At 58.6% G+C, this 66,918-nt stretch overlaps 5 protein-coding genes across 7 annotated transcripts; 2 read left to right on the plus strand and 3 right to left on the minus strand.

Annotated features, from left to right (window-relative positions):
- Nucleotides 1-11,761: 11,761 nt before the first annotated feature.
- Nucleotides 11,762-23,508, plus strand: NELFCD (negative elongation factor complex member C/D). 2 transcript variants are annotated; one of them, XM_037500943.2, is made up of 15 exons: nt 11,762-11,872; nt 15,348-15,463; nt 15,663-15,772; nt 16,425-16,534; nt 17,348-17,455; nt 17,869-18,021; nt 18,227-18,357; nt 18,979-19,144; nt 19,362-19,496; nt 19,870-20,009; nt 21,019-21,133; nt 22,213-22,308; nt 22,383-22,523; nt 22,846-22,975; nt 23,069-23,508. In XM_037500943.2, exons 1-15 carry the CDS (start codon nt 11,786-11,788, stop codon nt 23,101-23,103), a joined length of 1,773 nt encoding a protein of 590 aa, XP_037356840.1. In that variant the 5' UTR covers nt 11,762-11,785; the 3' UTR covers nt 23,104-23,508. The 2 variants fall into 2 exon arrangements, with proteins under 2 accessions (XP_037356840.1, XP_054554486.1); XM_054698511.1 differs by having other exon boundaries at nt 11,778-11,872; nt 15,351-15,463.
- Nucleotides 23,409-31,954, minus strand: CTSZ (cathepsin Z). Its single transcript, XM_037500956.2, has 6 exons — nt 31,812-31,954; nt 31,397-31,560; nt 27,206-27,385; nt 25,299-25,449; nt 24,885-25,047; nt 23,409-23,984 (listed from the first exon to the last, which is right to left on the minus strand). Exons 1-6 carry the CDS (start codon nt 31,952-31,954, stop codon nt 23,874-23,876), a joined length of 912 nt encoding a protein of 303 aa, XP_037356853.1. The 3' UTR covers nt 23,409-23,873.
- An 8,373-nt stretch (nt 31,955-40,327) lies between these two features.
- Nucleotides 40,328-44,542, plus strand: TUBB1 (tubulin beta 1 class VI). Its single transcript, XM_037500965.1, has 4 exons — nt 40,328-40,422; nt 42,450-42,558; nt 42,936-43,046; nt 43,173-44,542. The coding sequence occupies exons 1-4, from the start codon at nt 40,366-40,368 to the stop codon at nt 44,252-44,254; spliced, it is 1,359 nt and encodes a 452-aa protein (XP_037356862.1). The 5' UTR covers nt 40,328-40,365; the 3' UTR covers nt 44,255-44,542.
- Nucleotides 44,543-47,536: 2,994 nt separating this feature from the next.
- ATP5F1E (ATP synthase F1 subunit epsilon) lies at nt 47,537-50,152 on the minus strand. The gene is made up of 3 exons (XM_037521811.2): nt 50,043-50,152; nt 49,174-49,300; nt 47,537-47,712 (listed from the first exon to the last, which is right to left on the minus strand). Exons 1-2 carry the CDS (start codon nt 50,072-50,074, stop codon nt 49,177-49,179), a joined length of 156 nt encoding a protein of 51 aa, XP_037377708.1. The 5' UTR covers nt 50,075-50,152; the 3' UTR covers nt 47,537-47,712; nt 49,174-49,176.
- Nucleotides 50,153-50,889: 737 nt separating this feature from the next.
- Nucleotides 50,890-60,069, minus strand: PRELID3B (PRELI domain containing 3B). Of its 2 annotated transcripts, none has more exons than XM_037500977.2 (6): nt 59,317-59,419; nt 55,282-55,450; nt 54,221-54,310; nt 53,473-53,543; nt 53,254-53,356; nt 50,890-52,069 (listed from the first exon to the last, which is right to left on the minus strand). In XM_037500977.2, exons 1-6 carry the CDS (start codon nt 59,346-59,348, stop codon nt 51,950-51,952), a joined length of 585 nt encoding a protein of 194 aa, XP_037356874.1. In that variant the 5' UTR covers nt 59,349-59,419; the 3' UTR covers nt 50,890-51,949. The 2 variants fall into 2 exon arrangements, with proteins under 2 accessions (XP_037356874.1, XP_054554496.1); XM_054698521.1 differs by lacking the exon at nt 59,317-59,419 and adding an exon at nt 60,052-60,069 and having other exon boundaries at nt 50,891-52,069.
- Between the last annotated feature and the right edge of the window lie 6,849 nt (nt 60,070-66,918).

A 66,918-nucleotide genomic window follows, 5' to 3' on the forward strand; every position in this document is an offset into this window, starting at 1 on the left:
GATCCTCATGGAGCTCCATCTGCAAAGACCCTTTTCCAAACCAGTTGCCTTCACAGAGCCCCGGGGGGCGGGTATGAACTTGTCTTTGGGGGAACCAGCATTCAAGCTGCGGGGACAGGGAGCCACTTCACATGTATCTGCCAGGTCGCTGCCTCGGCTAAGGCGCTTTAGGCGACACTGCAATCAACTCTGGCTGAACTAAGCCCCAGGGTGGGGAAAGCGGCTGACTAGCAGGTTACTACAGGGAGGTGACAAGATGGAAGGAAAAGCCAACGAGCCTTAGAATGATCCAGGGCAGCTCCAAGGGTCCCAGAAGCTGTGAATTATTGCTTCAGCTCATGGGTTGGCAAATATTTTCTGTAAACGACCAGACTCAATATTTTCAGGCCTGCAGCCCATGCAGTCTCCTTCGCGCCGACTCAATCCTGCTGTTGTACGTGAGAGCAGCCATAGGCCAGATGTAAATGAAAGGCTGTGTTGTTTTCCAGGATATTCTGTGTTTATTTATGAAATTTTCCAACTTTATTTACAAAAGCAGGAGAGAGCCCGACTGGGCTGCTGTGGCTTGTGTGCCCACTTTGTGGCGAGGCTTGGTGGGGGCGGGCACAGTGGCAGCTGCCCCTGGGGGCCGAATGAAGTGCCGATGAGGCTGTTGTCCACTGGAAAATCAAGATGCTCTTCCAAAAAGAGGGTTTCTGGACCAGCGACTGGGTATCAGCGGCCCAGGCACAGAGGGGCCCGTATGAACGAGAACCACAATCGCAGCTCTTGAGCTCACAGTCAGACTGAGAAAGACACCCCAGGTCTCACCATCGGAGGCCTGAGCTCCAAAGGAAGGGGCAGGGCTGACTGGTGTCTCAACATGCTGACACTGGGGCTGGGTAATCTTTGTTGTGGGACCTGCCTGGTGCCTGGAAAGTGTCCAACATCACCCCCCACCTGACTCCTCCGTGGTGACAACTGGAAGTATCTCCAGACATGCCAAGTGTCCCCTGGGCAGCAAAATGGCCTGGTGGTTAATGACTGTCCTACAACAACACACAGTGGGGGGCGCCTGCCCTCTTTTGGGGGACCAGGAAGCCCCTGTAAGGGGCTGGTGTGTGAGCTGAGGTCTGAGGGATGAATACAAGTCACTTAAACCAAACCAAGGAGGGAATCCCAGCCGACATCGAGAGAACAGCAGGTGTGAGGTGGTAAGGTTCTGTGGTGGCTCTTATTTGCAGTCCCCTGATGATAAGTGATGGTGGGAACTTTTTCTATGCCCATTGGCATTGCTGTGTCTTCTTTCCAGAAAATTCTGCCCATTTTTTGATTGGGCTATTTGTTTTCTTTTTGTTGACTTGTATGAGTTCTTTATAGGTCTTGGGTATCAGCCCCTTGTCAGATGGACGACGCACAAGCCTCTTCTCCCGTCCAGGAGTGGGTCTTCCTGTCTTCCTGATAGTTTCCTTCACTGTGCAGAAGGTTTTTAGCTTGAGGCGTCCCATTTGTTTATATTTACTTTTGTTTCTCTTGCCTTTGGAGATGAGGCCACAAAATACCATGGAAGCCTATTCCATGGAATGTTTTCCTGAGTTTTCTTCAGTGAACGGTGTTGGGTCTGACATCCATGAATTTACTCCACGCTAATTTTCGTGTACAGGCGAGACAGTGGTCCAGTTCTAGCCTTTAGTATGTGGTTGTTCAGCTTCCCCAACCCATTTGTTGATGAGACTTTCCTTTCTCCAGTGTACGCTCTTGGCTCCTTTGTCACAGGTTAAATGTCTGTATACGTGTGGGTTTGTTTCTGGCCTCAGGCCATGTTCTCGTGACTGAGGGGTGGACACTTCACCCACGTTGTGATATCAGAGTCTCCAATGTATGTATTATAAATTGGACCTGAAACTAGGATATTGCTGTCTTAACATGGACAATTCCTTGACTGGTAGGGATATAAATTTAGGAGCTTCTGATGACCAGAAGCTGGAAATGGTATGTGGACTGGAAATGCATAGAATGTTAATCTCTTGAGAAAAGGAGATCACAGCAGCTTCCTGCTTCCCTGTCTTGCTTTCCTAGGCCTCCTCAGAGCCTTCTGACTTTTTTCTTATGCTACTTTCTAGTTCTGGTATCTAAGACTCCCTACCAGAGGAGAGACAAGCTGAAAATTTCATTTACTTCAGTCCTTAAGTCATCCAGTAGTGTTTACTAATAAGGTTAGGCAAATGTAAAACAGTATGGAATTGTCAACAGTAATTTCCAGACCAAATCCCACACCCTTCCTTTCTGATCAAGGCTTAGCAGAATAGCTCCCACAAAGAAACGTGGTAAAACAAGAAGGCCGGTCTGCCTTCTTGAGGCAGGCAAGAGGTGGCGACCGGAGACTACACCATCAATTCTAGCTAAAAGCCGTGTGGGATTGGCACAGGGACAGACACACGGATCAACAAAAGCACCTAATCTAAGCTAAAGCAGCCACAACCTTGAAATGGGGGGGGGGGGAGTCTCGTTAATAAAAGGCTCAGGGAAAACTGGAAGGCCACACAAAAGAGAATAAAGTTGGATCACTCTTGGACTCCATACACAAAAATAAATTCAAAATGGACTAAAGACTTAGACAGAAGGCCTGCAACAATAAAATACATAGAAGAAAATATTGGCTATACCTCAGGATGAAGATATTTTTGGAGATGTGGCTCCTGAAGCAAGGGAAATAAAAGCAGAAATAAACTCCTGGGATAACCTCAAGTTAAAAGGCTCTTACACAGTGATTTAAAAGACAAATTACTGAACAAAAGAAAACATTCACACCTCAAGGGGTTAATATTGAGGATGCATAAAAAACGGATACAATTCTGCAGTAGAAAAATTTATAACCCAGTTAATAAATTGGCGGTAGATCTGAACAGACAACTCACTAAACAGGGCATGGGGAAGGCCGATAGATATATGGAAAGATGTTGGCGCAGAACATCTTTCCCAATAAGAAGGTTGCAGGTTGAGCCACAATGAGATACCGTCTCACACCAGAGAGAACAGAACATATTAAAAAGGGCCTTAACAAGAGCTCGGGAGGGTACAGAAAAAGTGCAACCTGTTACACTTTGGCAACCATTATGGAAAGTGATCTGGATTTACCTTAAAAAGTGAAAAATGGGGCCTCCTTGGGGGTGCAGGGGTTTACGTCCCAGCGCAATCAAGCCACTGCGGCCTGAGTTCCATCCCCAGCCGGAGGCTGACCCACAGGGCGCAGCAGGCCTCTCCCGACTCCCCGCTGCTCCCCTCAGCAGTGGATTTCAGTGGATCCACCTGTTCTGCTCCCTGTTCTGTCTCTGGGGAATCCTCTCACCCCCCGTACCTCTGGCCTGTACCCCAGTTCTTGTATGCATAAATAAGTAACTCTTTTTAAAAAAGTGAAAAATGGAAAAGGGACCCTGCAATCCCACTCCGGGCAACTAGCTAAAGATAATTAAACCATTAATGGGGAAAACCCCCACACCTGCCTGTTCTCCGGTGTTTGCTGCAGCTCTGTCGACGACAGCTAGAACGTGGGAACAGCGAAATGCTGGCTCTGGAGGGCTGGATCAAGAAAAGGGGGTGTATCCACACTATGGAACACTATTCAGCCACCCGGGAAGATGAAATGCTCCCATTTAGAGCAAAAACGGAGGGAGTTCAGAGCAATGATGTGAAAGAAAGCAAGTCAGAATGTTAAGGACAAATACTACACATTTATATAGCGGAGGTTTGACAAAGAAAAATACCTACAAAAAGTGGGCTGGCCGTAATAAACGAAGTTTTCTGCAGCTAAGCGGGAGGGGGTGGGAAAAGGACAAGAGTGGAGGGGGTTGTGGTGGGGAGCAGGAGTGGAAAATGAAATTGTGAAGGATTCCGTTTAACATCTGGGTGGGATCCTTCTGGGCACACGCAGCCAGCGAGGGGGTCAGCTTCCAAGAATCAGGGAAGCGTAAGCAATACTACGTTCTGTCTGAATAGACCTCCAGGCGATTCTCGGAGGCATGCGTAGGCTCAGATTGTGCTCTTCACCCCAAAACGAGCCCGGCAGCAAAACCCAAAACCAAACCACCCGTGCGCACATCCCTCATTTTCTACAACTATCAACAGGTGGGTCATCTTGTTCCAACCGTGTTCCCACCTCCACTGCATTATTTTATCCTCTGGAAAATTCCCCCCAGATTCATTAAGGTACAATTGACATATAAAAATTGATATCCTTAAGGTACACAACTGCGCGCTGTAACATCTATAGAATTATACAGTGAAATAATCATCACATAGAGTGTGTTTGTGTATATACTCGTGTAGAGAAATAATCATCACAAATGAAATCTATCACCTCACTTTCCTTTCTTGTTCTTTTTTTTTTTTCTTTTTTTTGGTGATGCGAACCCTTAGGCTTTACCCTCAGCAAATACATTTTGCCAGGAACCGTCAAATCGCTGTGCATTCGCTCTCCAGACCTGATCTTGCATCGCTGAAACTCAGTAGCCCCTCACCAACCCCTCCCCACTTCCTCCTCCCTCCCCCCAGTCCCTGCAATCACCCATCCCCTCTGAACTTCTCAGAACGTCACTACTTTAGATGCCCCACGTAAGCGACATCACACAGCATTGGTCCTCTGTGTCTGGTTTACGTTACTCAGCATAATGTCCTCCAGGTCATCCCAGGTTGTTCATCCATATCCAGTCCTGAAAAAGAAGAAAATCCTGTCGTTTCCAGCATGACTGAACTGGAGACATGATGTGACGTGAATGAGCCAGACACAGCAAGAGAAATACTGTTCATGGTGGACACGAGGCGGCTCCCGTACCTTGACTACCATGACTCACGCCGCAATGGATGTGAGGATGCAGATTATGTCTTCTATGTCTTCTCTCAAGAACTTTCTGTTCAAAATCTTTCCCCATTTTTAAAATCAGGCTTTTCTTTCTTTCTTTTTTTTTTTTTTGGCTATTGAGTTATATGAGCTCCTTATAAATTTTGGAGTTTTAACACCAAACTTACCAGATATATGGTTGGCACGTACGGTCTCCTGTTCATAAGTTGTCTCCTCAGTCTGTATCTGTTGCTGTTCAGGAGCTTTTTAGTTAGAAGCAATCCCACTTTTCTGTTGCTACTCTTGCTGCCTGTATTTTGATGTCATATGAAAAAAAAAAAATCATTGCCAGAGCAATGTCAAAAACCTTTTTTCCCAAACTAGCAACAACAAATGTTGGCGAGGATGTGGAGAAAAAGGAACTCTCCTGCACTGTTGGTGGGAGTGCAAACTGGTCCAACCACTATGGAGAGCTGTGTGGAGATTTCTGGACCTACTAACTATAGAGCTTCCATATGATCCAGCAATTCCACTCCTAGGTATTCACCCAAAGGACACAGAAACATCAACTCCAAAGAGCACCTGCACCCCTATGTTTATAGCAGCACTATTTACAATAGCTAAGCTTTGGAAACAGCCCAAATGCCCAAAAATAGATGACTGGATCAAGAAGATGGGGTGCATATACACCATGGAATATTACTCAGCAGTCAAAAAAGATAAACACATGCCATTTGCAGCAACATGGATGAAGCCGGAAGGGATCATGCTCAGCAAAATAAGCCAGAAAGAAAAAGAAAAATACTGGATGGTCTCACTCATAGCAGGAATCTAGAAAACTTAAATAAGGGACCAGGAAAAAGAATAACTATAAGAAAGTAAAAATCAAAATCAACAAACAACTATCAAAATCAACAAACAACTATGGGGGGTGGGGTCGGGGAGGGGAGGGATTAGGGTCAAAATAAGGGGGTTGCAATTGTATGGGGAATATACAAATAAAATTTATTAAAAAAAAAAAAAGCTTTTTTCCCTATGTTTTCTTCTAGTAGTTTTATACTTTCAGAAATTATGTGTAAGTTTTTAATCTATTTTGATTTAATTTTTAACTATGATGTGAGATAGGGGTCTGGCTTCACCGTCTTATCTATGGATAGCCAGTTTTCTCAATATCATTTATTGAAGAGACTGTCTTTTTCCCATTGTGTGTTCTTGGCACTGTTGTGACTCAGTTAACCATAGATGTGTGGATTTATTTCTGGACTCTCTATTCTGTCCCATTGGTTTAAATGTGTGTATTCATCCTTGATCTTAGCCAAAAAGCTGAGAAGCAATAAAAAATGTCTCTTTTTACACTAACCCCACAGTTTTGATTATTGTAGCTTTGCAATGCATCTTGAAGTCAAGAAATGTGATGCCTCCAGCTGTGACTCTGGAGCTGCTTCTTGCGCACAAAAATCTCACACAATTCCCTATTCTAGCTCCCTCTTTACAGAAGTTTCCACTTTCTTCACTAATTGCCCCTTTTCAAAGCCTTCACATCACAGAAACCCAAGTAAGGAAAGTTTCATCATCGAAAGATGTGATGGGGCTGGAGGACCTGCCTCTGGGTGGTGCTGTGGGCAGGATCTGCCCTGAGGGCCTCTCCATGGGCTGCTTGAGAGTCCTCACAGCACGGCAGGGAGTGGCCCCACACAGCAGCGCTGAAGTCAATGTCTTTTGTCACCTGGTCTCCAGAGTCATACGTCACCCTCTGCTTTATACTATTTATTCAAATCAGCCACTAGGTTTAGCTCTCACTCAAAGGCTTTGATTTTCCCTCACTAATTTCACCTTTTCAAAGTCTTCACCTTGCACATAAAACATCTTTTGAAGGGGTTATGTAGGGAGCTGTGTCCTCGACTTCATTAGTGAATCATATTAATTGATGTTTTGGATGCTAAAGCCACCTTGCATTCGTGGAATAAATTCCTGCGGTAATTTTCATTAATAATGCTTCTCTGCTTGCTCTGTGTCTGCTCGATTTCCAGGGGGCCACAATGGCTATTTCCGACCATTCTGTCCAGCTTGGGGTGTGGGATGCGTCACCTGCCCTCTGTCTTCCATCATGTTTAGCCAGTGAAATGGGAAGTCACCGAGAGTTATCAAACCGTGTAATTTGATTTGTTTCTAGGTTTTTTTTTTCAAAGATTTATTTACTTATGCATACAAGAGCTGGGGTACAGGCCAGAGGTGCGGGGTGGAGGGTGAGAGGATTCACCAGAGACAGAGTGGGGAACAGAACAGGCAGACTGACCAAAGCACACTGCTGAGGGGAGCAGCGGGGAGACAGAAGAGGTCTGCTGCGCCATGTGGGTTGCTCCCTGGACGGCCTGGGGATCGGACTCGTGCTGCAGAGGCTGCGGACAGCTTCATAGGTTGCATCTCAATCCCTTGCGCCACCAGGGAGGCCCCTTGATTTGTTTTGAAAAAGCACTCTGGATACTTATGTTATCTAACTGTTGCTGCATAAGAAATTACCCCAAATGTATTGGCTTCCAGGAGCACCTCTTCATTCTCTCAGCGTTCCTAGGTCAGAAATGGGAAAGCGACTGCGCTGGGTGGTTCTAACTCAAGGTCTCTCACAAGCCTGCGGCCCATGTCGGACTTCGCTGAGAGTGGACACCGGCTGCCCAGTTCCCTCCCTGGCTGCTGCAGGAGGCCATAGTTCCCCACTGCACGCTTCTCTCCCTCGCACCACCCGTGACTTGTCCCCCACTAAGCGAGTGACCCAAGAGACAGCGTGGCCCGAGGGAAGTCAGTGTCTCCCCGGCCCTGGTCAGTCCACTCGTTAGAAGCGGCCAGCTGAGCTCAGGCCGCATGCCAGACGTGCGGACACCGGCCTCCTGCGATGGCCTGGTACTCGCTGGGTGATGGCAAGTGAGTCTCGCTGGGGGCGCAGAAAAGAAATGAAGGGACAGAAACTGCACACTGTCGGGGTCACCGCAACACAGCTGTGCCTGTGTGGTTTTCCTGATTCTCCCCCGTCCAGGCCTTCTAGGAAGAAGCTTAGCATCTCGAGTACATAAGTCAAGACATGCCGCTCTCCAGCTTAAGTCCCCACTGCCTGTTCTCCCCCTTGGGCCACCCCCGGCCATTCCTTACTCTCCTCCCTCCCTGCCCCCCGCAATGATCCCGCCGACCCTCTCAGCCGTGCTCAAAAGCCACTTCTTCCAAGAAATAGTCCCTAATCCTTTAAGCCAGAAATAAAATCTTCCCTTTTTGAATGTCAAGAGAACTTCATGAGCGCGCTGCTCGCAACAGGCGTCACTTCCCTGCCACATCATCCACACCTGGCAGGGCCTGCGGCCCGGGTCGCAGTCGCCTTGCTTCCTCCTTGGTGCCCAGGCTTCATCTGAAGTCCAGTAAGTGCTGGGTCATTTAACTTGCTGCATAAGGACACAAGGTACACCAAAAAAGAGAGGAGTTTTGCAAGCTTTGTGTTTTGCTTTGTGATAAAGTGACAAGAAAAAGCGCGGCTGTTTGGAGACGGAATGTGATGGGGCCAGGGTCAGTGTTGCAAGAGCAGAGTGAGGCAGCGCCGCGGTCCAGGTGGGAGCTGGGGGCACCTGGGCTGAGCTGGCAGCAGTGGAGATGGGGAGAAGGGGAGAGGGCAGAGGGACGCCTTTAAAGTGGGAACGACGTGGGCTTTGCCTTCAGATCAGATGGGGGTTACGCAGAAGTTAAGGATGACTTCTAGGTATTCGGTATTGGGAACCGTGGAGCTGGAGGGCACATTTCCTGAAAGGGGAGACCATGGAAGCATGTGTGGGGTGCTCATAAAGATGTTGAGATGCCCACGGGGGACCTAGTGGTGAGGTCACGGGGCTATGGGGTCAGATCCCCAAGTCTAGAGGTTAGAGAAGACATGAAGTCGGCAGATACAAGTTGGTGAGTGCCCAGCAGAGCCCGTTTTCAAGATGCAGGATGGGGAGATCCCCTGGGAGGGGCAGGCAAGGGAAGTCCCAGCCTGCAGGCCCAGTCTCGCCTCTGCAGGATCTGGACGATGAGCAGAGGGATTCTGGGCATAAACCCACACACGCGCAGCTGAGAGGCAGGAGGAGACCGGGCAAGTGGGGCCTGCGGATGCAGAGGGAGAACAGCATCGGCAAGTCTCAGCTGCCATGTCTGCTGCCATGGAAGCTCGGACAGAGATATCAGAGAAGTGACCCTGACTGCAGAGAAAAGGCTGCCACCGGCAGGTACGGCTGAGTGCCAGGAAGGAGCTTGTCGTGCAGACAGGAATTTAGGTACCTGGGGCACTCACCTGGCAGGCCCTTCAGCCCCATCTTTGTGGCCTCCTAAACTTCTCCCAAGAGCAAGCATTCACCCTCAGCTCTGCTTCCTCTCAGTTACTATCAAGTCGCCCAAACTCTGCTTTGCTCCCTCCAGATCCTTTCTCCCGCCAGCCAGCGGGAACTTCCAAGCCTGTCCCACTCCTGATGGAGCTTTCAGTGGCTGCTACCAGGGGATAAAGTCCAAATAGCACTTGCGAGTTTCTAGGTCATTTGGCTCCTGCTCACCTCTCTGCTGGCCTCCCTCTCCCCCTCCCCCCATATACCTTTTATGTCTACACGCCAGTCATTTTCTTTCATTGTCATCTCTTGTTTCGTCTACTGTGCCTATTATTTTTGCTCTCCAGGTTCGAGTCAGAAGTGTCGGTTTAAACATTATTCTCCCAGAAGAGGTTCCTTGGATCCCCCTTTGAGGTCAAGTTCCCTGGTCTGCATGCTCCCTGTCGAGGGAGATGGCCTTTCTTTTCTTTTTTTTTCTGCTATTAGCACCAGAGAGTCTGTGCCCATGGTTTACAACTATGTCTCAGCACATAACATGGGTAGACGATCAGTAAATATTTCCTGAATGGATTAAGTGAAATCAGCTTCTCACTTCCATGGAAATTCCCCACCAGAATTTTTCTTAAACAAGAAACTATCTTAAATGACTGGAGTATTTAAGTAATGCAGCTAATTTGGACATTTCAGATAAGGCTTTTCAAAATCAACAGGTCAATAATATCTCAGGAGGCAAAACCTATAGATCCAATTATTCTAAATCATTGCAACTTAGAGACTGAATAGAATGCTTCCATCCGGCGGTGCTTGTTAATCCAAGTTAATAATAAGTAACCTTTTGGTTGAGGGAGAGGCGAGTTAAATAATCCCTGATTCTGTAGGAGCAATTAGTTATACATCTATTAATTTGCCTGCTTTCATTCAGGCACTATTAAAAAAAAAATCCGAGAGGTAATAGGAGTTGAGCGGCCTTCCATTCTTTGCAACATTTTCAGAAAATGAGCCCTGAAACAAGCCAACAGCGGGGCCCTCATTAACTTAATACACTTTAATCTTGTGACTCGAAGCTGGGGCTGGATTCATTGAATCCGGAGCCACCGACTCCCACCTCCTGCCACCTGGAGACATCTGCGCGGCTGTTCTGACAGTGGGGCCCAGTCTGAGCTCATTATCCAACTCGCTCTTGTCTCCTGCAGAAACCCGCCCTCCTCCTGGGTCTCCTGTCTCCTCATGTCTCCGACACAGGCTGGCGGTCCCAGCAGCATCTCCCAGGCCTCTCCTTGCCTCTGCTCTTCCCTCCGCCTCCCGGCCCCCCATGACTCTCACTGAGGTGTCTTGCATTGGCCCCCTTCCCTCCTGGAAGGCCTCCCCACTGGGCTATTAGAAGCAACTTCCAAAACCCAAATAGGATCTTGTCATTCCTTCAAAGCAAATCAACCGTCTAAAACTCCAAGCCATTTCCTCCTTGTAACTAGTACTTGTGAGGACGTACTGTGTGCAAGCTCACACTCAGCACTCCGCACACGATCGCATTAAATCCTTCTAAAGAGCCGTGACTGCCCACCATGCCCTCCCCGCCCTGCGTTGTCCACTCCATCCAGGCCTCGCCCCGGCTTCCCAGGTGCCTGCCTCGGCTGCCTCCGGTTCCAAGGACAGCAGGCAACCCTTTGTCCTCTGCCCCCTGTCCTCAAGTGTTCTCCTCGGTCTTGGTAGGACTTCTGCCATTTGTCTCAGCTCCATATGAGAACGTTGGGTCCCTGACTGGCCCTCATGTGGGACAGAGGCCTCGGCCACCCCTCTAGCCTGGATGGGAAGGTTTGCAAGACCTGCCCCAGGAGGAAACCTAAGGACACGTGCTTCAGAAGGTGCCCCACCCGCGCAGCCCCCACCGTCTGTCATTGTTTTGTTCCCCGCTCCCTGCGGACCGTGGGGGCAGCCCCGCTTGTCTCGGCCGCTCTCCCTGCATCGCCGCCACCGACCAACCCTCCAGCCACCCCGTCGTATCATCCCGGCTCGAAGCCGACCACCGAGCTCTCCGCTCCGGCCTCCTGGGAGCGCGGGAGGCTGCGGGGCACGGCCGCAACGCCCAGGCAGGCCCTGGCCAGGCCCGCAGGAGCCCCGGCCGTCCTGCTGCCACCACGGCCACGCGCACGGGCTGCCCCGGGGACGCCGTCGTGACAAGGGCTGCTCTTCCGAGGCTCAGCGAAATGCAGACACTTTCGAGGGCCCGACCTGGCGCGGGCCAGCCCCGCTGCTCCTGCGCCCAGGTGTCAGGTGCGCCCAGGTGTCAGGTGCACCCAGGTGTCAGGTGCCGGAATGAGGCGCGAGGGCCCGAAGGAGTCCGCGAATCAGGGGCGGAGCCGGGACCCTGATGCCGGGACAGGTGCGTCTAGCTGGAAACTTCCGGCCCGGCCCGTAAACTCCCTGGGGCCCAGGCAGCCCTGGCCTGGATCGACGCGGCACTGGGCGCCGCCGGTGTGGGCCCGCCCCGCCCCGCCCCGCCCCCAGGGCCGGCCCCGCCCAGTGGGCCCCGCCCCCGCCAGGCCCCGCCCCCGCCAGGCCCCGCCCCCGCCCTGCTCCAGCGCGCGCGCCCCCGCCCGTCGTGCGCATGCGCCGTGCTCGCGCGCCGGCGGGGAGAATGGCGGGGGCCGCGCCGGGCGCCATCATGGACGAGGACTACTTCGGGAGCGCGGCCGAGTGGGGCGATGAGGCGGACGGCGGCCAGGTGAGGGGGGCTCCGGGCGCCCCCGACGAGGACCGCCGGTCTCGTCGCCGGCGGGCCCGCCCCGCCGCCGCGCCCGGCCCGCGGCCAGTTGGTTCAAGCACAGCCGCCCCGCCCCCTCCAGGCGCGCCCCCCGCCCGCCGCGGCCCGGCGCCCCCCCGAACCCCCCCCGGCGCCCCCCCCGGCATCCCCCCCGGGCCCTCCCCCGCGTCCTCCCCGGCTCGGCCGGGCGGCGAGGGGGCGGGCCCGGGCGGGGACCCCGCGCTGCGGCCGCCCCGGGCCTCAGGTGCCCCCCCGCCCCCCCCCCCGCCCTCGAGGCCGGCCCCGCGCTGGGCCCCGCTGACCGCTCGCCCCTTCTCCGGGCAGCCCCGGCGCGGGGCACGTGGCGCTACTTTGCCAGGGCGCCCCCGAGCCTCGAGGCCCTCCGACAGGCTGCCTCGTGGAAAGCGAACGGGGGTGTCGCGCCGAGTCCCCCCTCCTGGCACAGGGAGGCGCCCCCTCCTTGGGCTTCGGGCTTGGCGGGAGGGCCGCCCTCCCCCCCCCCCCCCCCGCGCCCACGCGCCTCCCGCCCCTGCCCGGCCTGCGTCCGCCCCACGCCGGGCCGACCCCTGCGCCCTCCCCAAAGGCGGGAAACCCCGCTCGCAGCCGGGCGGCGGGAGACTGTGAGCTCGTCCCCTGAGTAGAAATCACGTCACCGCTCAGGCCCGCCTGGGAGACGGGAGACGGCCCTGTGGTTCGCATGGAGGGGAACCTGGGGATTTGCCTCCTTTTAAAAAAACAAAAAAGATTTATTTTATTTATACAAGAGCTGGGGTACAGGCCAGAGGCGCGGGAGGGTGAGAGGATTCACCAGAGACAGAGCGGGGAGCAGAACAGGCGAACTGACGAAATCCACTGCTGAGGGGAGCAGCGGGCGGCAGGAGGGGTCTGCGCGCCATGTGGGTTGCTCCCTGGCCGGCTGGGGATCGACCCTGCGCTGCGGACAGCTTTACAGTACCGCGCTCAACCCGCTGGGCCTCTGGGGAGGCCCATATTTGCCTTCTAAGAGCCCAGATAGGGATGTTTGGGAAATAGGAACTATGCATGGCGGGAAGGTTGGAGTGGGGTGTCCTTCGTTGAAGGGGGGTGCAGCGAGGGCAGGAGAGGCAGGGTACAATGACCTAAACGTAGGTGCTGTGTTCCCGGAGCTGAAAGGCATCTTGTGTGGTGAGCTGCCTGCTGGAGGCGGCCATAGGCCCGCAAGGAGCAGGTTCTGAAGGGCCTTTGAGAACTGCTGAAAAGTAGGACTTCTTCAAGGGTTTGGAGCAGGGGAAGATGTTGGGTTAGTCGGCACTGCTGGAGGTTTCTAGCGGAGTGGAGAGGCAGGTTTCTCTCTTTGAGCGCCTGGTGCTTTCCTGCATCATCTCATTCTACGCGAGAGTGTGCTGGACGCCAGCTCTGCTCATGCTGTATGTGAAGAAAGGGAGGCCACGTGAAAGTGACGTGCCCACCATCAGGAAACCAGGAAACGATGTTCTTGGACTCCACTGGCCACCTAAGTGGTCCGGATGAGAAAAATTTAGGATTAGCTGATCTGTGGTGCGCTGGCGCTGGCGGCGCCCTGTTCAGTGTCCCAGCTCCTGTCACACAGCCTTCGAGTCATGGCCGCAGCTGGGGCATGTGAAGGACCGTTTAGTCCAGTGCCTCTGTTCTGTGGACGGAGCCATCCGGTTATTTGCGCTGGCTGGGCAGACAGGAATGGCAGAGCCAGGCCTAGACCCTACTGCCAGGAGGAGTGTCATGTCTGGAGAACTTGATTCATCGAAGTTCAGCCCGTTGATCCAAAGGCTCATGGATGAGAGGGGTGTGCTGATCCTCATGCTCCATCGGACTCTGCATGGAGGAAGGAGGGGAAACTGAGGAAGGCGACAGGGGTGTCAGGAGCTGGGTTAAAGATAACAATAGGTCGATGTGTAGAACCCAGAGTTGGCTCACTGACACCTTATTAGGTGGCTTGGGGGGGGGGCTGTCGAGCCCACAGGATGGATGCTGAGAGCTATGGAAGTGCCAGGGGTTTAGTCCCGCTGTGGGCTGCACTGGGGAGTGTCCGAGCTGAGACTGGCCAGGGGACAGGTGGAAAGTCAGAGTCATGCTAAAGCTCGGGTGACGTCTAAACGAGAGCATCAGATTGGCTGATGGCATTCACTGTGTCATCCCTGGGAGACAGGGCTGGCAGGAGGCCTTGGGGTGTCGCTGTCGCCAGCATGCGCAAGGTCAGCACTGGCAGGGGCAAGAAGAGCCAGCTTGGACTTACGGGAGATGTGGGGTGGGGTGAGCGGGCCGAGAAGCCGAGAACTTGGAGCTTGCAGGAATTCCTTCCTCACTGGGAGCTGTCGGGCCCTCTCGTCAGAGGGAAAGGAAGAGGCAGTCTCGGACGTCACGAGTTAGGAGGACTAAAGGGCCGTCCCCATGGCGGTGAGAACAGACTGGGTAGTTCCAGGCTGAATTCTAGGTGTGCAGGGAGTGGCGTGACCCAAGAGAAGACCCCAGAGGATGGCACCCTTCTGCCAAGGGCCAGGTCAGCGTGCTTAGCCCATTCACCCCTCAGTTACTCAGCTCTCCATTATGGGGGGAACGGAGCCATGGACAGTGTGTATTTTATAGTGGGTGTGGTTGTGATCCAAAAAAATTTGACTTAAAGAAAACCAGAGGAGGGCGTGTCCCGGCCAGGGATGTAGCTTGCCCAGCCCAGCCCTTAAAGCCTGACTGTGTCAGAGGCGCGTGTGTGGAGCCCCGGCTCCTCCTAGTCCGAGAACTTCTGCAGAAAAAGCCCTGGCTTGTCTTACATCTCTGTAGGTTTTCTGGTGACCTGAGGGTCGCCAGAATACTCACAGGGTGGATGACAGCAGTAAAGCCAGCCAGGCCTTGGGACCCCCGTCTGCACCGTCATCCTCTGTCCTTGGATTCGGTGACCTACCTGAGCTTCCACACAGAACGGGCCCTGGTGTCCAGCCAGGCCTGCCGGTGGGGGCGAGGCGGTCATCTGTACTTTCTAACAGCAGATGGAGGGCCGATGCCTTCAAGAATCACCTCATCACTCTGCTGGGAAGTGTGAAAGGGCACATGTGATGTCAAAGCGAGGATAGTGAATCGCCAACATCTGTCGAACGCTCACTCGACGTCAGGCCTGTGCTTGGCATTTCCAGAAATTAGCTCGTGGAGTCTTCGCAGTAGCTGGGGGGGTGGGGGCGGGGGGTAGGACTGCCACGACGCTCCTTGTTTCCTGGACGAGCTGGGCGCCCGGGAGGTGGGGACTGCTGCCGGGGGACCACTTGTGACTCCCGAGCCCTGTCTCTCGGCCTCTCGGTCCCCCCATCCCACGTCACGGGATTCACAGGAAACACTGTTCATGGCACCCTTGAGCAGCTGCGCTCCTGGCGGGGGCGAGACTCCAGGGCGCTTGCACTAATGCCGCGGCGGCGCGGCCGTCTCCCCGCAGCAGGAGGACGACTCCGGGGAGGGCGAGGACGACGCGGAGGTGCAGCAGGAGTGCCTGCACAAGTTCTCCACCCGGGACTACATCATGGAGCCGTCCATCTTCAACACCCTGAAGAGGTGCGGGGGGTGCCGCTCGTGCCGGGGGAGGGTGGGGACAGCGTCGAGAGAGTTTGTGGGAGACCGGAAAGTGGGGAGTGGAAGGAAGACGCATGCGAGGCACACTTCACAAATCCTGGAGCTGCCTGTCTCCTCGCGTCCCCCGCCGGGCGTTCGCGCACGTTCCGGGGGTGCCCACCCGGCTTGCGCCTTTTTCTAGGTATTTTCAGGCAGGAGGGTCTCCGGAGAACGTGATCCAGCTCTTGTCGGAGAACTACACAGCGGTGGCCCAGACCGTGAACCTGCTGGCCGAGTGGCTCATCCAGACAGGTGCGGTGTGGGTGCCCCCGCCCCCCCCTCACGAGACCTTCGGGGCACTGTGACGCTGCTAAGTGGACGGCCCTTCTTCAGCCCTGGCCTGTGAGACTTCTGTAGGCGCGGGACTTCTTACCCGTCCCCACCTGCCCGATTCCTGCCTCTCACTCGGTAATTGAGGTGTGCGGGGCCTGCAAACGCCACTCCCCGAGCTGTTTCCCGGCCCCTTGCCGCGGGAGAGGGCGATGCGGCGCGTGGTCAGCGTGTCGCTCTGGGACGCCTTCCTGTCAGCCCACCGAACTGGGCGCCGTGATGTCACACCCAGTACTGGCCGGACACTCGTCGGGCCGTCGCCGTCACGGTCATAGGGCAAGTGGGCGCTCTCGGCCTCCCTGCCCTCTGCCGTGAGAGGCCTGTGTTCCATCCACCTGCCCGGCTATTTTGGCGGTTTTCCACGTCAGCCGGGTGTCAGAGGTTACTGTCCTTTCCTGTGCGCCTTTGCGGGCCTTGCCACTGAACACAAGGCGTGGATGCTGGTTTTTATGCGCAGCGCAAGGCCCTGAGTGGTCGGAGCAGCGCTGTGGACGCCATTCCGTCCACTTCTGCTGAAGCAGCACAGCCTGTCGCGTGACGGCCGCTCTCTGCCTCGCGGCTTTTGTGTTCTCAGGTGTCGAGCCGGTGCAGGTCCAGGAAACTGTGGAGAATCACTTGAAGAGTTTGTTGATCAAACACTTTGACCCCCGCAAAGCAGATTCTATTTTCACTGAGGAAGGAGAGGTGAGGAGTCGTTTCTTTTTCTTACACCGGGGCCTGCGCTCTCCGGCCTGTGGTGTGTGTGCCAGGGCCGTGGCCTGTCTTGCGGTGGGGTAAGAGCTGGGGGTGAGATCAGGGCGTGAGACAGGATGCACCTGTTGTCAGAACCGCCCTTTCGAGGTGCTGAGCATGAGACAGGGATTTGACGCCTCTTGCTCCACAGAAACTAGAGTGCAGGCTGTGGGGGACGGGAGCACCCCCCTACAGGAGGGAAGGGAGGAAGGTTGGGGCTCCTTAGACAACAGAGCAGCCTCCAGAACGGTTCAGCATTGTCAGCGGCGTCTTTAAGCCACAGCTGCCCATCACTGGGGCCGCCTGCCGGCCGTGGAGCCTGCCTCACGCGTCCGGTAGCTGGGGGGAGCCCCCCACAGAGGGGAGGTGGATTCGGAGGGCAGCCCCTGGCTTGTTAGTCTCACAGCTGACCATTTGATGGTCAGCCCCCATTTAGATGGCCCCTCCCCTTTTGCTGTGGGCGTGCAGCCGACTTGTGAGTCCCTGGTGCGTGTGACGCAGCGCCCGCGCACGGGCGTCCTCCAGGCTCCAGTGTTTCTCAGGAGGTGCCTCTTGGCAGGCTCTTTGGCCACGTCAGGTCTGCCCAAGTCTGTGAGTGGCACTTGGGCTCCAGCTCTGCCACTCAGCTGCCCACGTGGTCTCACCCGCTCCCTCGCCTGAGGACCGCGAGGCAGAGCCAGGCGCGACGGGGCCCTTCCCTGCCGCAGGCCCTGCGCCTCCGCCGACGCTCAGGTGAGGCCGCCGGGCTCCCGTTTGTGTCGGCAGACCCCCGCATGGCTGGAGCAGATGATCGCGCACACCACCTGGAGAGATCTCTTCTACAAACTGGCCGAAGCGCATCCAGACTGCTTGATGCTTAACTTCACCGTCAAGGTGGGACGCGTGCGGGGTCGGCGGGGAGGGCCGAGGCTTACTTGGGTTATGGAGTTGGCGTTTCCTTTGAAAAATTACATTTACGTTTTGGGTAAAGGTCTTCATCCTTTCACTTAGTAAGTGTCCCATCGAGAGAGAAGCACAGAGCAGGCGTCCATGTCCGAGGGCCAGCAGGACTGTGCTTTGGGGCTGGGCTGGGACGTGCAGTTTAGAGTCTGCTGTGCTGAGAGGAGCTCTTGAAGAGCGCCGGGTCTGCCCCCGCGCCAGACACACAAGGGTGGGGTGGGCGCTCGTCTGGCCACAGGCCTCACTGTCGGGAGCAGGGCTCGCTCGCCCCACTCCCCACATGCTGCCCATGGCCACTTGCTGTGAACCACGTGGTCCCTGCTGTTGACCTGCTCTGTCTGTGGCAGCTCATTTCTGACGCGGGGTACCAGGGGGAGATCACCAGCGTGTCCACAGCCTGCCAGCAGCTGGAGGTGTTCTCTAGGGTGCTTCGCACCTCTCTGGCCACCATCTTAGATGGAGGAGAAGAAAACCTTGAAAAAAACCTCCCCGAGTTTGCGGTAAGTGCTTCCCTCTGTGGCGTGCAACTTGGGAGGCTATTCCGGGTCCCATGTGTTCAAGCACAAGCTGCCCCTTCTGCGTTGGGGCAGAGGGTTCCACCCAGGACCCTGACTTCCCTGCAGACCGCTCACTTCCCTGCGACCTGTAGGAATCTGATGGTTGTCTGCAGTTGGGGAACCCCCCCCTCTCCCTGCCACTTTGCAGAAAATGGTGTGCCACGGGGAACACACGTACCTGTTTGCCCAGGCCATGATGTCGGTGCTGGCTCAGGAGGAGCAGGGGGGCTCCGCTGTGCGCCGGATTGCTCAGGAGGTCCAGCGCTTCGCCCAGGAGAAGTGAGAGGCGGGGTTCTGCTCTCCTAGCCCCTACTAGGTGCTCCCCACAAAGCCACCCGTTGCCCTCTTCCCACACCCGAAGACTGTAGGTGCCCTGTTTGGCTGAAGAGTAGGTAAATTTCCTTTCATCCTGTAAAGGGTAATTTTATATATACAGAAATTCTTTTTAAGCTTTTGATTAATTTTTAAAGTATTTGATTATTGTTCACGTCACTGGGTTTATGAACCTCCGTTTTCATACATTGGGGTCATCAGCCGCGAGTAACAGTGGTCCTGAAATAGTGACTCAGTAGTCTAAGTGTTGCGCTGCAGTCATATTTTAAAGAACAAAGTTGGCCCTAATTAGCTTTGTTTTCTCCTAATGGAATCTTAAGATATTTTAAAAGCGTGTGGTTTCTTTTAGAAAGTCTGTAAGCTGTAGTTGAATCATTCTTTCCCAATTAACTCTAAATGTTGTTTTCACGGCTCAGTGAGTCAGTATGCGAGTGAGTGACAGAAATATGAAACACACAGCAGGATCCCGACCACTCCAAGAATTAAGTGTGAAGGAAGGAAGGAAGGGGAGAGGGCAGGGAGCAGGGACCCGCCGTCCTGACGACGGGGCATACGGTTGTCACGCAGAGGCCACGACGCCAGTCAGATCACACTGGCGCTGGGCACGGCCGCCTCCTACCCCAGGGCCTGCCAGGCCCTCGGCGCCATGTTATCCAAAGGAGCCCTGAACCCCGCCGACATCACCGTCCTCTTCAAGATGTTCACGAGCATGGACCCGCCTCCTGTCGAGCTTGTAAGCGGCTTCCGTTGGGTGGGGTGGGACTCCCCGCCATGCCGGTTGGAAGGGCTGCTCTGGAAAGTCTGTTCCTCTGATTCCGGCACGGTCTCAGCCCTTGATGCGCTGAGCGCTGTGGGCGGGGGCCGGGCGACTCGCTCCCTCTGAGTGTGTCCGGACTCGCCTGCCGTGTTTCTCCTGCGTCCTCTTCAACGAGGGGTGTGTGTGTCCTCAGATCCGGGTGCCGGCCTTCCTGGACCTGTTCATGCAGTCACTCTTCAAGCCGGGGGCCAGGATCAACCAGGACCACAAGCACAAGTACATCCACATCCTGGCCTACGCAGCGAGCGTGGTGGAGACCTGGAAGAAGGTACCGGCGCTGACACTCCCCGACGCGAGGGGAGAAGCGGTCTCGTGTCTCCGGTAGCGTTTGGAACTCTTGGCTGCGAGAAGTGATACGCTCCACTAGGGTCAGACGTGATTTTACAGTGTTTGTGCATAACATCGTCAGAGCGCTGAGTGTCCAGAAAACGCTCAGCATCCATCCAGCACCTCATAGTTTGAAGCGTGGCTAAAGAGACGCACCTGACTTCCTCGGGCGCCGACGCTGGTTTGGGCTTCTGCTCCTCTCTGCCCCGTGTCTGGATCTTGCTCTCTGGGGGAGGGACGGCGACGGCAGGCAGGAGCGGGCGTCTGGCCGGGGGTTGCATCCCTCAGGAGTCGCTGACTTTGTGTGTTTGCAGAACAAGCGCGTGAGCATTAATAAAGACGAGCTGAAGTCCACGTCGAAAGCCGTCGAGACCGTTCACAACCTGTGCTGCAACGAGAACAAAGGGGCCTCGGAGCTGGTGGCGGAGCTGAGCACGCTGTACCAGTGCATCAGGTGGGCAGGCTGGCCCTGGCGGGGGCCCTTGACAGAAGGCGTTTCCGTTTTCATAGTAGAGGGTTAAAAAAAAAAAGCTTCAGAGATGCTCTGTTTATCCTCTCCTTCCGAAACAGGCCTCACGCCGTCGCGACAAGTCGCTTCCCGTCGTGTCAGGCACGGCGCGTTTCCCCGTTAGACACGGAAAGAGGAGAGCGTTCAAAGTTAGAAAAATTGATTTGAAAAAAAGGCCTCTCTCTAGGGAAAGGGAGACAACACAGTGCTGTTTAGGGACCAGCGACTTGTCACGCCGGCGACAGCGTCCGCCTTTGTCCGGGAGTCTTGCCAGCCGGGTCCTCCCGTAGGCACGCGACGCTTTCCTGCTCATTTGCAGCGGGGCCGGAAGGGTTTGCTCGAGTCAGCCTCGGCCCCCTCGGCCAGGCCCCTGGCGCGCTCAGGCCTGTTCTCGGGCCTGCAGAGCGGCTGGAAGTGCACCGACTTCAGCGTCGGGCGTTTGCGCGCGGGGAAGGGACTCGGTCTTGCCGGACTGTTCTCGAGTAAGGGCTCCCTGGCCTGGTGTCCTGCGGACGGGGTTGAAGCCAGGCCGCGTGCCCGCTGGTGGAGGACCGCGCTGAGATGCGGCTGTCCGTCCCCGCCGCGGAGCGCTGGCCGCCGTGGGGAGAGACGAGCGCGGCCGTCTCCAGCAAACCGGGAGGCGGGAGGGAAGGCGCACAGGAGGGCGAGTAGGACAAGGACAGACGCTGGCTGCTCATGGAGCGGGCGAGGCAGCAAAGCAAAATACTTCCAAAAACTAGTGGACGCTAGTGATGCTGCGGCTAAGAGGGCGAGGAGAGGAGTCCGGGCCTAAGGGGTGACGGCGCGGGGTAAAGGCTGTCACCGTGGAGCTCTCGCTCTTTAATTTTTAAGACAAAGAAACCCGAGTCCGAGACCGAGGGGTAGACTGTCCTCGCCCGCAGTGCGCGGGCTGCGTTGCGAGCTTTGTCTTGAGCGCCCGCCTCGTCGCCTGCAGGTTTCCCGTGGTGGCGATGGGCGTGCTGAAGTGGGTGGACTGGACGGTGTCCGAGCCCAGGTACTTCCAGCTGCAGACCGACCACACCCCGGTGCACCTGGCCCTGCTCGACGAGGTAGGCGGCTCGGGGCGTGTGGCCCCGCTGTGCCCGGCCTTGTGCTGCCGAGCCCGTGTGACGCCGCAGCCGGCAGTGAGCGCAGATGCTCTTTTTAATGTTGCAGATTTCTTTCCATCAGATTTTACGGGTTTACCAGTCATTCACAACACCATCCCTTCAGGGGTGAACGTGACACCTCCGTGTGTGCAGATGCCTTATGCATCCCCCGCCCCCCTGACTCCAGGGCCCGTCTTACCAGCTCCCGCTCCCCCGCCCCTTCCCCCTCTGTCTCCCTTGGGGCTTCTGCTGTGGCATCCGAGCCCAGTGGCATGTGAGCTTGTTCTTTGGCTTTTTCTAATCCACACGAGTCTCTTCCTGAGCGCCGCCCCCGCAGGGCTCATCTGTGCTGTCACGGGAGGCGAGGGCCCCTCCCCTCAGCCAGCGGGCCAGTGTCCCGTCGAGAGTGTGCACACCCTCCTCGTCCAGCCTTGTCCAGGCATCTAGGTGATCCCACGTCTCTGTGCCCAACCGCGGGGTGAGACTGTGGGGCGTGGGTGGCGTCTGTGCAGATGAGCGCTCCCAGGTTCTGTGGTCAGTACCTGCGCGTGGAGAGACGGGGGCGTGCACTGTTGGCAGTTTGAGTTTTTGAAGGCACCTCCGTACTGTTCCCCCGGAGGCCGCACCAGTTCACAGCCCCCCAGGAGAGAGGGGCCCCCTCCGCCCTCCCCGCTCTGCCACGGCCCATCTTCTCACAGATGTGACAGTGTTTGTGGCTTTGCGCGGCCTTTCTCTTCTCGTGAGTGGTGGCGCACGTTTCTGGGCCTGCGGCCATCTGCACGTCTTCAAAAGACACTCTTCAGAGCTCTTCCTGGCCTGCACGAAGACTTTCCTTTTAAGAAATGAGTTTCGCTAACTCCATAGATTAAATTTTTATTGCGAGCCCCTGAAAGGACGAGAAATGGGGCTGGAGACGATGCGCCCTGGGCCATCGTCAGAGACAAGCTGTCCTGGGGTGCTGTCATCGTGCCAGGGGTCCCCTGGGTGCTGGCGGTGGGCCCACCCCGGTGCTCAGTAGAGTCCCTTTGGCCTGTTTGTAGATCAGCACCTGCCACCAGCTCCTGCACCCCCAGGTCCTGCAGCTGCTTGTGAAGCTTTTTGAGACGGAGCACTCCCAGCTGGACGTGATGGAGCAGGTGAGGCCCCCGGCTTGTGTGCAGCTCGGCGTGAAGACCCCATTTTAACAGACTCTCTGCCCCCACTCCTGTAGCTGGAGCTGAAGAAGACCCTGCTGGACAGGATGGTTCACCTGCTGAGTCGAGGTTACGTGCTTCCTGTGGTTAGTTACATCCGGAAGTGCCTGGAGAAGCTGGACACCGACATTTCCCTCATCCGCTATTTTGTAACTGAGGTCAGCAGTGCCTGGCTCACGCGTACTGTTATGGTGGTGGTGGTGGTGGTGGGTGGATGGGGGGGCTGTGCCCTTTTTGCCTTGAATTCATTTTGCACCTGAGCGTGCGCTCTTGGTGACGACGGCGACTCCGACACCTGTCTGCGGGGACTGCTTGTTGTGGTTCACCTGCGTTTCCGCCTGGGCGTCTGAATGCTGGAGACCGGCCTTGTCACCCGGGGGGGGGGGGGACATTTTCTCCAAACTGATTCCCGTCCTGTCGGCACCTGGGTGCGCTGGGCTGGGGGCCATGCGGGGGCCTGACCTGCTGCTGTCCCCATAGGTCCTGGATGTCATCGCCCCGCCGTACACCTCTGACTTTGTGCAGCTTTTCCTCCCCATCTTGGAAAACGACAGCATCGCAGGCACCATTAAAACAGAAGGGGAGCACGACCCCGTGACGGAGTTCATAGGTGGGGCTGCCGAGCCGTCCCGCGGCTGCTTTGGTTTGGCCTCCTGCCGTCCCGCGTCTAACCCAGTGCCCGTTTTCCTTCTCTTCCCTAAAGCTCACTGCAAGTCCAACTTCATCCTGGTGAACTAACGCAGCGCCCTCCCGACGACGTGGAACACGCCAGGGCCTGACGTGAGGAGGCTCAGTGAGCCTCTCAGAGATGGGCGCAGCCAGAGGAAGGGGCTTTCTAAGAAGGGAAATGTTCGCGATTATGTGGGGAAAACTGCTGTTACGAAGGGCCCGCCCGGGCTGGCCCCCGCCGCCGTCTGCACATTCGTCTCCCCAGTAGCAGGCCCTGGATCCCACTGCCTGCGAGGCCCACCTGGCCGGCCGCCCGGGGGCCTACATGAACCACTTTCAAGAACTTGTAATTGTTTAATTTTCCAAGAGCGAAGTTTTACAAAACCCGTCTGGGTTGAAGGTGTAGAGCCGGTGTCGGTCTGTCCCGTGTAAATAAAACGTGCTCCGGCTCAGTCCTTAGGAGTCGAGTGATTTTATTCATCGCGTGTTTGAAATTGCCACCTCTCCCCCCCGATCACGAGCACACGGAGCGGGTGACAGGTCCGGACTGCGCTAGTGCCTCGGGACCGTGGTATGGACCAGCCAGGAGACCAGGTCGTCCACTGCGGCAAACACAGATCACGCTCTTGAGGCCCCCTCCTCCCCAGGGGCTGAGTCTGCCCCCCACCAGCTCCCTCAGGGGTGCCGGTTCTGCAGCTTGGCCCCTTCAGGTGCTCAGTGCTGTCACGACGCCCCTGTGCCCGGACTGTCCACCCCCGGCCCTCAGACCCCAGCAGCCCCAACGCGGTGCCCGAAACAGTGTCTCTGGTCTGGTCAGGAGTCCCTTCTTCAGCAGCGGCTTAGACGATGGGGTCCCCGAAGGTGCAGTACTGCTCGAGGGCCAGGTTGTAGTCGTCGCCCCGGCCGTCCTTGTAGGTGCTGGTCACTATCCGCATCCAGCCACGCTCGCCCTGCGGGGGGTGCGCGTTAGCCCGGCCTCCCCTCCCCTCCCCTCCCCTCTCTGGGGGGGCAGTCGTGTGCTGTCCAGTCCAAACCACCTCCTTGGCTTCCCCTTTCCTTCCCCGGGACCCCGTTCCTAAAGGGCTTCTGTCAAATATTTACCGAGGTTACTATTTAACCCAGCGCAGGGCCCTCTGTGCAGAGCAGATAATGTCACCAAGTGTGGGCTGGCGGGGCCAGAGGACTTCGCTGCCTGTTCGCTGCCCCGCGTCGCCATTTAACGAGAGCAGAACTGGCCCTTCCCCCACGTCCTAGGGTTTCTGTGTCTACACTGTTCCGGCTCCGAGATGCCTCCGCATGAGAGTTCTGGCAATTAATCGCCCCCGCATTTTTTTTTTTTTTTTTTTTTTCGAGTCAGGGTCTCGCTATATTGCCCAGGCTGGAGTGCAGTGGCTATTCACAGGCGCGATCCCACTACTGATCAGCACGGGAGTTTTGACCTGCTCCGTTTCCGACCTGGGCCGGTTCACCCCTCCTTAGGCAACCTGGTGGTCCCCCGCTCCCGGGAGGTCACCATATTGATGCCGAACTTAGTGCGGACACCCGATCGGCATAGCGCACTGCAGCCCAGAACTCCTGGACTCAAGCGATCCTCCTGCCTCTGCCTCCCGAGTAGCTGGGACTACAGGCGCGCGCCACCACGCCCGGCACCCCCGCATTTTTGACCCAACTCAAAAGTATTTGCAAAAAGCCCCAGTATTCCTTAGGAAAGCCCCACGCGGAAGGTGAGGGTGGCTGCCAGGAGCCGCCAGGTGAGTGCCCGCATCGCTGCCCCACGGGGGAGAGGGGGGCAGAAGGACCCGCCCCTGCGGCGCCAGCCCCTGTGCCAAGCCCCCGAGCAAGCATCTTACCCAAGGTTCACCCCACGAGTTCCGCACAATCCAGTACTCGGTGCCGTTGCTGACCCCCCAGCCGGCCACGGAGACCACGTGGTTGATGGAGGCCTTCTCCGCGTACTCCGCGTACACGCCGCCCGAGTACTTGTCCATCTTCTCCGTCGCCATGATCCCGCAGCTGAGAGCCAGGGCCGCCATCAGCACCGGGAAGGGCAGGACGCCGCCCCTCAGCACAGCGCCGCAAAGGCCCGCCCGCCGTGCTCCCCGCCGTGCTCCCCGCCGTGCTCCCCGCCTCTCCCTGAACGGGGCCTCGCGCACGCTGACCCACGGGGCGCGGCGAGGCCGGCGTCCTCTAGGAGAAAACTCCCACTCGAGCCGTGTGAGGAGCGAGGAGGCCGGTCCCGCGGCCTGGGCCGGCCGGCGGCTCACCTGATAGGCCCGTTGGCGTAGATCTCGGCCATCATCTTCTCCCTCCCGGACAGGGAGCCGTAGTCGCCGACTTTCCACAGGGTGTAGTTCTGGATGGCGTGGCACTCTTTGAACTCGGTGCAGGTGCCACACTGGTTGAACTTGTCACACTCTGGGGGAGAGCACGGGGTGGCGGCGTGAGCCCGTCTCCCGCGGGGCGTGGCACCCCCCCCCATGCCTCAGTGAGGACCAGAAACCACCCCGGGCGCTCCAGACAAGCCCTTCCCGATGACAGGCGCGCGGGGCGCCGCGGGCGGGCGGGAGCTGCCTGCCTGCCTCCAAGGCCGGGGGAAGGCCCTTTCCACGTTCTCCGCAGCCGGAAATCGTGCGATTAAGTTACTAACTTGTAAAGTCAGGCTGCTCTGCTGGCTGGGACTGGGCCAGCACAGCCGGGACAAGTAAGCTTTTCCACATAGTTCGGTTTGAGACGCTGTGAAGACGTAGCTCCTCAGCGGCGTGTGGCGGCCTCTGGGGCCCAGCGGCCTCTCCGTCCTGCCCTCACCGCGCGTGTCACCCAAGCTGCCCTAGCTTCACTGCCGCCCCGCCCTCCCTCCGCACAGCCGCCCCCTTGAGAATGGAGCTGCTGGTTTGCTCTGCCCCTCCAAGCTGACGCCAAACACCCAGCGTCCAGTCCAACTGTAACAGGGGGTCCCCAAGGAACGGGGAGGTGCCGGGTCCCCTGCCCCACCCAGGGGAGGGTGGAGCTGAGCAGGGAGGAGCAGCTGGAGAGGACATGGGGAAGGAAGGAAGGGGATGGGGACCCACAAGGGGGCCGGGGGGAGGCACGCGGAGAGACATGTGAAGAAGCCGCGTCGGCCTCTCAGCCTGGGACTTGCCCCAGGGACTTGGGGGACACGGATGGAGACACTTGAGACAGACGTGGGGCGACCCTGGGGGAAGGCTTGATTTCGCTCTTTTCCTCCCAGACTGGCCTGGCCCCTTCCACCCCTTTCCTTGGGTCCCACCAGGAGGTGCCTTAGGCTGGGGGCGGCTTCCAGGCCTCAGCGGCCCTGCTCTGGGCCAGCCCTGTCTGGCTGGACATTGACCCCTGAGGGGAGAGGGACTCTGGGTGTTTCATGTAAAAAATATTTTATCCTTTCCTCTCGCTTCTCTTCACGGCGCACCGCTCCCTCCCGCCAAAGGCCGTAAGCGCCAGAGCGTGTTTTGTCTTGAGGCGGCAGACGGCAGGACCTGTTCAGAGCAGGCAAGTCTGGGGCTCCTGGGCAACCCCACCCTGCCCTGCAGTGCAGCCAGGCTGCAGCGGGTCTCCCCCCACCTCTGCTAACTCCCAGACGCGCTGGGGCTGCACATAGGTTGCCGGGGAGGCGGGTCACAGGGGCCTGGCCTTGGCGGACCAGACCAGTTCCAGCAGGACAGGGCCGGGCCCGGGGGACCACCCGCCTCCTCCTCCCCTGCTCCTCTCTGGGGTTCTCTGACCCTGCTGCGCCCACACTTCAGGAAGACTCACCCAACCAGTCTGGGGTGTCAATCACTGGCAGGTGCCTCTGCCACTTGGGGTGCGGGGCACGCCCTTCATGTGCCAAGGGGCAGAGCAGCGCCCCCTGCTCACCACCCTCCCCGTCCTGTCTCAAGAGCTCGAGTCCACCTCGCTCTGCTCCGCAGGACAGCGGCTTCGGCTGCCCATCAAGGAACTTTATGGACTTTCCCTTCCCTTTGCTGTCCACGGGGAGCAGCCTCCAAGGAATGTGCCCGCCTGGAGACTGCAGGCCAGGACCCCGGGGCCCCCCACCCCCGCTCCACAGAACCCCCCAATGCCAGCCCCGCAGCTTCCCAGCCCCACGCGGCCCTCCAGGCTCCAGGTGGCTGGCCCCTCCCGGGGCCGGCCGGGCGGACCGTGGGGCGCCTACCCTGGTCCTTGGCCTGGTAGTTGTTGCACGTCTCGTCGGGGATGCCGTGCCTGTGCGCGTACTCCCACACCAGCAGGTCGTTGCCGCCCTCGCAGGAGCCCGCGTCGCCGCAGTCGATGACGTTCTGCACGGACAGCAGGGTGGACGGCCACGCTGCCTTCCTCTTGATGTTGATCCGATCTGTAGGGGCGGCAGCCCCGGTCAGCACCACCCTCTTCTCCCGAGGCCCTCGACCAAGGACATCCCCACCAGAGACCCCCAGCGGGCAGGCCAGGCCAGAAGCGCCCACTCGGGAGCTCAGTGTGAAGACTCAACCCCCTGTGCCAGGGAGCCAGCCCCAGACACCCGGGACAAAGGCCGGTCCCCACTCCCGAGGGCCCAAGTGGGTGCCCCCAAGCTCAGGGACAGCCCCGGGCCACAGTCCCGGAGCCAAACCGGCCCCAGGGAAGGGCAGGCTGGGACCAGCTCCCGGCGCACCTGGGCGGAGGGAGGACACTCTAACCGCGTGTGCAGGGCCCGCGCCCCCAGGCTGCCGGGACAGCGAGGACGGCTGCCGCACCCTCCTGGGCCTGCCGAGGGCCTCCCTTTCTGCGTGGAAACCGGCCAGGCCCGCAGCCAGCCCCGCCCTGCACCTGCACCTGCTCGTCCCACTTGGCCAAGCGGCCTAGGCCACGCCCGCCGCACCTGCCGCACCTGCGTTCCCGCGCCAAGTCCACTCACCTGCTCTTTCCCTCATGATGGCGCGGCCTCTGCTCCCCCCACGGCCGCCCAGAGGGCCCCCACCAGCCCGAGCCCTGGCGCCCACCCTGCTCCACTGCCTCATCTGACCAGCCTGGAGCCTGGTCCCACCGCCACAGCCCCTTCCTCCAGCCGCCCTTCTCCTGGGACACCCCTGGCCGGCCGCTGGTCCCCCTCAGCCGCCTGCTCTGTCAGCCACACCGCACCCTCCCCGGAGCAGCTGGCACTACCTAACGCACCGAGAAGGCAGGAGCACCCGCTCCAGGCCACCCCCAAGCGCTTTGTGCAGCCTCAGCCCCCGCATCTTCCGCACGCAGTAGGTGCGCGCAAGGCAGCTCCTGCGCCGAGGACCGGAATTTACTGATGAGACCCAGGGCGCCACCTCCCCGGCAGCCCTGGAGGTTCTTGAACCTCACACCCCAGCTTCTGCAGCCCCCCCGCCGGCCCCCACTGCTGCCTCCATCCCACGTGCCTCCAGCCAAAGCTGAGAGGCTTCCTCAGCAGGATGGCGACACCGGGGTGGGTGGCAGTCACGCCCAGAGCGAGAAGTGGGGGGCCAAGGGCTGCCTCGAGGGCCCGGTGCTGCCCTCCACGCCTGGCTGGCGACTGGTGCTTGTCTGCTGGCCCTGCGGCGCCTCCCTCTGCCCGCGCCACCCAACCTGCCTGCAGGCGCTTCCCGCCTCGCGGGCCCCAGCTGCCCACGCCAGACAAAAGAATGATCCGTGACTTCTCCCCACAGGAGCGCCCCTTCCAGACTGGACTCGGCACCTCTCTCTCCACCGGCTCCTCCAGGGCCCCACTCCAGCACCAGACGACCCGGGGGACCAGGGTCCTGCGACGCTCTGGTCTCACCTCACCAGCTCCCCTCCAGGCCTCACATCCGCTGCCCTCACGCCCGGCCCCGGTGCCCCTCATCCCCGAAGTCCGCCTCCTCTGTGTCCTCACCCGTGTCCCCCCACTCTGGGGGCCACAGATGGGCCACGGAGCCAGGGGCTCCTCTTTGCCACCCCCGGGAGTCCTCACCCCCATGTGAGACCAGAGCAGGCCCTGTGCCCTTCCACCTCGCCGTCCACACCCACTTCCCGGGATGGAGGCGGCTGCCCGCCTAGGGCCGCCCAGGCCCCTGCCCCTCCCCTCCGCCCCCCCAAGCTGTGCATTCTCACCCGCTGTGCACTCACCCCAAGTAAGTGTCCACACCTACTGTGCGCTCACCCCAAGTAAGTGTCCACACCTACTGTGCGCTCACCCCAAGTAAGTGTCCACACCTACTGTGCGCTCACCCCAGGCGTCTGTCACGCCTGCTGCGCACCACGCTCCGTCCCCGAGCTGGGAAAGCAGCGGCAGACACAGGAAACAAGGCTCTTCCCACAGGCTCACATGATGGGGGCGACGGGCCATAGCGCTGGGCACGAGGACACGAGGCGTCCGGCCCTGCGCGGCCAAGTAAGGGGAGTGGACTGGGGTGCATTGGGGGCGGCAGGGAGGCCTGGAGAGCGGGTTTCTGGACAGGAAGGGACGGCCCGCAGCCCCTGGCATCCGGCCGGGGTGCTGCTCGGACAGGGGGCAGCTGCCGTGGGCTCCTGCAGGCCGAGCAGGGCTCGTGTTCCCGGGTGTGGCATCTTAGACGGCTCCCGTGGGACAGAAACGTGACCCAGGGGCCTGGGCAGCCTGGGCAGCCTGGCTCTGCTGCGGGCGCAGGCAGGGAGACCGGTCAGGCGGGCCAGGCCGGTGGGTGCCAGGCAGGAAGCGGAGGCGTTCGGGAAATGCTTGAAGGGAGAAGGGACAGGTTGAGTTGGGCGTGGACAGGCAGGCGGGACGCGGGGATCTGCCTGAGTAACGGGAAAGAGGCCGGCGGGGAGCAGGGCGAGGAGGCAGGTGCGGAGGGGGGAAGGCCAGGTTGGGGGGCAGGAAGGCCCCTGGGGAGGAAGGGGCTGAGCACAAGAGGTTGGAGTGTCAGGGGTCTCAGCGCCAGGGAGCGCTCAGGTGATGGGTGCAGGACACCCCCAGCCGAGGCCTGGGGGAGGAAGAGGAGGCCCCCGGGGGGAGGCGCAGGGGATGGGGCGCGGCAGGAGGACGCCGGAAGGAGGTTCAGGCATAACCGAGGAGGAGGAGCCTGGCCCTCCTCAGTGGCCTGGGGCTGGGGGAGGGCGAGGGGTCAGCAGGCCAGAGTGGGCTCAGGATGGAGGAGAGCAAAGGGGGACACACCCCTCTGGGGGCCCGGCAGGGATGGGGGCCGCAGGCGGGCAGGTGGGAGCCCCTGCTCCTCTGTCCGCAGGGAGAAGCGGCCTCAGCCCGGGCCGGACGGGGGGCAGGGCGGGCGGGCACGGGTGGCAGCTGTGCGCAGCCCCAGACAGCCCTGCCGGGGTTCTGCTTTCTCTGCGGAGGAGGAGGGGGGCCTCGCTGCCGGGGGAGCGCGAGGTTGTGTGGAAAGACCAAGGACAGGCTCCGCCAGCAGGGACCTGACCCGCGCAGGGACCGGCCCGCCGCGCCCCTCCAGCCCTCGCCCTGCAGTCACTGACCGAGGCCAGGCTTAGCCCTGATTCCCTGCGAGGCTCCCACAGGCTCCCCCCGCCCAGGGTGGAGGCCCGGGACCCTCCCCCGCCCTCCCTCAGGCTCTGCTTTTGGTTCCTCTTCGCTGGCATCCCCCGCCCCCGCGCCCACCCCCGCCATCCTGGCCTGGGGCTGCCCTGCGCTTAGGCCTCTGGCTCCACATTCTCAGGGTCCCTGCCCATCTCCACGCCAGCCGGCACCCCCAGAGTCCCCTGCAGAGAAAATGGTGGCCTCTGCTACCTGCCGGCGTCTTCCCCAAGGATGGGAAGTGCGCTAACCCCGGGGGGACTTCTCTGGTGTCTCCCAGAGGGAGACGTCACCGAGGCCCTCAGATGCCACAGCTCTAGCTGGCCAGGCCTGGGTCAGAAGCCACCCCACGCCTCACCCCACAGACGGCAGCAGGCCCTGGCCCCCGGCCCTGCGCTCCGGCCGCTGGGGCTGTAGGAAGATCCCGAGGCTGATCTGGAGTCTCCCCCCGCCGCCCCCCCAGATCCCCAGGACAAGGCCCACGGCTGTCCCAAGTGGCAGGGCCTCAGCTTCCCTCCCGCCTCCCGCAAGCCTTCCTGGTGGCCAGAGGGCGAAGGTCCAGCCAGCCTCGCGCCACGCCCGTCCCGGAGCGCCCGTCCGGCAATCATTAACGCCGCGCATCTCGCGTGCCCAGCGGGCAGGGCCTCGCAGCTCCTTTCTGGCTGGCTGGGGGTGGCCGGGGCTTCGGGCGAGAGAAGCACGTGGGGGCCGCTGGCCCGAAGCGGAGGAGGCAGGGGCCCAGGTCAGCGGGGGCCAGGGCGCCGGTGACCCTCCCGCGCTGCGTCCCGGCACAGAACGGCAGGCGCTGGGGCCGGGCTGAGGCCACCTGTGTGACCTCACCTTGGCCGCAGTCCAGACCAGACGGGCCCTACCTACCCGCCAGGGCGCTGGTGCTGCCGTGGGCCCAGCAGGAGCCGCAGTACTGGGGGATGTGCTGGTTCCTGGTGACGCTGGCGTAGTTGACCCCCGCCACGTCGCGCCAGTCCCAGCTCTTGGGCAGGTCCCCCGCCGACAGGTACTCGTGGGGCCGGGGGTACGTCCTGGGGAGAGACCCCACCCGCGGGTCAGCGCGGGGCGCCCGCGCCTCTCCGCCCCCAAGCGCAGGAGCCCCCAGCCCGCTCAGGACCAGGAGGCAGGGCACCCCCAAAGCAGGAACCCGGCTGCGCCCCAAGCGATGCCCTGAGCCAGGCGGGCGGCCCGCGAGGCCTCCCCCGCCCGGCGGAAGGGCCAGCGGGGACCCCAGCCAGGGGCGAGGCCGCCCCCGCCCCCCCCCCGTCCCCCCGCCGCGCACCTGCGCCCCAGCCCGGACAGCCGGTCGGCGCGCAGGGCCTGGAAGCAGCCGCGGCCGGCGCGGAGGTGCAGCCCGGCCCGGCCCGCGCCCGCCAGCGCCACGAGCAGCAGCAGCAGCGGCCGCGCCGGCCCGGACGACGCCATGGCCCGCGCTCCCGAGCGGCCCGGATCCGGATCCGGACTCGGATTCGGTGCCCCTGCGGCCTCCGCCCGCGCCGGCCTCCCTCCCCGTCCCGGGCCCTTAAGGTGCCGCCGCCGGACACACCCCCGGGGCGGGGCCGCCGCCGCCCGCGACCCGCCCCGCCGCCCCGGGCCGTCCGGGCCGAGAGGGCAGCCCGGCCCGCCCGCCCGCCCGCCGACTCCGGGCCGGGCCGGGCCGGGCCGCGGGACTCGGGCCTGGAGCCGCGGGCCCCGCGCCCTCCGGGCCGCCTTCCAGGAGTGGCCAGGGACGCCCCCAAGCCCTGGGAGGGTGCGGGTCTGGCTTCCCGAACCCCACTTCCCCGAGGCCCAGGCCCGCGCCGAGGTGGCCGCCCTGTCCGAGAGGAGGGCGGGCCGTGGAGAACGTGCCCCGCCCGCAGGATCCCACCCGGCAGAGCCTCCTTAGCTTTGTCCCCCAAAAAGATGCTGACAAGACATTTATCATCAAATGGGGAACCAAAAGGGGAAGTGGGGAGGCCAAGGCGTGATTTCACAAGCGCCCCTGCTCCCCGCCGGCCACGGGGTGGGCTTCCGAGGACCCACAAAATGGCCTCCCCCATCCAGTCAGCACGCTCCCAGCTCGGGGTCTCCGGGCTCCCCAGCACCCAGCTGCCCACCACCTTCCCACAGCCCCCTCAGCCTGCCCCCAGCCAGCAAGCAGAAGCCAGAACAGCTGCCTTCTAGAAAATTCCGTGACCACCCAGGGCATCTCCGGGGTGACTGAGGGATCCTCGGGGGCTGGGACCCGAGCTGGCCGTGCCTCTCGGAGCAGAGCGAGGCCTCCGAGGCCAAGGCTGGCCCTGCCTTGTCAGCCCCGAGGGAAAGCCTGTTCCTGAAAAGCTGCTGCCTGGCGGGTATAGACAGGCCCTGCCCCGGCCGGCTCACTGTCCCAGGACATGGGCCGCCCCCGTCCTGTGAGGAGAGGCTCGCGTTTGTGCTGGGAGGGCCAGACCCGGGCCTCCGAGGCCGTGGGCCCAGCAGGTGCCCAGCCTGGAGTCTCCCCTCCCTGGTGAGAAGGGTGTGGGGTGGCAGCGCGGCCGGGACTTCCCTTCACCCGGGCGCCGGCGGTTTGTCCTCCGCGGGGGACTGTCCCAGGGGATACCCAGGGTGGGCTTTTGTCTCCTCTAAAGAAAAAACTAATGTTGCCTGAGAGCGGCCAGCCGGTCACAGTTTAGTGGGTGACAAATGTTGGGAGGACCCCGGTTATCAGGGCCATGCGTTTGACAGCCGGCCTGGCTGTGCCTCTCGGGGCAGAGGGAGGCCTCTGAGGCAAAGGCTGGCCCGGCTTTCCCAGCCCAGAGGTCGTCCTGCCCGAACAGGGCAGACACCTAGCTCAGAAGGGCCGGAGGAAGGCCCTCCCCTGGCCTCCGTGGCTGGGAAGCCGGGGGCCCGGCCCTGCGGTGGGCTACCACGCTCTCTCCCAGGGCACCCTTGGGAACCTCGCGGGGTTTCCCAGGAAGGCCCACCCCACAGGGGTCAGTGACCGTCAGGACCTGTCACAACTCCCCGCGGACACGTGGCACCTGCAGGGACAGGGCCCAAGGCCCGGCCCAGCCTCGGCAGGCAGGCACCTTCCACGCCAGGCATTCCAGACACGGGAGCTGTGGGCGGGGGTTTCCCCGACATAGAAGCACTCACACTCGGAACCTGGCGGGGCAGGGGGCGCCCCGATGTTGGAGCCCCAGCTTTGGAGGTGAGCAGAAGGAAACGAGGTGGACAGCACCACCCGTGGCGGGTCCGAGCTGCCAAGCGGGCCGGACCCTGTCCTGTGCTCTGAGCTAGTGCAGGGGGTGTCTGTTCTCTGGAGGCCGTGGGCTGCGTCCCCAGGGGGTCGCGGAGACCGTCCACAGGCCCGTTTCAGCAGAAGTTCTTCAACATGTTCCGTTGGGGGCTGGGGACAGAGACCCACCCCAGCCCAGTGTCCTCCCACAGATGGCGGGCCGGGCCGCACAGACACTGCTATTAAGAGGGCCTCGCAGAGGAAGGACGCCGAGAACCTGCCGGACCGGCCCAGATGCCTGCCAGGGCCCCGTTTATCTCCAGCCATCTGTCTTCAAAGCATCACCTGAGTGGCCGCGGGGACTTTGCCACCGCACAAGCAGGGTCCCCAGGAGGGCACACACAGCCTCTCCCGGGCGGTGACTCACCTGTCTGGCTGGAGTCTGGGAGGCTCAGGGTGGGGCTGGCACCTCTCGCCCCCCCCAGGCCCTCCTTGCCTGCCCCGCTTGGCTGCAGCAGCATCTCCCCAACCCCACGTGCCGCCCCCCCCACCCCATCCAGTGCCAGGAGGGTCAGTAGGGGCGGGAGAGCTTGGCGTCACCCCTGAAGCCCGTGCAGAGCTCCCTCCCTGGGAAGCCAACTTTGTGCCCGGGGCTCTCTTCCTGCCTGTGCCCGTTCCGCTCCCGGTGGTGCCCACACGCAGAAACGAGGATGTCCTGGAGACTCTCCCACTAGGTCCGCCCCGTCGGCACCGCAGCGCTGCTGTGAGGTGGGGCAGCTGCTACCGCCTGGTGGGAAGGCCGGGGTCCCGAGAGGTCGGGCTCCAGCCTCAGCCCCAGGTTCGTGGGTGGCAGGTTTGAACCCAGTGCCCCCCTTATTTTTACCCCACCAAGTCCCCTGCACCCGTGATGCCAGGCCACAGCGCACACGCCTGCTCATTCCTGAAGGCGCACGGGTCCTGCACGTGCTCCCCGGGAGGCAGCCCTGCCCCAGCCCCAGGAGGAGAGCCCGCTCCTGCCAGGCTGCTGGCTCCCAGCTACCTACGCCGTGCCCGCAGGGAGCGTCCGTGTGCCCGGCACCCCTGGGACAAGGACAAAGCAGGGCTCCCTGGAACCAGGCCCTCGGGGCGAGGGTGTGTGGGGCAGCCTCTGGCATGGCCAGTGTGCTGGGCTTGAGTGACAAGGACATCGCCGCGGAAAGCACTGGGCGGAGGCGGGGCGCACTCAAGGCCCTTGCAGTGATCCCCTGGGCGGCCCCCAATGGGTGCCGGTGCTCCCCGCTGGCTGCAGCTGCACCCCTGGGCTGCTGTGCTCTGGACCTGAGGCCGCACTCCCCACTGGCCATTCCCACCCTCGACACCCCACCCCTCTCCCCCTGGCTTGGTGTTGCCTGCGTCATGGGAGGGACCCCCCACCTCCGAGGGGCGGTGGACCCTGGTGTCAGCCAGTCTCCAGCAGGATGTGGGCAGGGGCCTGACTGATGTTTTCTAGGATCTGGCTGCCGTGGGGAGGGGGGTGGAAGGGGCAGGCGGCCCGGGTCACAGGCTTGCACCTCCTCAGGGTGGAGAGGGCGACCTTGGACGCCCGGGGCTGTCTGCGGGGAGGCAGGGCTGGCAGCACCGTTATGGACCAGCCGTGAGCAGGGGGAGCCCACTGGAGGCCTCTGGCAGCTGCCTCCGGGCGCCTGGAGTCAAAGACCAGAAACCCATCCCTGGTTTCGCCCGAGGCCCGAGCAGGCCAGCTCCCTCTCCGAGCCAGTTTCTCGCGCCCACAGAGAAGAGGCACCTTCTCGAAGGCGGTGCCTGGTGAGGCTAAGAGGCAGCGGGTGGAGGGTGTGGGACGGGCGGTGGAGGGGGCGCCGGGGCTGCCAGCGCGCTCTGTGTCCCCGGGGGCAGGACCCACATTTCCTACCCCTCCAGCATCCCCGGAGCGCCCCACATAGCCCTCGGCCAATACTTGTTGGATAAACACGCGGGTTTCCGGGACCCTCCGACGAGTCCTTGGGCAAACACGGCTTGAAGGGGCCCCTTGTTCACGCAGCTCCAGCTGCTGCTGCTTTGGTTTCCGCCTGGGGACGTCGCTGACCAGGCGCCGCGCACCGGGGACGGCAGTCATCGCCCCCGAGACGCGACGTGGCCACGTGCTTGCGCGTGTGCACAGAGGGATGGGGCTGTGCTCGTGCACACGCGTGTGCAAGTGTGTGTCCTACTGGAAATCGGACATGCTGGAGAGAGGGGAGCACGGGGAGCAGCCAGGAGGCCCCCGAGAGCCCCTGTGATGGCGTCTTCGGGAGTGTGGGGGGCCTCAAGCGCCCGTGTGGCCAGGAAGCCTGGCGTGATGGGCAACAGCCGCGTCCTCCTGGCCCCTCCCCTCCTGCGGGACTTACTTATTCATCCTCCCAGAACTTTCTCTTGCAGTGCGAGACGCACGTGGACGTCGAGTGGAAGAAAGTAAGCGCGGCTCCTCCGGCGGTCTGCCCACGCCGCTGAGTCACGCGTCAGGCCCCTCAGATGTCATTTTCTTGCTAAGACATTTGGAAAAATTTCTGCTTCTGAATCACGGGCAAACACTGTAATTCCACGCTCTTCTCCAAGTTAGTCAAGGAACCTCGGCGCCCTCGGGAGGGGGACAGGAGGGCGGGTGAAATCAGGGGCTCTCTGAGGGTTCTGCTTTCCTCCCAGTGAAACTCTGTGTGCCAAACGCAGGGGCAGCGGGTCCCACCGACCGCCGGGAGGGCTCCAGGGGGAAGTGTGGAAGCAGCTGATTTGGGGTTTCTGGGTGATGCTGGGTTTACTTATCGTCTTAGTTCTGTTCCCATAATAGACCCACGATGTCATCCAGGAAAAGCCTTGCTCTCCCGGCCCCTCCTCGTGGACAGCGCACTGCGGAGAGGGGCCCGCCTGGACTCCTTATCACCCCGGGCCCTCCATGCATGCCCCAGACGCCCCGTGCCCCCCGGACAGGCTCACTGAGCTCTGGGCTTCCACAGCACAGCCCACCTGCCTCTGCCGCAGGCTGGGGCCCACTTGTGTCTCTCATCACGGGTGCTGTGGTTTAGGGTTGGGGTCACCGGTGCCAGCCGGAGAGCACGCCTTGGTTAAGCCGCCTCTCCAGGGGCACCGCTGACCTGTCCTGGGGGAGGCCACTGGGCTGGCCTGAGGGAGGCGCGCTGCACCCTGGTCGATGCTTTTACGGCGCTGTGCCAGAGCACTGCTCGGCCTCCGGGCGCCTGCGTCGGCCAGGACCAGGGGCAGAGGAAGGCCGACTGCTGTTGGGACCTGCAGTGCTGTTTGCTCTGATGTGGCAGGCCCCAAGCCCAGGCCTGTCACCAACACACAGTAGGTGCTCGTGGCCTGGTGTGGACCCACACTTTGCAGAGATGCTGCAGGCCGCGGGGTGCCCCACGAGCTCAATCTTCCCACAAACCTGGGGCTCGGGACCTCAGGCCTGGGGAGAAAATTCAGGGAGGAGGCGCCCCACTCCCGGGTCTGGGGCCCACACAGCCTGCCCGCCCAGCATCTGCCCCACCCGGAGCAGCGGCTAAAGCTCAGCACTCGGGCAAGACTGAGTAAACACGGCAGGAAGGCAGGGAATCAAAGCAAACAGGGCTCCTCTCGTCCCCCTTTTGCCAACTGCCCCATTAATAGAAAAACCTTTTAAGTGTTTATCTGGAAACCTGGACTTTCCCCACCGAGCAAACTGAGATGACCAAGAGGAATGCACTGCGGGCGGAGGCGGCAGAGGGACCCCCGCCTGGCCTGCAAGGAAAGAACTGGGGGAGATACAAACGCCCCCTGGCCCCGGCCTGGGGCGGCCCACGCGACCCAGCCCCCGGGATCACACGGGCAGTCACGCCACCACCAACCAGTCATGCCACCAACCAGCCGGGGCTTCCGGGAACCACCTCTTAGGGGCTGCGAGGAAAGGCCCTCGGGCACCGCGCGCCCCGCCGCGTGAGGCCCCTGTAAGCAGCAAGCAGCGCCGCGTTATCAGCTTCCAGGGAAGTCGCTGCTCTCAGCAGGGCCGGGGCGCGCCAGCTGTTGGAGGGCACTCGGCAAACACGCGCTGAGGCCGTGCTAGGGAGCGGGCACTCGAGGACTCAAGGTGGCGTGACCGCAGCGGCTCCGGCTGGCGGGGAGATAAGGCCGGAGAACAGGCCATTAGTGACTCGGCGTCCAGATAACCGCGCGGCCGGGCCAGGCGGCGGGGGACCGGGGAGGTCACCGGGCTTCGAGGCTGGAGGGTGACAGTGAGGTTGCCTGGAGATTTGCAGGAGTCTGAAGAGCAGGGAGGGTGGGGAGGGCTTCGGGGGGGGGGTGGCAGGAAGCAGAACGGGGTTGGCGCCCCGGAAGGAGGGGGCGCCGAGCCCCGGGTGGCCCCTCTGCATTGCGCGCGCGAGTTGAGCTGACTCATGTGTCTCTTGACCTGGGGGATGACGGTTTGGGCCGGAAGCCTCTGCGCACCATGTGATCGCTCGGAACTGAGTAGCAGAACAATTCCAGCCTCAGAGAAACGGCGCACGAGGCATGAGCTTGCCGTGAACTCGGAGCGGTTTCGCCCGCTGTTGACATTCTGCTACTGGTGCGTGTCCTCCCTTGCTGGGCGGGGACTTAGGACTGTCCACGGCGGGCACAGCGACCCCCGACCCTGGACTTCACAGACTCTTCTGAAAACACTGATTTCCACCTGCTGAGCCTGGGGCACGAGCAAATCCAGCAAAGGTGACACGGCCACGGTGCTCAGCCAGCCGCCTGGCCACCCAGACACTCCCGGGCCTCGGGGCACGTCCCCTGGCCTGGGACTGCCCGTCACTCGGCTCTTCATCAGCACATGGGCTGTGAGGTTGCTGGACAGTGGGGGACAGCAGGGGTCCTGTGTGGACACAAAGTCCTTTCTGTCCTTGTCTGGGTTGCCCTTCCAGCACATGGGCCGTGTCCTTCGACTTTGTGGTTGACCTTTGGGGCTACTAGGGGTCATTTCCCCAGAGAGTCCACTTGGGTAATGTCCTTGGATCACTGACCGCACACCTCAGACCACCCTGGTGTCGAACGTGGTCAGTGGTGAATGTGGGACTGGACTGGGCGGCCCCCGGCCCCCACTGATGTCACTAGTCTGGTGAGAGGCAGGGGAGGGGGGACCGAGGACTCTCGCCTGAGTCCAGGTCAGTCCTGCCTTTGGACACGCACCCCAGGGGACTCCGAGGTCCCGTCTTCCTAATAAGTTGGCTCCATGGAAGGTGCTGAGAGCTCCAGGGCTGCCCATGGCTGCCTCCCTCATCCCTGCACCCCAGCTCCCAAGGGTACCAGGCAAGTTGGTGGGTGCCCGTTGACAGCTGGTCAATAACGGGGGCCAGCCTTAGGGTGTCCAGCAAATGCTGGAAAGAGGTCTCGAGAGGCAGGGGCTCGCTGGGTGGGGCTGCCTGCACCCTGGGGGCTCGGGAGGGAGACTGCCCGCTCTTCAGGGCAGCCAGAGCCCTGGCTCCTACCAGCCTTTCCCTCCTCCTTCCCCGCGGCTCCACTTTCCCTCAACTGAGGAAATCGGTGTCCACATCCTCTTGCCCAGGCAGTGGGTAAAATGACCACAGGAGCAAACACGAAGCCCATCTCACCCGACGTGGCCACCTCGGCGGCGTTACCGGCTCATGCCACGCGCTGCCCTGGGTGGGCGGCCAGGGAGAGGCGGGCCGGGGCCTGGGGACTCCGCGGCTGGCTGGGCTCTGGCCAGGCTGGGTGCCCTGAGCAGGGTCTGCTTAGGGGGTCAGTGCGATGGGCCCAGTGGGCGGCCAGGAAGGGCGCGGGGTGCAGCGGGGCTAACCCCGGCACGGCACCCGCCGGACAGCAGCGGAGCCACCTGTGGAGAGAGACGGCGCCGGCCTGAGCAGGGCGGTGTGAAGGCGCAGCCTCCCTGGTCACCTGGGGAAGGGCCGGGAGGGTCTGGGGGCGCGTGGTGAGCCCCGGGACTTAGATTTGCTCTGTCGATCATTCAGGAGTTCCCCAAGCGCCTGAGAATCACCTGCGGCCTTTACAGCCTTGGCCAAGCTCCAAAAGGAAACGGTAATAAACACTTTGTGCCCATTAACATGAAAGGGTACAACATACAAGTGAGGCCGGTGCACCCCCTTTCTCCCCCAGTGTCCCCTCGGGGCGCAGGGTCTCTCGGATAGCCCTGGGGAAGCCCGGCGGTGTCCGGGGGAGGCGGCTGCGTGCCGGGGGCCGCGCGCGGCGCTCAGGGAAGGTGTGGCCTCGCCTGTCCGGTGACGGGCCTGGACAAATGGGTTTCTGGTCGTCCAGTCGGCTGGGACGGGGCAAGCCCTTTGGGGGTGGTCGCCCGGGACCTAGAGGCCGTTGGCCAGCCAGCCGCTCTGGGAGTGCTCCACAGGCCCGCGGGGCAGGCCGCTGGGGGAGGGCCTGCCTGGGCCTGGAGGAAATGGCTGGGTGATATCTATGTGGGGAGAAGCCCCTCCCCTGCCCCAGGATGACAAGCAGGGAGGGAGCGGCCGGCCCAGGCCCCGGACACACCCCGGACACCCTGCCCGGGGCTGGATCAGCGGACCGTCCGGTCAGCGCGCAGAGCTGTGTCGGGCTTCGGTGGCGGCGGCAGCTCTCCCCAGGCAGGCTCGCGGCCCCGGCGCAGGCAAGGATGCGGGAAATTGTGCACATTCAGATCGGCCAGTGCGGCAACCAGATCGGAGCCAAGGTAAGGGGTAAGGAGGGGGTCACCACTGCCGGCCTTTGCAGGGGCGGCCAACCAAGAACATTCCCGAAGGCAGTAGGCCAGCAAGGAACCTGCCCCATGCACTTGCTGACGCCGCCTTATCGAGCAAAGCCTTTGGTTAAAGAGTCACAGGGGGCAGAAAAGGCCTAAAGGGTGACCTGAGGAGCACAGGGGACAGCTACTGTCCGGCTCGGGGCAGCCCGTTTCGCTCCCCTAGCACAGCAACAGGCTCCTCATGCCTGAGGACAGTTGTGTCTAAAAACCTCCCAAAGTTTGTGGGGACACTTCACCCTGTGTCACTACGCTGCCCCGCACCCCCCGCGCTTATTTTATAAAGTCAGAAAAACGTCAACTACTGTTCTGTCTAGTGGGCAACAGGACAGGAAAGGGGTAGCCCTGGAATAAAGTTCGTGTGGACGGAGCCGAGTGACCGAATCGCACCCTCTGAAATGGACACGGGCACATCCCCTGTCTTGAGCTTCTGGACATGGCAGCGGCTGTTCGGGCTGACGCTGGGGCGGGGGGCCGCCCTCCGGGCAGACTTGACACCCCGCGGTTGGCGGCTATCTTGACATGCTTTTGCTAGTAGAAATCGCCCTAAAAATCAGGTCTTTACCTTTTTCTAAGTTGTACTAAAATACACAGACCATAGACTTTAGCATTGGAACTATCTTCAGGGGTACAGTCCAGGGCTGTCCACTCTCCACATGCCTCTCCCCTGTGCTCCCCGCCCTGCCTGTGTGTCCTGCACGGAGGGTCGTGGCGGGTCCTGCAGCGAGCGGAGTTGCAGCAGAACACCGTGCAGTGGCTGGGGGCGGGGGCTGGGCTGTGCCTCGGCAGGCTGTGGTGGCTCCCCCACATCTGCTGACCCCACTGCGCTCATCAGCGATGCTCCGGTCACTTCCTCTTCTTGACTCTTCGGAATAATGTGGTCACGAAAAAACTAGAGACTTGGGGCAGGCACTGTTCCTGCTTGAAAGCTGCCAGCCCCGCGCCGCGGTGATAAGAGGTCTGTGACTGAGCCAGAGAAGTGGGGGCACGAGGCCCTGCTGCCCTGAAGTGGGGAGATAGTCGGGAGAGAGGCCGGCGAAGGCATGCGGGCGCAGATAGGGACCCGGGGCTCACGCAGAAGCCTGTCGTGGGGCACAGAGCCCCAGCCGTGACGTATATTTGAGGCCGTAAGAACTTTAAGACACATTTAATTTGTGGTGTCATGGAATTTAAATTTATTTATTCTTCCACCTCCTGAACATTGCTGGTAATTTACTATGAAATAGTGTCTTGCTAGTAAGACCAGGGCCAAGGCAGACCCATCATTTACCAGGAATACTTGGGAAAGCACCCTTGGGGATTTTAACATAAATGAATATATTTTCATTGCATTTTATATGCACTTCTCCATGGCAATGAAAAGGGGCCATCCCAGGAACTGCTCGCATGTTAAGAGCTTGGGACACATCCGTATTAATAAGCCCGCATGTGTGATTGGAAGTGTAGCGTGTTTCAGAGTCACCAGGGCGAGCTGGGGGTGGTGCTGAGCACTGATCATCAAAAATGCCCATTGTTTCAAATCCTACAGACGCCTCGTTATTTTAGAAACCCGCATGAGAAGAGGCCCCAGAGTGACATGAGATGTTGTTGTGATAGGAATTCCGTCTAGTTCCCCTTCCGGGGTCTCTACCGCGCTGGCCCGCAGCACTGGAAGGGGAAGTAGAGCTACATGGTCTGACGTGAAATTCGAAAATGATAGCTTTGCCGGCGGCCGCGGGCCGAGTATCACAGGAGCAAAACCAATTTCACATTTGGCGTGTTGTGTCCGCGGACTTTGGGTGGGCTCGGTCCTGCCTGGTGCAGGCGGGAGCGAATCCAGCCACAGGGTGGGGTTCTGCAAAGTCCCACGAGCGACGCCCGGGACAGCGCTGAGCGGCTGCCCCTTCGACCCCCTGGCTGCCGCCAGCCTGCCGTTTCTGGGGCGCCTCGCCGCTGACGCGCCCGCCTTCTGCTTTCAGTTCTGGGAGGTGATAGGCGAGGAGCACGGGATCGACTCGACGGGGAGCTACGGCGGGGACAGCCCCTTGCAGCTGGAGCGGATCAGCGTGTACTACAACGAGGCCCACGGTAGGGTGGGGGTGCAGCCGGGGGCAGCAACCCCCGGGGGGTGGCCCCTAAGCCCTGGGTGGCGCCGTGACCCCAGCGGAGAGGTCACGGGGGTCTTACCACCGGCCCTTAAGCACTGACGCTGTTTTGCGTGTCAGTGAAAACCAGGGTCATTTCCGACAGCAACACGACCCCGGCCGCTGGCGATCTGCCATGGAGAGGACGCGGGGACGGCCTCCGGGGGACGGACTGGCGGGTGGGGTGGCGTCAGGGTCAGGGATATGATTTCCCGTCTCCACCGAGCCGCCTCCTCGCGTGCCTTTTCTTTAGGCCTGTTCTGATGAAACATTCACTTCTAGAAAAACAACAGCTTGCTGACTTCCGCTCTTCCCACGCAGGTAAGAAGTATGTGCCCCGGGCCGTCCTGGTGGACCTGGAGCCAGGGACCATGGACAGCATCCGGTCCAGCAAGCTGGGTGCCCTCTTCCAACCGGACAGCTTTGTGCATGGTAGGCATTTGGGGAAGGTTCCACCAGGAAGGGTGGGGGAGGCCTCTCGGTGGCCCCTTCTCTGCCCCCGACCTCCCCCACCACCCACGCTCCGAGCAGGGTCTCGCTGAGCCCCTTCCGCCACAGGTAACTCGGGCGCCGGCAACAACTGGGCCAAGGGCCACTACACGGAGGGCGCCGAGCTGGTGGAGGGCGTGCTGGACGTGGTGCGGCGCGAGAGCGAGGGCTGCGACTGCCTGCAGGGCTTCCAGGCCGTGCACTCGCTGGGCGGGGGCACCGGCTCCGGCATGGGCACCCTGCTCATGAGCAAGATCCGGGAGGAGTACCCCGACCGCATCCTGAACTCGTTCAGCGTCATGCCGTCGCCCAAGGTGTCGGACACGGTGGTGGAGCCCTACAACGCCGTGCTGTCGCTGCACCAGCTGGTGGAGCACGCCGACGCCTGCTTCTGCATCGACAACGAGGCCCTCTACGACATCTGCTTCCGCACGCTGAAGCTGACCACGCCCACCTACGGCGACCTCAACCACCTGGTGTCCTTGACCATGAGCGGCATCACCACCTCCCTGCGCTTCCCGGGCCAGCTGAACGCCGACCTGCGCAAGCTGGCCGTGAACATGGTGCCCTTCCCGCGCCTGCACTTCTTCATGCCCGGCTTCGCCCCGCTCACCGCCCAGGGCAGCCAGCAGTACCGCGCCCTCTCGGTGGCCGAGCTCACCCAGCAGATGTTCGACGCCCGCAACACCATGGCGGCCTGCGACCCCCGGCGCGGCCGCTACCTGACCGTGGCCTGCATCTTCCGGGGCCGGATGTCCACCAAGGAGGTGGACGAGCAGCTGCTCGGCGTGCAGACCAGGAACAGCAGCTGCTTCGTGGAGTGGATCCCCAACAACGTCAAAGTGGCCGTCTGTGACATCCCGCCGCGGGGCCTGAACATGGCCGCCACCTTCATCGGCAACAACACGGCCATCCAGGAGCTCTTCACCAGGGTGGGCGAGCACTTCTCGGCCATGTTCCGCAGGAGGGCCTTCGTGCACTGGTACACCGGCGAGGGCATGGACATAAGCGAGTTTGCCGAGGCCGAAGGTGACATCCATGACCTGGTGTCCGAGTACCAGCAGTTTCAAGATGCCAGGGCGGTTGTGGAGGACGATGAGGTCGCCGGGGAGGTGGAGATGGAGTCGGGCGACCAGCAGCTGGCACCCTGAGGGAAGCCGGGCGTGCCAGCTGTGGGGCGGGGTCACGACCGTTCCTCCTGGGAGGACGCTTCCCTGCAGCCCTCCCTCGCCCACTCAGGAGGAGCTGACAGCCACTGGGGTGGGGCGAGGAGAAGACAGGGCTGGGGCCTGCCCACACCCGCTGACCTCCAGAGCTCGATCTCAGTGCACTCCCGTCACCCGTGTGGCCAGCACGCGCCCACCGCAGAGCACTCCCTTGGCGGAAAATGCACTATTTTGTCTGCACAGCCCCGGGCCAGGCAAGGCGGGCCTGCATCTGTGAGCTCCTCCGCGGCACCGAGAGGTGCCCTGGGATCCTCTCCTGCGTCCTGGGGCTGCTCAGGCTCATCCTCAGGTCCCCTCTCGTCAATCCCGCCGCAGCGTCCCACCTGAACCTGCGCCCCGGAAGGAAGGCGGGGGGCTGCCGGCGGGAGGTACCTGTGGGGCTTGAGTCGACATCCCCGGGGGGCGCGTGTGGGCTGTCTGCACGCTCACTGGGAAGGGACAGGGTCCTCTCCACAAAACTACGCGGCCAAAAAGCCCCCAAACCAGCACATGACAAGCAGGATGGAAGGCCGCCAAGCCCCTGGTCCTCTCCCCGAGGAGCTGCCCGTGAGCTCACACACAGCTAACCCCACGGTGCTCTACGTTGTCTTAGTGGGCAGACATGCTTCTCATTAGTGTGAGGTTCTGGAACAGTCATTAATACTCATCTTCGGTTTTCCTTTAAAGGCGACTTGAAATGCCCTTTTCACTTTCGGTCAGTAATTACCTTTGAAAATGCGCCTCAGCCTCTCCGCGGGCTCAGAAAGGGCGGCTGGCGGCCGTCAAGTGCAGGAATGACGCAGCCGCGGCGCAGTGTCCTTCTCTGCTACGGGGGACATAAGGGGTCTCATTAGGGGACTTTCACAGTGCAAATTAATTTGCAGAAGTTGCCATAATGCTTGCCTGATGACACAGCTTTACCCACGCCACGATCTTAATCTGCGCACATTACAACAGGGCCAGACACATGAGTGGGATCGAGTCATCCCTAACTTCTTAATGACAGTTTACCTACTTCTGACGCGGGCCCGGCCTCCCCGCCAGGGCGTCATGGCCTCGTTACCACTGAGCTCCTCTCTGCTCCGGGGGTAGCCGGCGTGGGACAAGCACCGTCCTCACCGCAGGCCGGGATGGCTCCGGCTGCCCTGGTCATCCGTGACAGCAGGGGCGCGGGTGGAGGCCATGGCGGCTCCCTCTGGGAAGCTCCTGCTCTCCCGGGAGCACCGCGAGGAAACCGCGGAGCCGCAGACCGAGGGGAGGCGTGGGCACCGTGACCAGCCTTCTCTTCCCCAAATTAAAAAAAAGTTTGAGACGCTTTTTGTGACGCAAGAAGCGCGGAAAACAAAGCAGAGCTCCCGAGAAAGCGCACCTTCTTAGCTCGACGCCCGGCTTCCTCGGGGGCTTGCAGTCTCAGACTTACGGCCTGTGATGTTTCTGTAAGAATTTACACACCTCTTCCTCCAGCACGTTCTCAAATCTAAAAAGGCAATTGAAAGAGATACAAGGAAGGACATAGATCTAAGTTTAAAAAAACAAAACAATAAAACTTGTGCTCATCTATATTCCCGTAAAGGTTTTTGTTTGCTCAATAGTAGGAGTTAAATGATAAAGAGATTCAATTTTGAATGGCTAAATTGTTTTATGTCAGACTAAACAAATCCTGCTCCTTCGGCGCCTAACCACCCCGACTGATTCATTTGAGCTGTTAAAAATATTTCAAAATGCGTCTCACCGCCCTGCTCTTGAGGAGGGTAGAGCCAGATGGAAACAAGAGGCTGGGTGCCTGTTGCTACCCGGGCCCTCGGGTTGGACCTGCTCAGTTGCTCCTCTGGCCCGTGGTTGCTACGGCGACAGGGGTCTCTGAGCCCCAGAATGGATCAGAAATTTAGAGCCCGGCAGGTCCCTTCACTTCACACACACAGCACCACACGGGCGGAGAGACCGGCCCTCGGAGGTCATCCGAGCGCTCAGTGCAACACCCACACCCCGGTCTGAGCTGGTCCCCAGCGGCTTGGAAGCAGTGGTCCCACCGGGCCCTTGGCAGGGCCGGATGCAGCAACTTTATTTCATCATAGTAGCCGCCCATGGTGTTTTTATTTTTTAAATCACAGTAAGAATCTCTGCTGGGCAGACACATTTTTGTCTTCTATTCAGTCACTCTAATCCTATCCCCATCGCAAGCCCAGTCCCTGAGTCTCACCTCTAATTATCCCATCTGCCTCCCTACTAAATGACTTCTCCCTAATGGCCTGGCTGGAATTCATTCAGCCCTGGGCCTGTCAGTTACTTTACTCGTCTGGTATGAAAAAGGCCTGACAGCCTGTGATTCAATTATCCCTGAAGATGCTTCCTAGTACTGCATCTTGGGGACCAAAGCAATCAACTGGGGTGCTCCGACTTTGAAGCAGGGGGATGGTCTGGAGGCTCAGTGCCCGGAGCCTACTGTCCAGCGCCCGGAACGAAACAAGCCCCTCAGGTCAAGCGTCTGGGGCTGGGCCTGTGTGGGAGCTGAGAACAAAGATACTTTCTCAGGCTCCTGGGTGGCGCGGCTGAGGGGCCCTGATAAATGCTTCTCAGCCGGAGTGCCAGGCCAGGGTGGCCCTTCAGAATTTTACTTCAAATTTATTTCTTCATTCTCCAAAACTAGTTAAAATAAGCAGTCAGCTTTGCGATGGTATTTGGCTTGGTCAAGTGTTCGCAAATGTCAAAGACAAAACACCCACAACAATTCCTTCCCCTCAAATATTTGAATGAATGAATGACACCCCCCTCCCAGGCGGCGAGCCCAGAGGGGAACCTCAGACTTTGACTTCAGCTCGGCCAGCCTGTCCCCTCGAAGCAAGTCGTGGCCCTGCTTTCGCTCACTGCCTAGAGAGCCGCCAGCAGGACGATTTACCTGTGAAACCACGTGTGTCAAAGCGTTTTTAGACACCAACGTGACCGCTTGCTAGGGGTATCAAGTGCACCCGTAGGTGCGCCATGTGCCGCCAACACGCACTCAGCTCCTGCAAGTCCTTTGGGTTGGCCATAGGCTGGGCAGCCACGCTGCAGGCAGGGGAGGACGAGCTATGGCCACCCAGCCCTGTCCCAGATGTGCCTCCCGACACCCCGAGACAAGGCGACGAGTCCGCTCCATTAGTGTCATGGAAGAGAGAACCAGGTTTCATGGTGTTGTGCGTGCCCTTTTGGCTCTAGACTGCACAGGGGGCTGTTCCCACGGCCCCAGCCAGCGACAAACAAAACCACCAGCAAGAGGGAAGCAGAATTCAATTTATTGATATTGTCAATCTACCAGCAAGACAGGTATTTTTTTTTTTTTGACTTGAGATGGTTTCCAATCCGCCATAACGTGCGCCCACACATCTTCACCTCGAAAATGGAGCATCGTAAGCTTTAGTCAGGGTCTAGGAGGAAAAGAGAAATGCCACAGTTGGGACCTTTTAGGTTTTCTCAAAGCTTCAGCATGAATAAGGGAAACACCTTCCTTAGGGCAACGCGTGTAACGCAAAGGGGACCTCGATGCCACAGCGGTGCTGGGCCTCAGCTCCTGGCTGGAAGTGGGGGTTCACATGCGTGGCGAAGGCGTTATGGGCACTGATGCTAATCACACAACCAAACACCAGCCTAGCAGTCAGACCATTTTACCTCTGAAAGATACTAAACACGCCCAGGGCTGATGCCGTGGGAGCTGTGCCCCCTGCAGCAGGGGTGGAGAGCTGCTGTGTTTCCTGGAGCCTGACTGGGCTTCCTGACCCCAAGGACACAAGGTCAAGGGAGTGAGCGCTGAGTTTGGCTCTACCGTGCTGCTGAGCGGGGCTACGTGATTTTCTCAGTTAGCTCATTGTTAAAACAAAACCACCCAACATAAAAATGGGTCTCATTACTCAGAATTATGAGATTAGACAGAGAGCCCCTAGAAAAAGGGCGACATTCAAAACACCACATCTCCAGACTTGTAATAAAATATTTACTAATTCAAAATGAAAATGAAAAGTGCTTAAGGGAGACAGTTCCAATAAGTAAAATTGCTCATAACCACAAGCAGCCGAAGGATTAATATTTATCACGTTTCCTTGCCGCTGCTTGTCTGAAGCTGTTAGAGCAAAACAAAAAAATTAAATCTGAAAAACAGCTCCCTGGTAATTTGCTTTGCTTATCTTTGAAATAACAATGTCAAGAGTGGCTTGGAGACCAAATCACTTTAGTACTTTGGAGCACAAAAGTCTGAACTTATCAACTTGTACAAAACTGTTTTTTAGTGCATAAAACATAACTTTACATTACCAGTATCTTTAGAGAAGTAAAATGAACCAAACACTGAAAATATAATAAACTTAGCAACAGCAGGGTCCACTGTAGAGTCCTGCAGATTTCACTTCTTGATAAAATAGCGGGGCCCTCGCCTGTACTTGCAGGCCTTATGCTAAGGAAGGAGGGATCTGTGGGAACAGTAGCAGACAGGGGGGAAATACAAACTCAGAGAACTAATTTTTCATGTTCCTGAACTGCTATGTAACTCCAACAGCAATTACAAAAGTGGGGAGCTGATCCTCCAAATTATTTGATTTTGTGCAGACAAATGAAACAGGTTTAATTAAAATAAGACGGCTCTCCACCTAAGCCTCGCTACATGAACTGACAATCAATGTGCCAACGACTTCTCCTTATCAGGGCCCGAAAGGACATCACTCTTCATTATGCCGCAGGACTCCCACACCTGTATGCTTCAAATGATCACACCACTGCTTCTGAGTGGAGTGTCTGGCCCCAAAATGCACAAGTCCAGCTAAAAAGTACTTTGATCTTTTGGCAGTGCCCTCAACATGTAGGGTGCAACTCTTCTTGCAAATAAATCATCCACTTACACATTACTCCTTTTTCACTTTCACAATTTTCACACTGCTGCCGGAAGTCTTCTCGGCGCTGGTTTTGAACTCTGACTTGAGAGCATCTCTCACTGCTTTTGCGCAGATCTGGGAGTATCGGATGTAGCTGGAAGGAAAGGAGAGAGGAAGAGTTGCTTTTTCCCCTGATCCACCCAGACTGGCTTTATGATCGCGTGCCGGTCCTCTTACACGCTTACTTTGGGTGTGGGAAGGCACTAGCGAGAGCTGGGTTTCAAAAGGAATCGGCACAAAGCAAGAGGGAGGAGAGCTGTCGGGGGAGGGGTGCTCTGAGGTGGCCCCGTGCAGGCTGTGTGGACCCCGCCCCACGCCGTCACGGGTGTCAGGCTGGGCGACCTCCGGGCCTCCTTCTTCTACTGCTGCTTCTCTTTGACTTTGACTTAAGACAAAGCAGCACAGACTCTGCTGGCCGCCTCACCACTCGAGCGAGCTCCCCGTCGTCTCCTCCAGCCCCTCCCGCACGGTCCGCACGCGCCGGGCCCCGGCCCCTCCGGCACGGGCTCCGCGCAGGCCCCCGGGCGCGCGCTCTCCCGGGCTCCGCAGCTCGCGGACAAGGCCGGAGGCCGCCGCCCCTCGGCGACACAGCGCCCAGGCCGCCCCCGCGGGGCCAGGGGCGCCCCCCGCCCCCCCGCAGGCTCCGTCCCGGCCGGCCGGGACCCTCGGCGGCCCCGCGCCCCGGCCAGGTCGCGGCGTGCGGCCCGCCCGGCCCCGGCCCCGCCGGGGGAGCCGACGCGGGGCGCCCCTGCCCGGGTCGGGGGTCGGCGGCCGCCGCCATCTTGCCGCCCTCCCCGCGCCCCGCGGCCCGCCCCGCTCCCGCGCCGGCCGCCCACCTGAGCCCCGCCTGCCGCCAGTAGGCCACCATGCTGCCCGAGCCGCGAGCCGCGAGCCGCGAGGACGCGTCAATGTCGGGCCGCGAGCCGCGGCAGGAAGGTCAGGCCGGGGAAGCGGAAGGGGCGGGGCCGCGCCTGCCCACCCCGCCCGCCGCGCCCGCCCCGGCCCTGCCGGCCGCCGTAGCGCCGGGCGTGGGGAGCGCGCGCCCGCCCCGCCCCCACGGCCCCGCCCCCGCCCCGACGGCCCCGCCCGACGGCCCCGCCCCGCCTCGACGGCCCCGCCCCCGCCCCGATGGCCCCGCTCCGGCCTCGACGGCGCCGCCAGGACGCGCGGGCGAGGCCGCCCCGGAGCATGGCCGACCGCGAGGCGCGGGAGAACCCCCCGGGGCCAGACGTGTGTGCAAACGGTTTCCTCCCCGGGGCCCCGACAGCAGCGGGTCCCCCCGCCCGCGCGGGGCGTCGCTTAGGGGAGCCTGACGTCAGTTGTGGAGCCCACTGCGGTTACGAAAAATAACCATCAACCTTATTTAATTTAATTTGCCGTTACAAGTGTCCTAAGAAGGCTCCAGCTGAACAACATGCAGGTAGAAAACCCTAGTTCCGGCCCGCCTTCCCCGGGCCCTGGTCGGGAAACCGCCGACGGGAGGTCACCCCGCGGAGCAACAGTAACATAAAGGCGAGAGCTCGTGAGTCTCCACGGAAGGACTCCGTGTGCACCGACCGCAGCCCGGACACCGAGTGGCGGGCAGCCGCCGCTACCAACCCGCCGAGAACACTCACCGCCGCGCCGGGCCGCGCCCTCGGGCCGGGCCCACGGGCCGGGCCCAGGCAGGCCAGGCCCGCACGTCAGCCCTTTCTTCTGCTGTCTTCCCTCCGCCCCCAGCCCCTGCAGCGGCACCGTATTATTAAAAACGTTAAGTACCTGGGATTTATGCTTCAGATCAAGACGTCTGAGTAATTTTAAATGATGTACAGCTCTTCATGGAAAAATGATGTTTTGTGGTCACAATTACTTCAAAAAGTAATTATATTCAAATAACCTGACATATCATGCTTTAGCAATTACAGAACCATGATTTTGACACATGGCAATTTATAAGTTAGGCAAATGTGAAATGCTGAAAGATGTGAACAGCTGTTCTTCTGTTTAAGTTTAGAGCGCTGCAAAATTCCGGTAAAGACTATTTTTTCAGTTAACATAACCAGCCTACAGTACAGCATGTGAAACCATCAAGTGCACTTCCAAGGAAGCTAATAGCTGTACTAAGTCACAGAACTTTGGCAAATCAATCCAGTACTCTTTTATACAATAAAACCCTGTTTTTGTTGGAGTCATATATTACTTTAGTGATAATTTTCACTCCAAAAATGTAATTCAAATGTAATTTAAGTACCAAATGAAAACACTGTGGTTTTTAATGGTGGTTTACAGAAGAGCGAATTATTTTATACAATTTAAGGTCCTTCAAAACTAGGCAATTTCTCCCTTGAGCGCAAGTCCGCTCAAGCAAGCTCTCAGCTGTCCCCACAGGGCCAGGGTGGCAGGCAAGGGGCTGCGCTTGGGTGGGGCTGGCACAAAGCCAGGGAGAGTACCACTGTGTGAAAAGCCTTTACATTCTGCCTAAAGGAGATTTCATATGCCAGTGCCAACTTCCAAAGTTTCCAAAGCTGCTGATTTCCACATAAACACTGGAATCCTCAAAATCAGAGGGTCATTTCAAATAATACTCATTTTGGATGATCCCTTTTAACTAGAAGCCCAGCACCTCTTTGTTTTGATCAAAAGTCACACAGCCTTTCTTCAGCTTATTAGAAAAACATTCTATCCAAAATATCGTCGTCTTTTTAAAAATAACAAATAAATACACTGCCAGCTTGGAGGACCCGGTGCGGGGTGATGCGCAGACTCATTTCTCCACAAAGGCCGCAGCAGCCATCGGGGTCCTGATGCTTCCTCTTGCAGAGGCCGTCAGCTCCTCAAGCTCCGCGTTCAGCTTGTGTATCACCCACTCCATCGCCTCTCGGCCCTTAGAGAGTCAGCACAGGGAATGTTACCCAGTCACATCTGAAACCAGGGACCCTCGGGAAGGAACAGGAGTCTAACAACAGGGACAGCTGATTCCCTTTTCTCCTTTAATGTCATTTACCAATTATCAACTGCCTTGAGCAACTGGCTTGAAGATGAATCTACCATTAAATGACAGTAATCTCTTACTTATTTCATGACTAGTGTTCCCCCTTTTTAGAGATGAAAAAAAGGTCAAATGCCTTTTTAAAGTCCTTATTTCAAACCAACCAAAATCCGGTACAAGGGCTGACCCTCAGCACCGCTCTGGGTGCTCTAGGCATTCCTCAAGGGAAGGGAGGAGCATCTCATGCTTGCTCTGCTTCAGGGCATTCGGCCCCTGCCCTGAATGCCCTCTGTCCCTCACTGAGCACACAGCAGAGAAATCTCTTACCGACCCTCAGAAAACACTAACTTCTCTGCACTGTTCCTCAGACTCATGTAATTAACATGGCCTTCCTCTTAGTTCCAGAGGGCAGGTACCATGCCTGTTCTGCACCCTGCTGTGCCCCTGGTCTGGCCTAGCTTTCTGCGTGGAACAAAAAAAGCACCTACGAATCAATTTTGACTACTGAATTATTATATTAAACGTGTCATAAAACACTGCATTAAGCCTCTGTTTCCCTAAACTTACCTAGTTTTAAATCATGCATTCTTAACGGGGGAAAAATTAGTTTTGTGTGTGTGGAAATAACCCTCTTCTTTTTTTAATGTGCAAAGCACAGCCATTTATCTGTGGTGGTAAATGATAGGTTCATAGGGATGGGGCATTAGGGAAAAAATATTAAAGGGGATCTGGGGGCTCGGGGGAGACCACAATGAGAAGACTGGATTCGCTACTCCAAACAATGATACACTGTTGACCACCTTGTATTCAACCTCGGTGGGGCCCCCAGCCATTCCATCTTGAGCTCTCTCATTCCCTCCCACGCCCAGCCCTGTACAATGGGCCATGAATCTGCACTCACTGGGGGAGGAGGGGCACAGAAAGGTTAACTTAACTGCCCAGGGCTGAAAGGCTGGAAAGAGGCAGTCTGGATGTGAACCCAGACAGCGTGGTGGAGCCAGCTTATAAGGGCAACACCTTCAGCAGTAAGCGCTTTCAGAACCCCCTAGAACGAAGGCCATGGGGCGCGGCCGCCTTACTTTACTCGCATTGGAAGATATCGTGCTCGCCATGAGGCCTTCGAGGTAGCTGCTGAGACTGACCCCCTTCACAGTGATGATGGCTTCCTGAGTCAGGACAGTTCTGGAACAAAACCCACACAGCTTTACAATGACCCAACAGTCACTTAAAGAGAAATAATTGATCAAAAAATTATAATGCTCCAAAAGAGAAATAATTTTAAAAGTATTTTTACTCACTTTTCCGGGTCTTGAGGATGTGGCTTGTATATCAGTCTCTCGTCTACTGAAACCATATTTGTAAATGAAATCTGTGTATGAGAAAAAGTCAAATCATTTTGGAAACCAAGATTAAAAAATTTCCAGAATTCACAAACCAAAACCTTATCAGCTACACACACAAAACAACAAAAAGCAGTAAATAAACCACTTTGACATGACTGTGTAGACAGGATGTAAACTTTGCTATTCATTGCCTATTTTTTATTAAAAAGTAAATTTGACAAAACTACAATAATAATCACAATATGCAATGACCCCAATTTGCCTTCCTGGGCGTGCCCCTAGAAAGTAGCAGCAGCCCCGGCAGTCGGGGACTTGGTGCCGGCAGGTTAAGACCCCGAAGAGGGGATGCCAACTCCCTGAACACCCTGAGAACATGTGGGCTTCTGCACAGCAACTATAACAATTAAGTCAAATGGCTTAAGATTAAAATAAAGAGGGTGGCACAAGGGATTGAGTCTCAGTGCTCTCAAGCTATCAGCAGCCACTCTCTGGCCAGGGAGCTACCCCACATAGTGCAGCAGACCTCTCCTGTCTCACCCGCTGCTCCCCTCAGCAGTGGATTTCAGTCAATCTGCCTGTTCTGCTCCCCACTCTGTTTCTGGTGAATCCTCTCAGTCCCTTCCCTCTGGCCTGCACCTCAGCTCTTGCATGCATGCATAAATAAATAAATCTTAAAAAAAAATGAGAGGGAGCCTAAACTTACATTAGTGGATTTCAGTTCCATTGTTTTCTCTATGGGATCAACTACAGAATGTTCTTGCACATACGTTTTGGTTCTTGCCGCACCAATAAGCTAAACAAAACATTCAGAATTAGTACTCAGAGGAGGCAGGACTTCTTAACAAGTGTATCACAACGAGTGTATCAACATTTTACTTGAAGGTAAAAATGCATTAACACCTTGCACCAAAAATCTGTTTCATCAAAAGCACGAGGCATCAGACAAAGGTGGAAGGGGAGGCCTGTCTGAAGCCCCAGGAACTCACACTCATGGGTGAGGTGACACTGCCAGACATAAAACCCTTCCCGGAGGCCACCAGCACCCGCCCATTGGCGCGGGCAAACACGACCCTGGGAGGAAGGAGAACTCGAGAGCCTGATGCAGCGGGGTGCCCGCCTCCCCCCCAGAGACAGGGTTCCCCCAGGAAGACACTGCCTGCATCAGAGGCACTTCCTGTGAGCGATCCCCAAGTCCATCCATGGCCTCGCTCATGTCTGTGCCCACCAGCTCGGGAAGGGGTTCAGAAAAGGAAGCCGCCTGCACCTTCCTGTGGGAAACTGCATACTTTAATTTTCTGAGTGGACTGATAAGCTTCTAGAAAGAGATCCCAGAAAACTGGGTCCACTTATACCCAAGCTCGCTCCCATGATAAACCAGTTTCTTGCTGGTTCCTCTGGCTGGCGGCAGCCTGCTCCCTTGTGAGCAGACAGGAGTGTTTACAAGGATGGGAGGACCAGACCTGGCAAGTCCCAGGACGTGCCCTCACTCAGCTCTGCCACCGCTGACCACGGCCTCTGCTCCACATCGGGCCTCGCTTTCAAATCCCGCCGTGGTGTCAAGGTGGCAAAGAGGAACGCCCTCCTTCTGGCCCCTCACGGAGACTGTGAGGTCGCTGCCCATTCACGGCGCACGCACAACTCAAGTAGTGAGCAGAACGGGTGCAAACAGGGCATCCAGAAGCGACCCCCACCTCTGTCTGGACTGAAAATGCGGCCCAGGAGACGTCTCCCCACAGCCCAGCTCTCGCAGGGGCGGACACTCACAGACTTCACAATGGAAGGCAGTCCCCACTCGGTGCTGAGAAGCCTGTGGCTGTGCAGCTTCCCCAAGGAGTCCACATGTCTGTCCAGCACGTCCACGCCGACCACACTGGGGTTCATTGGGTTCGGGTACTTCTGCATTGCAGCTGTAGTGACAGTTTCCCACGGGTGGCTGCCGACGGGAGCAGAGAGCAGGAGTTGATGCCGCTGCCTCCAGTGCAGCCCTTGCCACAGCCCAGCAAATTGTTCTCTGCAACTGAAGTTTAACTACCCTACCCACGGAAAATTATTATTTTTTAAAAAGATTTACTTATTTATATAAGAACTGGGGTACAGGCCAGATGTGCAGGAGGGTGAGAGGATTCACCAGAGACAGAGCGGGGAACAGAACAGGCAGACTGACGAAGTACACTGCTGAGGGGAGCAGCGGGGAGACAGGAGAGGTCTGCGGCGCCATGTGGGATTCTCGCGGCTGGCCAGGATCGAACCGGTGCTGCAGAGGCTGCGGACAGCTTCACGGTGCGGCGCTCAACCGCCTGTGCCACCGGGGAGGCCCCAGAAAATTATTTTTTGAAACACCGAATGGAAGGTATTTTGGGGGCTCCATCTCCAGGTGAACACACCCAGAGGGCTCTTCCCTGCACACAGGCCTGGGGCGCGATCCCCGAGGACTAGCCCAGGGCGCCGGAGCAGGCCAGACACCCATGTCCACCCTGTGCCAACTATTTCTAGGAACCACAAACTCAAAAATCTATCTAAAAATGATGTTCTACGGACACGAGCAGCGAAAACGATGTTGTTGTATTTCTCCCTTTGCCGGCCCCCGTGCCGGGAGCTCGGAAGAGCGGCAGGAGCGCAGCAACTTGCCGTGCTGCGGGTTCTGAAGGGTGACTGACAGGGTCCAAAGCTCTACTGATCTACAGACCGTCATATTGAAAATGCATTTTTCTCTCTATTAAAGTAATAAATAACAGTGGCCCCTCCAGTCACTCTCCACCCACTGCTCCCTCAAGGGAGTGATCTGATTTCTGTTGCAAAAAGATCCCTCGGAGGAGCACGCGTGGTCCAGGCGCCCCAGCGCGCTGCTTGTGAACCCCGCGTAATACCGACCGCCTGGTGTCCGGGAGGGCTGCGACGGTAAAGGGCGCCTGGAAGGCGCAGGACCTTTATTTTCTGGAAAATGCGCCTGCGCTTGGGTGAGTATGTCTACCCGCTTTACAGCCCATGCGAGTAGGAGGCGGGTACAGAGTGCAGGGCGCCACAGCCGCGGGCGTGCATGCAGGGGGCCGGCCTCCCGCCGCTGCGTCCTGCACTCTGTGCTTCTTTGGAAGGAAAAGCAGCACCTGGGTGTGCACTTCAAAATACACTCACTGATAAACCGCACAGCATGACCTTTTATGTTCCGAAAAGCCAAGCAGGTAGGCATCAATCTCCTGCAACCTTTCAGAGAACTGAGTCTGACCACTCCTTGCAGCAGGAAGGCCCCAGATGACTGGTGACATTATTTTTAATGTTTTCATTTCTCTTATTTTAGATAAATGAACCTCATTCTGTTTTAATCTCCAGCCTTTTGCAGCAATCAGTGCAGGTACCCAGGTGGAGTGGCTTCACCTATCTAAACGGCCCCCACAAACGGAAGTGATGCAGGCCAAGCACGGATTGTTACCAAGGCAACTATCTAAAATGAAAATGGGATGCGCCCTTTCCCTGTCTCCCTGCAGTCACACACCATGGTTAGCTGACTCCTCGCACTTATCGCTTACCCCGCCCCCTCTAAAAAATTAGTAATTGCACGGCTGTAGGGTGGTCATGCATGATGTGTGATTTAGTCCTCCCTCCTCTCCAGCCAAGTTGAAAACGTGGACTGAGCTGCTTTGTGAAACAAGCAGCGCTCATGCATCGCACAAGATGCACATTACAATGACAGTCTGCACATTACAACGAACAGTCTGCCTGCAACTACTTTCAACTTCACTGATGTCATCATGTGAAAGGCCTCACACTGGAAGACACTCAAAGATGGCGCCGTGGGGGCAGCTGGAGAGCCTGGCGGAGGCTCACTGACCTGTCCAATTTCTTCACCTACAAAACAAGGTGGGAACACTGGCAGCAACCATGTCCTACTGACTTACCCACAGAGAACCCATCCACAGAACCATGTCTGGCCCCGACAGGTATTCCTACCTCTTGAAGGACTCTGTGACTGACTTGAACTGGATAATACCCCTATGCTAGGCCCCTTCGATGAAAGTGTTGAAAAACCAAAGACAGCAGGACATAGGACGAGGATTCAGATGTTGCTGTTAGAGACTAATCCTCAAGAAGGGACACACAGGGAAATGGTAAGACTTGTGAGGGGAGAGGGTGCCTTCAATTTCAGGACTGCCCTTGGGATGTAGGTGTAGAGATTTCAGCTGAGACCCAAAAATAAAGATTTGAAGTACAAGAGGTTACAAGTATAAGAGGTAGGTTTGGGTGCCATGAATGTGTACGTATCATCTGGGACCTTGATGGAAAAGTCCAGACACTTGGGGGAGAATCACGATCAGGGCTGCTTCTCCTACCACATGCGCAGCATTTATCTGAATATGCCTACTTTCTGGGAGCAGTGTCCCAGAGCTCTCATTCACTCTCAGAGAGGTCTGCGATGAAAAGACAAAAAAGGAAAGATTAAGAACCACTAATGAAATACAAGAGAAGAAGGCCAACAGTGGAATTTCATCAAACACCCACACTGAAGATGAAAAAAATGGGGGGTGAGGGTGGGGAGAAAACAATGAAGAAAAGGCAGAGCGAGTGAAGGGGGGCTACGGAAACAAGCAAGGGAGGAAAGTGTTAGGGAAGTTCTAAGGAGGCATAATGTTAACTGCTTCTGCAGCACTTAAAACCAGAAGAGGACTATAAGGAAACCATCCATGACGCCAATGGCTGAAATGGAATAGTGAAGAATGTGACCAAATCAAAGAACATCACAAAGACTACAAATTTAGGCTCTTCCACCCAAAGACTGTAAACATCAGGGAGAAAAGAAATCTTCCTCTGAGTCCATCATTCCATACTTTACTTCAAGGGGAATCTTCAAGTGTCTGAGTCACTGAACATGTAAAACGTTTACAGTGTCTTTTAAAATTGCCCTCGGAAACACTTTACTAGAAAAAATAAAATGGTTAAACTAAAACACACTACAAAGATACTAAAATTAAAACAGTGTGGCAACAGCAAGCAAGGTAGAAAAGAGCAGACAGCTCAGAAATAGAGGCAAATACAAACTGTAACATGTTCATTTCAAATCAATGGGAGAAAGGATGCTGGGGTAAGGGATGATTCATTTGGGCAAAAATGATAAAGCTGCTTATATGCGTGGTTCTTTGGCGTATGAACTGATGGGATCGGAAGGGAGTTTAACCGCCACCATCTAACTCAATGAAGACCTATTTTCTTTGCTAAAAGCTTCTCCATTACACAGAGCCGTTAGGTGGAGTGGCCTCAAAGGTCACATACAGCTCACTGGGGTCAGAGGTGGAGCGTGGACTCCAAACCCAGGACTCTGCTTCTCAGATCAGGGAGCTGCAGGAAAGGGTTGGCATCCCGGTCATCCCAGTTTCGAAGCCCCACCCAAACCCTGGCAGGAGACCTGCCGGCGCCCGGGCCTCGGTCCTGGGCCTCCACGTCCCGCAGGGCTTTGCCAGGCTGGACGTGCCCGCGGGGGCCTCTCCCACCTCGAGGACCCAAGGACCTCGTGCCTGGTGACGTCCCCGCGACCCGGGCCGGGCCGCCGGCCGCCCGCCTGTTTTCGCTCCGGGGCGACAAGGGGGCCGGGGGGTCCCGGGTGCTCTCCCCGGGGAGCCCGCCCCGGGGTGGGGGGCAGAGCGTCGGGGGCTCCGGGGTGGTGACCTTGGGACCCGCCCCAGGGCCCCGTGGGGCTCAGGCCCGGCTCCCCGACCAGGCCCGACGCCTGGAAGCTTCCTGCGGGGCGCCCGCCCTCCGGCCGGCAGCTGCCCCGCGACCCCGCCTCCTGGCCCCACCGCCCGGACTCACTCAAAGACGTGCTCCGACGTCCAGATCTTCATGGTGCCGGCGGCCCGCGCGGCGTCCGGGCGGCGCCAGGGGACAACCAGGCCAGGCAGCCACACTTGCCCCCGCCCCGCCCCGCCCCCGCGCCCTGCCGGCCGCGCAGCGCGCAGGCGCCGTCGAGCCGGACGCCAGGGACGTCCCGACGCGCGGCCCCACGCCCTATCCCGGCCCGGGTTTTACCCCAGCCCTGCGCGCGGCGCAGCGAAGCCCCGCCCCCTAGCGCCGGGCGCAGCGCGCCGGCGCAGTTCCGGGGGCAGCGCCCGGGGCGGCGGGGGCGGGCGCTGCGCTGCGCAGGCGCGGCACGCGGCCGCCGGTCCGCCCCCTCGCGGTGTCGCCGGCAGCGTTGACCTCTGGGCAGAGTTGGGCCGCGTCCCGTTGGTTCCGGCCCTCCTCCTCCTCCCCCTGCCCGCCCGTGCCCGCCTGGCGCCGCGAGGCCCGTTGGCCTGCTCAGTCCTCCCACGGCGCGGACGTGCCGTCGGCGTTCTCGGGCAGTGCTCGTGACGCCCCTCGAGAAAATTCCTCCCGCCTCCCGCCTCGACCCCACTGTGGCGGCCCGGAGTCCGCTGGCCAGCCGGCCTCCACCGGCCCCCCAACGATGACCCTCCCCGGGGCGGGAGCCCGCGGGAAGGCGCCCCGGGAGGCTCGGTGCGGGGGCAGAGGGAAAAGCTCCGCGGCCTGGGCCTCCAGGGTGGGCCTTACCTCAGAAGTCGGCTTCCCTCCCCCAGACGGCAGCCCCTTCCCTCAGCTCCCGCCTCCCTGGGTTCTTCACCGCCGTCGGGTGGCGCTCACCACGCCCCACGCCCCGGGAGCTCCTTGTTTATTTGCTTAACTTCCACTTGAATATAAGCCCTTGCAGGCACGCATCTTTCCTGCCTTGCTCAATAACGTTCCTCAGTCCCTCATCTATAGTGAAGGCTCAGTTATTATTTCTTTCAAAACAGGAGTAATTATCTGTGGAATGAAGGGATTACTGAAATCATCCAGTTCAGCTGTTTAGTTTCCCCCAGACTGTCAGTCCCTGAGGGAGGGCGAGGCTTCACTGAGTCTCTCGTGCCCATGTAGTAGTCATTTGTTGCACAAATGAACAGCTGATCGTGGAGTAAGGGGGCAGGAAGGACTGGCAAGTGGTTTCAGCCACAGTCGAGCCCTGGTCCAGGGGGCAAACCGCCTGGTCCAGCTTTCAGGAAAAGGCCTCCAGCACCCCCCACCCTCCACAGAACAGTTTGCCATTTTATACCATGATTATGGAAGAAAAGGTTTTACACCTGGTTACTTAAAAGCTAGTGAGAAGCACCGCCTTGTTCTTGTTAGTTCATTTATTTGCTAAAAACAAATAAAAGCTATGTTAATTTAGGAGGGAGGATAATTTTTTATGATAGTCAAAGTTTTTTATATAGAAAAACAGAAAAGTTACATTAAATAGGAAGAAAATAATACAGTTGGGTAGTCGCTAAGTGCGGTTTGTGGTACCCAGACTGAAAAAAACTCACAACCTACAGTAGTTAAGTTCCTGGGGAGGTGATGGTCTCAGGGCTGCTGAGAGGGCCTCGGCCTTGATCAAGGCGTGAAGTTCACCTGCTGGAAGATAAAACACTGGTGCGGGGGCCACCCGCACAGAGCAGCCTGGCCCTGCTGCTCCTTGAGCTCTGCAAAGCGGTTCTGTTCACCATCCAGGACTCCTGTTTATTCTAGAGGATGTGTTCTGCCTCCTAGTTCAAGATTTCTGTTTTTTAAAGTTGTGAAAATGAAATGACACCCGTCTTCCTCCCCCACCCCCTGTATCAGTGTGTTGATTTTATTATTGCATCTGGAGTGATAGGGGTGGGGCCGTGGAAGGGTGGAGAGTTAGGACCCACCTGTCTTGCCTGTTTCCCCCTGATAGAAAGAATCCCAGTCTGTACTTGGGTTTGGAAAACAAGACCTTTGATATATATTATCTTCTGGAGATTCGCTTAGAAACACACAGAGGAGACAAAGGAATGGTTCTTAGATGCCTCACATGCATCCCTGCTGGGGCTTGCAGACACCAGGAAGTCATCAGCAGGTTATTAAGCAGGTGACTGCCCTTATGACACTTGCAGAGAGGATGACCTGTGCCGTCCAGAGAGGCCCACACCCTTCCCTGTGAGGGTGGGGGAGGACACAGCCGGGATTCCTATCAGCTTGGCACGTCACATCTGGCAAGGAACTGAAACTCAGGTAGAGAAAGCACTAGAAGATGTTTAAAGGGTGGTTAGGTGTTCAGAGCAGAGCCTTGTGGCCGGGGTCCCTGGGGTGGGTTTCACCGGAGGGGGAGTTCGAGGCAGAGGCAGATTTGTGGAAGGGCCAGAGGGGGTGGCACATGAAGAGGCAGGTGGAGGGCACAGAGACAGACTGAAGAGGATGAGGTCACGTGACCCGCTCAGCTGGGGCTCAGCCCCTTGTATTTCCAACCTCCCGTCATTCACCGGCCATCTCCTCATTTGCCCTGGCTTCAGGAGCCACAGCTACTCTACTTCATATTTGGTATGAGCTTCTTCACACATACACTTGAAATGAGACTGCATATACCTGCTGTCAACACAATGTCGTGTTTTTTCCTGATCTCTGCTAAATTCATGACTGTTAAAGGAACGAGTAAGCCCGGGGCCCCCTGATGTCTCTGCGTCCCCTCCAGGAGCGGCCCTTCCCGCTGTAAGGTCCACTTCCAAGCTGAACTGCTCTTTTGATTCCTGTCCATTTTCTTCAGACGTCAAGCTCACCTTTTCCTCTGAACATCTTAGCAGTGACCTTTACCTCTGAAGTCACCCTGACCTGCTTCAACTTCCCTCCCCTGGTCTTTAGAATGCCTCCCATCCTCAGGAATCCTCTCCTGAGTCTTCTGGATGCAGAGAACGTGGTCTCTCTCCTTTCCAGTCTTTTTGCCTTTGTTCTTTTCATTTTTTTCCTTCAACAAATGGGCTGACCAGCTGTTCTCAGCCTCCCTATTCTCCGGGAGCTGAGGGACCATTTTCTCTGGGGCCATTCGGCTCTGTCACATGGGAGGGAGGGAGGGCGCTACTGGCATCCAGTGAGGGGAAACCAGGGACGTCGCTAAACACCTTGTGGTGTGGAAAGGCTGACCCTGTGGTGCGGAAAGGCTGGCCCTGTGGTGTGGAAAGGCTGGCCCACACGGCAAAGCAGCACCAGCCCCAAGTCATGGGGTCGCCACATGCAGGCCTCATCCGTGGCTGGCAGGTGTTTAGATTCTGGCCCAGTCAGCCCACCTGGATCTTTAGTTCCCAACTCAAGTCACTTGCTGTCGCTCAACAGGCCACACATTTCCACACCCTTGAACTCTGTACACAGCGTCCTCTGCCCAGATGCACTTTCCCCTTTTCTATCCTGAGGAACCTTACTCACACTCTGGAATGACCATGCTCCATCCCCTGAGCGCCTGTCCCAGGTCGGCACCGGGAATTGCTTCTCTTCTGCACGCCTGCCAGTGGTTTACATTATCCTCCCACTGTGTGCATGCAAGAGCTTCCACGCACAGTGTGAGCACATGTGGAGACTCCTTAGTCTGCTGGGGCTGCTCTCACAAGCGCAACTGACCGAGTCAACTTATAAACAATAGGAATTTATTTCTCACAGTTCTGGGGACTGGAAGGCCAAGGTCCGTGGCCTTTTTCTGGCTTCTCAGCACCTTAGAACCTCACACAGTGGGAGGGGCCTCCTTCAGAAGAGAATTAACCATCCAGGAGGGTCTTCCTTCATGACCTCAGCACCCCCCAAAGGTCCTCAGTATCCCCCAAAGGTCCCACCTCCTGACACCATCACATTGGGCTTTAGCATTTCAGCAGCTGAAGTGGGAGGCCGGAGACAGAAACATTCAGGGCACAGCATCCTCTGTGTTAGTGGGATGAAGAGGTTCATACTCACACATATTGTATAGTACACTTTCCAGGGGGGTGGGGAAAATTATGCCAAAAACTAGCATTTGACTCATTCTATGTCTAAGAACTTGCATACTGTTAGCACTTGATCCTGAGTGTGCGCCGTGGGTACGTATTTATGTCTATATGACTATCAGAGCACGTGCACATGTAGCACTGCGTAATGCAAGGTATAAACTTACGGTCCTCATTTTGTGTCAATTTTCAGCACAAAGACTAAGCCACACTTTTTGCCTTTTATTATTATTATTACTATTTTTTAAAAAGAATATTTATTTATTTAAAAAAAGTCTTATTTATATTTTTCATTTATTTATTTATTTATTTATTTATTTATTTATTTATACAAGCACTGGGTACAGTCGGAAGCACGGGAGGGTGAGAGAATTCACCAGAGCCAGAGTGGAGAGTAGGACAGGCAGAGCGACGAAGTACACTGCTGAGGGGAGCAGCAGGCGGCAGGAGAGGTCTGTGCGCCATGTGGGACCCTCGTCCGGCAGCCAGGGATCGAAGTGGCGCTGCATACGCTGCGGGCAGCCTCGCAACCCGGCGCTCAACCGCTGCACCACCAGGGAGGCCCAAGAATTATTTATTTTTATACAGGATCTGGGGTATAGGCCAGAGGCGTGGGAGGGTGAGAGAATTCACCAGAGACAGAGTGGGGAGCAGAACAGGTAGACGACCAAAATACACTGCTGAGGGGAGCAGCGGGCGGCAGGAGAGGTCTGCTGCATCATGTGGGAATCTCCCTGGCTGGCCAGGAATAGAACCTGCACTGCAGAGGCTGCGGACAGCTTCACAGCACTGTGCTCAATCCGCTGCGCCACCAGGGAGGCCTATTATCACTGTTTTTATAAGAGCTGGGGTGTAGGCCGCAGATTCGTGGGGGAGCAGTGAGAGGATTCTCCAAAGAAAGAGTGAGGAGCGGAACAGGTGGATCGACTGAGATCCACTCCAGAGGGGAGCAGTGGGGAGACAGGAGAGGTCTGCTGGGCCATGTGGGTCAGCTCCCTGGCTGGGGATCGAACTTGTGCTGCATTGGCTGGCGATAGCTTCATAGTGCTGTGCTTAACCCCTTGTGCCACCAGGGAGGCCCCAAAGCTGATTTCTTAAAGTGAGTTCAGTCTATCAGCAGCTGCCCAGAGCCAGGCAGCCATGTAGAAAGGAGCTTTCCTCTTCCTAGATAACAGCCCTTACCCTGAAAAGACTCTCACACACAAAGACCTGGCCCGAGGCCCTGCCCTGATGTCAACACGTCATCACCGTGTGCATGTCCTGAACCAAAGGTTCTTGTCTTTCTTTTACATTTATTTAATTTCTTTTGTTTCCTTCCCATGGCCACACCAGGAGGTGGAAGAGGGGAGGCTGCCCACTGGCCACCCCCCAGTGTCCAAAGACCAGGGAGGGTCGTCCAGTGACCCCTGAACAAGGGCCAGGGCACCTCTTCCCTTCTCCATTCCCTGGTGAAGTTCATTGCTTATTGGAAGTCACCCGGATGGTGGCCAGGACAGGGGGCCGTCGTCTGGGGATGGGGGAGCAGCAACAGTCTGCCAGAGCCCCCTCTGTGATCAGCATGGATGGATTGACAAAAGGGACAGAGCCTGGCACGTCCCTCCAACGCTGGAGGCAAAGGAACAAATCCAGAGACCGACGCAGGCTGGAGAGGTCTCCCCGCAGGCAGCGGAAAGCTGCAGCTGGCCCGGGACAGGGTCGGGGGCTCCTTTCTGTGCTGCCTCTTCTGACTTTATCTTGATGACCTTTCTGATAGACCGTTTCAGCGTGAGGCTGAGGGAGCGGACAGTTACGGCCCAATCTCCTTCCTGAGAGCAGTTCCGCTGCCTGCAGTCTCCAGGGATCAAGCCATCGCCTCTTCCAACCCCCCTAGGGTCCAGCTTACTGCACGGAGAGCCGGGCAGCCCTCGGCATGAAAACATAGCTCGTCTCTCTCCACAGCGGCCCAGCGCGGCCCAGCCATCCTCGCCTCGGCGTGACATGGTGTGACGGCGGGCAGGGCGTCTGTCATCCCTGCCTTGTGGCTAGAAAATGGGGGCGAAGAGGTGTCAGTGCCTTCCTGACACAGATGCTTCCGTGTCCCAGTCTTTAGTCTCTAGTCCTGGGGCGTCCTGCGGGGATAGGGGCAGGGGAGGGGGAGCAGCCTGGCACGGGCGGGGCCCTCCGCTGGGCGATGCTGCATCCTGGCTGCCCAGGCAGGGGCGACGCGGCCGGGCTCAAAACGCCAGCATGTGGCCCGGCGCCCTGGGCCGCCCGCGGGAGGTTGGAAGACCGGCAGCGTGGCAGGAGCTGCTGGCCGGCCTCTGTGCGCAGAACTCGGGTAGAAACCGCCTCTTGCGTGATGCTGGTCCCCTCAGAGTTCCGTTCTGCAGAAGTGCAGCTTTTTTCGCATGTTTTAAAAAGTCTCATAAAAACAAGCACAAAAGGGTGAACGTGTGGAAGGAAAGTTAGTTGTTTCCCAGGAACATTCTTCTAAGGCCGGACCTGGCCCCGAGAAAGACACGTGTTCACCTGTGAGCTCCAGGCCCCAGCTGGGGAGGATGGAGTGACACTGTGCCGCTGCCCAGTAGCCTGCGGTGGAAGCTTCTTGAATGTGGCTCCAATAGCAGTATTCGGCGGATCTTTCCCAAGGCCCTGGGGTCAACAATACTGGACAGCCCTAGCCTGCGAGCAGTCACCTGCGTGGGACTCTGCCTGCCCTCAGGGGAAGGTGGCTGTACCCAAAATAGTCTTTTCTTTACTCAAACTTTGTCCCCCGACCCCCGTCTACACAGAGCCCCATGCAGCTCGAGCCTGCAGCACGGAGCCGGGACGCTGGCCTTGCATGCAGCGCTGGAGGAGGCCAACCAGATCTCCAAACTTGTGAATTTTGTTTTTTGAGAGTTTGATGGCAGCGACAGGGCTCACAATGGATTTCTAGGGGCGCCCGGGGCGACAAGTGAGAGAGGCTGGCGCCGTGGCCTCCTGAGCCCGCCCGCCTCGCCTTCTCCAGGCCCTGAGTGAGCCCTGGCGTGAGCTCGGCTCTGTGTGCTCCCTGCCCAGTCGCCTTGTCTGTCCAGGCTGATGGGTCAGTCCCTGGCCCACCAGGCCCTGCGGGTGGCCCTCTGGTTCTCAGAGGCTATGGGAACTGTGGGTAAGAGCTGCCGTTCCCCATCCCTTCCCCGCTGCTGGCCGCCAGTCCCCTTCCTGGGTCTGCTGGTCTAGAACATGCTGGGAACCGTTGGAGGCCGGGTCTGGGGTGGGGGTGGGCTGGTCTCCCTTTGGGACTGGCCTGAGGTCCAGGCGCTGATCAGGTAGGTCTGAGTCTCAGGTCCGGGGTCAGCTGAGCACTGGGGTGGGCCTGGGTCTGATTTAATCAGCACTAACAGGGGACCCCAAGCTTTTGGTTTTGCAGCTGCCTTCCTCAGGACACGGCCAGGACACACGCACAAGGGGAGGGCAATTGCTAAGAGAAAACTGGGTAACCAGAGGATTGAGGTACAGTTTTGGAATTCGTTTGACTCCAAGACAAATCTGTGCGAAAGAAATTGAATCTGCTATGTCTAAAGAAAATGTCTAGAAAAATGGCAAGATCTGGCTGCAGATAACGGCAATGACCATGGCGGGGATGCTCCGTTAGGCAACACTTTATCTGAGAAGC

The sequence above is a fragment of the Talpa occidentalis genome, unplaced genomic scaffold, assembly GCF_014898055.3.
Source record: "Talpa occidentalis isolate TD23 unplaced genomic scaffold, MPIMG_talOcc4v2.1 talOcc4.10, whole genome shotgun sequence".
Taxonomy (NCBI): Eukaryota; Metazoa; Chordata; class Mammalia; order Eulipotyphla; family Talpidae; genus Talpa; species Talpa occidentalis.

Excerpts from the sequence above, each read along its gene's own strand:
- NELFCD (XM_037500943.2), top strand. The coding sequence starts at position 11,786 with ATGGCGGGGGCCGCGCCGGGCGCCATCATGGACGAGGACTACTTCGGG. Across the intron at positions 15,464-15,662 it reads ATCTTCAACACCCTGAAGAG|GTATTTTCAGGCAGGAGGGT; the intron begins GTGCGGGGGGTG and ends GCCTTTTTCTAG. Across the intron at positions 18,358-18,978 it reads CAGCGCTTCGCCCAGGAGAA|AGGCCACGACGCCAGTCAGA; the intron begins GTGAGAGGCGGG and ends GTTGTCACGCAG.
- TUBB1 (XM_037500965.1), top strand. The coding sequence starts at position 40,366 with ATGCGGGAAATTGTGCACATTCAGATCGGCCAGTGCGGCAACCAGATC. Across the intron at positions 40,423-42,449 it reads GCAACCAGATCGGAGCCAAG|TTCTGGGAGGTGATAGGCGA; the intron begins GTAAGGGGTAAG and ends TTCTGCTTTCAG. Across the intron at positions 43,047-43,172 it reads ACCGGACAGCTTTGTGCATG|GTAACTCGGGCGCCGGCAAC; the intron begins GTAGGCATTTGG and ends CTTCCGCCACAG.
- CTSZ (XM_037500956.2), bottom strand. The coding sequence starts at position 31,954 with ATGGCGTCGTCCGGGCCGGCGCGGCCGCTGCTGCTGCTGCTCGTGGCG. Across the intron at positions 25,450-27,205 it reads CTACCAGGCCAAGGACCAGG|AGTGTGACAAGTTCAACCAG; the intron begins GTAGGCGCCCCA and ends GCTCTCCCCCAG. Across the intron at positions 23,985-24,884 it reads ACTCGTGGGGTGAACCTTGG|GGCGAGCGTGGCTGGATGCG; the intron begins GTAAGATGCTTG and ends CACCCCCCGCAG.
- PRELID3B (XM_037500977.2), bottom strand. The coding sequence starts at position 59,348 with ATGAAGATCTGGACGTCGGAGCACGTCTTTGA. Across the intron at positions 55,451-59,316 it reads ACGTCGGAGCACGTCTTTGA|CCACCCGTGGGAAACTGTCA; the intron begins GTGAGTCCGGGC and ends TCCCGTCGGCAG. Across the intron at positions 54,311-55,281 it reads TGCCTTCCATTGTGAAGTCT|CTTATTGGTGCGGCAAGAAC; the intron begins GTGAGTGTCCGC and ends TGTTTTGTTTAG.
- ATP5F1E (XM_037521811.2), bottom strand. The coding sequence starts at position 50,074 with ATGGTGGCCTACTGGCGGCAGGCGGGGCTCAG. Across the intron at positions 49,301-50,042 it reads TGGCGGCAGGCGGGGCTCAG|CTACATCCGATACTCCCAGA; the intron begins GTGGGCGGCCGG and ends CTTTCCTTCCAG.